The 72,089-nt window shown below is 45.2% G+C and overlaps 1 protein-coding gene across 3 annotated transcripts; it reads left to right on the forward strand.

The window, feature by feature from the left end:
• The first annotated feature begins 3,977 nt into the window (after positions 1-3,977).
• Positions 3,978-57,446, forward strand: LOC137418188 (uncharacterized). 3 transcript variants are annotated; one of them, XM_078770652.1, is made up of 4 exons: positions 3,978-4,097; positions 41,044-41,476; positions 53,185-55,707; positions 57,191-57,446. In XM_078770652.1, exons 2-3 carry the CDS (start codon positions 41,056-41,058, stop codon positions 55,110-55,112), a joined length of 2,349 nt encoding a protein of 782 aa, XP_078626778.1. In that variant the 5' UTR covers positions 3,978-4,097; positions 41,044-41,055; the 3' UTR covers positions 55,113-55,707; positions 57,191-57,446. The 3 variants fall into 3 exon arrangements, with proteins under 3 accessions (XP_078626778.1, XP_078626779.1, XP_078626780.1); XM_078770653.1 differs by having other exon boundaries at positions 3,984-4,097; positions 53,185-55,690; XM_078770654.1 differs by lacking the exons at positions 3,978-4,097; positions 57,191-57,446 and having other exon boundaries at positions 41,376-41,476; positions 51,267-55,735.
• The last annotated feature ends 14,643 nt before the right edge of the window (positions 57,447-72,089 follow it).

Consider the following 72,089-nt stretch of genomic DNA (forward strand, 5'->3'; position numbering starts at 1 on the left):
TTACTGGCAAGTCATCAGATCCAGAAATGGTGTAAAAACCACCGTTTAGAGGCCATTTTTCCCCGCAAAGCGGGGGTTGGCCTTTTCGGGGACCGTGGTAGTTGTTGTTTTTTTGTCCCCTTTTTGAAGCAATGTTTTACGGCCGGATGCCCTTCCTGACGCCAACCCTTTTTGCCGCCTTCAACGACAAACAGGGAATTACCAGTGAACTGGTACTCAATTAGCCGACCTCGGAAGGATGACAGGCTGAGTCAACCCCCCTGGCATTAATTCGGCGATCGACCGAGATTCGAACCCAGGATCCTAAGCCGGCACCCTAGCCGCTAGCCCAACACCAGAAATGGTGTCATGAACACAATTTATTTACGCACAAGCACAAAAGCAAGACGGGCCGATTTCCGATTCCGACGGGCCGACGGGCGAGACGGGCCGATTTCCGATTCCGACGGGCCGATTTGGAGCAAGAAAAAGAACGAGACGGGAGAAAAAGGAGAGAAACGAGACGGGGAAAGCCGATTGGAGAGGCGAGTGAGGCGCGATTGGAGAGGAGTGTGAGGCGCGATTGGAGAGGAGTGTGAGGCACGATTGGAGAGGAGTGTGAGGCGTGATTGGAGAGGAGTGTGAGGCACGATTGGAGAGGAGTGATTGGAGGGGAGTGTGAGGCACGATTGGAGAGGAGTGTGAGGCACGATTGGAGAGGAGTGTGAGGCGCGATTGGAGAGGAGTGTGAGGCGCGATTGGAGAGGAGTGTGAGGCGCGATTGGAGAGGCGTGTGAAGGATTGCAGAGGAGAGGAGTGTGAGGGATTGGAGAGGTGAGGGATTGGAAAGGAGAGGGATGTGAGGGTTTGGAGAGGAGAGGAGTGCTAGGTGGAGAGAGGAGAGTGTCAGGTGGAGACAGGAGAGTGTCAGGTGGAGACAGGAGAGTGTCAGGTGGAGAGGAGTGAGGGGTCACATATTATGTGAAATAACTAAATTCACACCATTTCTGGATCTGATGACTTGCCAGTAACCATTTTGTAAAAATGAATGTGCAGCATATAACTCAATATGTCGAAATGTCACACACATCCATGCCCGTGGGATTCCCACGGGTGACCCCGCTAGTTTCTTATATTATATCACCTTTATCTATCAATATTGTTGAAATGAAGATCAAATAGCTGTATGTTGAAATATGTTGAAAAAGTCAAAACTTTACATGGGGGTTACTTACTTTTTCACGTGACTGTAGATATTGTTTGGCAAATCCACACTATATTATAATACACAATCACAAAACACCCCTCATTAGTAAATGGACCAACCCGTGATCGTGGCGGAACGTTGCGGTTTTAAAACTCAAAACATCTGTCCCAATGTGACACAAAACTACTGCAGCGATGCTGAAAAGGGAAACACAACTCAGCATTCGGGAGAGAGCATACCTGCTCCAGGTGAACACTGTATGTTTTGTTAGGTCGGACACTGTAAGGTCGAATCTCGATTCGACTTGAACCAATATCTAATCGCTTGTTCTTGTCGCTTAGCAACTCATAGTTTTGTCATAATTCGTCCACAACTTTTTGAGATATCGTGCTATAATATATCATTTTTGGCCCGATCTATCATTGGTGAAGAATCGTTTACAAAATTATGAAATTCTCCGACCCGGATTCGGATTCGGACCTTCACCAAAATCGAATATTTTCGTCCTTGTCACACACCCAACCTCTGCACCAAATTTCTTCCGAATCTATCAACAATTTTGTGAGATATTCTGTTCACAAACAAACAGACAAACAGAGGTGAAAACAAAACCTCCTTGATGATCCACCTTCATTGTGGAGGTAACAAAAGGTGAAAAGGGTTGAACATCACCCGAAATTAACTTTGTTCATTACACAAGCGGAAGAATCACAAAAGGGTCGTCAGTCTGTCCAGCTTGTGTGTTCAGTTACCAAGCAGCTTGCTATCGCTTGCCAAGCCAGTCGTTCCTTACCAACGGCTTTGTTGAAGTGCTTGCTTTTGTGCTTAAGCCACTTGGCGAGCACTCTACAATAAACTTTTTGTTCTTCCACGAGCCTCGTCTTTGTATCCAAAAACAAATAAATAAACAAGAAAGACGTCGTACAGAGCACAGTACTTGATATCATCCACCCCCAAGTCCCCCAAAAAGTTTCCATTGAGACATCAAATTGACCTTTTCATTGAGATTAAAGTTGACAATCTTAATCATCGCTCATTGATTTTCAGATGAAAATTTTATGATTTTAAAAGTTTGACTTTTAACCTTTTGACCTTAAATAGTTTGTCTCCCAAATCAGTGAGGGACTTTGCAATTGCTCTTTAATGTTCAGGTTAATCGGATGAAAATTGCTATTTTTTTAGACAAATTAATGATTTTAGAAGTTTGACCTACAGTTGACATTTGACCTTTTAACCTGAAAAAATAGTTCATTCCCCAATTCGGTGATTCAACATGCAAATGCTGTTCAACGTTAATGGCAATCGGATGAAAATTGACTATTTTAGAAAGTTGACCTCAAGATGACCTTTGACCTAAAAAAAATCAATAGGCTTCTCAGTTGTGACTACCTCTACAACTTGGTAAACTTTTCTGACGATCAGGGTAGAATTGTAACTTGTGGGCAATTGACATAAAAACAGACAAATAAGAAACCTGTCGTGCACAGAACGATACTTGCGAAATCCCTAAAATAGGTTGTTATCCTTTTGCTGATGTTGACCTTTAGCCGATGTTGACGTCAAAAATAATAGGTGGCTGAATTAATTGTCCTGATATGCAAATCCTCTTTAAATTTCAAGTGAATCGGATGAAAATTGAGGATTTTTATAAATCTGCCAAAATTGTTGACCTTTGGCCTATCCTGACGTTTTGACCTCAAAATCAATAGGTTTGTTTTTCCTGATGGCCAACTCTACGATTTGGTGAGGTTTCGTAAAGATCGGTGGTTTGTGCCCAGGGTTTGTGCCCAGGACCCCAAAAAATGTTAATCCACCTCTGCCTGACTGACTGAGTCACTCACATATACACTCACTCACTCACTGTGAATCACGCACTCACTCACTGACTAAGTGACACACTCACACACAACGACTCATACTCATTGACTGACTTAATCACATACTCTCTGACTGTCTGACTTACACCCACTTACTCACTCACATACATACTCATTGGCTCACACTGACTCAGTCAACTCAATGACTGACTCACACAATGCACTCACTGTCTGCCTCACTGACTCGCTCACTCACTGACTCACACTCACTCACTGACTGACTCCCTCAATGATGGACTGACTCACTCAAACCCACTCACTGACTGACTGACTCCCTCAATGTCTGAATGACTCACTCTGACTGTCTCACTTACACCCACTCACTCACTGACTCACTCAATTCACACTGACTGACTCACTCACACCCACACTCACTCACTCACTTACTTACCTTCACTCACTTACCTACGGATGGACACTGCTTGATCGATATGTTTACCGGACTAAGGTCCAGGTGAGCTAAAAAGGAGCTTGTTACCTGGTAAACGGTAAGTAAGACAAGTTTTAGGAATCCTTTTTGACATAACACGAATGTTAGTTAGTACACGTGATCATGGTGGGGAGTGACATTTATTTTATATCAATAAATTATAAAAAACGGGGAATATCAATTAATTATTTTAATTATAAAAGGGGGAAATACCAATTAATTATCTCATCATTTCTGCGTCAAATTGAGTGTGACGTCACATAATGTTGGATATTATTTTACATTGATCATTTCACAGGGAATCACTAGATTATTGGAGTCGATGAAACTTGTGTTATAATGCAAATGTACAATGTATTATACAAATGTACAATGGAAGTATACACGTCACGGACGTTGTTACGGATGTTAACTTGTTACATTACACATACACCGCCAAGTGGGTAAATATGGCATGCATGGTAATACGGTGGGTTGTACTTCCGGCGTCACTTCCGGGCTGGACGTGGGACATGACTTGCATGAACTGACATCGGCTCCGGCCTCCGTGTCCTTTTCCACAAGCGGCTGAAACAGTGATCGGTTCGGATCTTCTGAGGAAAAGGTTTGTTCGGAGTTTCTCATTTTATTATTAATACTGAGAAAGATATTCTGTAAAGTGATAATTTGAAGTGATTCTTTATAATAGTAATAGAGAGATCGGGCGACCATGATGATTTTACATAGCACGATATGACGAAGAGATGTGGATGGATTATGGCGAAGCTTTGGGGATGAGATGGGGAGGTGAGAAGAAGAAAAAGAAGCTGATTCGATTTAGGTTCAGGTCCGAATCCAGATCCGGTCCATCAGTGGATACAAAACGTTTCCTGTTTATCCTGGTGGAGGTTTGTGCGATACCGAGTGACGTTCTACTTCGTTACTTGTGAAACTAATCCTGGAGTTGGCTTCATGTTTAATGTGGCTGCTTTAGTTCAAGATTTTAGGGTCACGCCGTTAAAATAACACCAAGTGGGTTGACTCAGCGCGTCGTCCTTTTGAAGTCGGCAAAATGAGTACCGGCATCCCGGAAACAGGGGGCACTGCATCAGCGGCGCGCGAAACTGGAAGTGGTTTCTTTTTTTGAGGGGAATAGGTCTTAGGACTTGGTGACATAAATCATCAATTTTCAACATAGTATGGCAGATAGGTGCAGGAATTGTACCTTTGATGATACAAGCATGGCATTTGGCAAACAGTCAGAGTATATCCTAAGAAAGATATTTGGCGATAGGGCCATCGCAGATTTGTCCTTTTTTGAAAAATGGCCGCCATTGTTGTCACAGGACAAATCTGCGATGGCCCTAGAGTCAAATATCTTCCTCAGGGCATACTCCAACTGTGTGCCAACTCGCGTGCTTGTATCATCAGTCACAATTCTCCCAAATATTTCACCTATCTGCCATACTAACAGATTCACTTGATGTATGTATATATATGTATGTATGTGTCTATATATATATATATATATATATATATATATATATATATATATATATATATATATATATATATATATACATACATACATACATATAATGGTATCTGTAATCTGGTTCTCCAACCTAATGAGCGGACAACATGACGTCATCGCCATGCACGTCCGCCTTGCCTGCAAAGTTCCAGAGGAACCATCTATGTGCATCTATGTGCAAGGCGGACGTGCATGGCGATGACGTCATGTTGTCCGCTCATTAGGTTGGAGAACCAGATTACAGATACCATTATTATTAACTCCCAACCGCAACCAGGTCGACTTCATATGATGAGTGGATACCAGAGATAACGTCACCGCGTGGCAGGCGGTGCGTATCGCTCCCAGCAAGGTGCAGCAGCAGCTGTATGGGACACCTTGCTGGCGGTTCTCCACTGATGATATGAAGGTCGCATAGTGACTGATATATATATTGTTACAGATCGCGGTTTAGATGTTATGATGACCGAGCGGTGGTGTATTTAACCGCGACCTAACAGGATCCCTGACTCACCCGATTCACCCAGGACTTTGGCCGGATCGCACCGCAGCTGCTCAATGAGGGGAAAAGACGGAAACGACGAATGCAAAGAGGAAAAGGAATAAAACGAATAGACAGACAGAAGAGTAATTGAATTTATTATTTACACAAGCAAAAAGGAGCAATCAAGTTTTATTTACAACACAAGACGCAGGTGACACAGTGCAAATTTTAGCTTACCTACAGACTTAATTAAATACCCAGGGACAGAACAAACAAAACAAACTCATGTATACAAGAAGGGTGGAAAGGCAGGAGGTGGATGGCTGGAGGGAGAGGAAAGGTCCAAGGGGGTCCTGCAGCTCAACCGGCGCGTTTAGCAGCCGCCGTTCCTTTACGGTCCTGCTCCAAACCGCCGTTCAGGCCCCCTTTGGCTGTTGGGTGTTCTTGCTGCGGCGGCCTCCGCTGCGTTCCCAGGACTTGTCTGACTCGTTGGTCCACACCCTCAACTCTTTCTTGGTCCCTCACTCTTTACCACCGACTCCTCACCGCAATCAACGCAACCACTTGACCCCCACCTCTACTGACTGACTATTCACCACTCTCCACTTGACGACCGACTCTCAACCAACTCAGACCAACTCACAACTCACTTCCGTTCGCGCCTTTTATAGCGCCTCCAACAATTCAGCCGCCGGCGTTTTGGACACGCCCATCGGGGTGCTCACCTCGGCCCTGGTTGGTCGCGCGACCCTCGGGCTCCGCCCTCGATGACGACGGGTGGGTTCGCCCCTCCTCCCCTCTATGACGAGGTGGAGACTCGCCTTTCTTCCCCGACTCGAGCCTCGTGGTCAATGGTGGTTATTGGAGGGGAGGTGATTGGGAATCGAGGGCTCAGCAATGACGAGGGGGGATGTAATATGGGCAATCGAGGCTCGGCAATGACGAGAGGGGATGTAAAGGAAATGGGGATTTTTGGGGATGGGAATGAAAGGGGATCTATTCTCTTTCACTGGTGCAATGGAGTACTTCAATTAATGGGAGACACAGCCTTACTCTAAAACACAGAATAAGAGATAACTATCAAGAGGGGTATTCTATTACTTGGCTGACGTGTATGCTTGTGGACTAATTATGGGATGCCCTTTCACCTTTACACAGCTCCGGAGGTAGGGGGGCGCAGAATAAACAATAATCATCACCAATTTACCACAATACAACACAATCCAAAAAATACAGTCCTCATCTCCGCAACAATATATATATATATTGTCGCGATCCCGGCTGTGAAATGGTTCCCAGCACGGAATACGGACGTTAATGTCCGGGCTTCAAGTAGTCCACGGAGTGGACAGAGAGAACTCAATAAACACAATTGTGTTTTAATCGGCCTTCTAGGGGTAAGGCACGATGCTTTATTGGCTCGATCACAAAAACCATAAATGGTAACAGAATGGAATAAACTGCACAAAGCCTGCAGGAACTGTCGGCAACAGACGCTCCAAACAGGAAGCAGGTAAGATCACTCGCGGCTCCAATCGACGATCTCCGGGACTCGGAGGGTAACAGGATGGAATTCACCGCACAAGGCCGGCAGGAACGGTCGGCCAGCAGCTCCAACACGAAGCAGGCAATCACTCGCGGTTCCAATCTACGAGATCCGGGAATCACTCGTTCTCTTCCGGAGTTACTCGCTCGTAAAATACCGAACTGTAATCGACCAGCCCAACTCGGCTGTCGTGAGGATTCAAGGAAAGCCCTTTTGAGATTTCCCACTCGGAGCCTTCGAGCCGCGTCCGTTGCATAAGATGGCGACCGCGCTCTCTGACCCTCCACCAATCGCGTGAGGCTCAAAGGAGGTCACGTCACGCGGTGGGCGGGGCACCAAATCTGGGTGAGAACAGGTGGTTTCACCGGTGGTTTCTCACAGTCCTCCTCCCCTAAGTAAAAACCCCGTCGAATAGACGGCGTTTTTAAAACCAGTATTTGTAGTAGGTGCAAATCACATGGCAAGATGATGGCGGTAATCGCTAACAGGCAATTAACGCAATTAACAATTATTAACACTTATTAACAACAATAACGCAACAATACAACGCAACGCAATAGCGCAACAATAACGCAATTATTAACGCACAGGCAATTAACAGGCATTAACAGGTTAACAATGAACCAGTTTGGTTTTTTTTTTTTTTTCACACACAAATTTTAACACCATACACCACATTAATATCTACCCTACAAGAGTTACACTTCACACAAAGCACAATAGAGAGGCAAGGGGGCCAAACTCAAGTTGGGGGAAGCGTTGACAGGAAGGAAACGGGCCGAGACCTAGAGCGGCGGGTACTCCTCCGGTGTCGAGAACAACAGTCATATGCGTAATGACCCCTTTCACCGCACTGGTAACATCGATCGTTCGGGTCGAAAGGCCTGCGGACCAAAGGGCGTCTGAAACGAGGCCGCCGCGACATGCCATTCGACATCTCGACGCACACACGCGATCCGCAAATTAACCTTCCATCAAGGGCTCTGACCGAATCTTCAGCATCTCGTGGCTCTTCAAACTCAACAACTGCAAATCCAGGTGGGTTTCGAGCAACCCATACGTTGCGGAGTGGTCCGTAATGTTCGAAGACCCTCCCTAGCTCGGCTTTCGCTGCTCCATTGCCCAGGTTTCCCACATATACCTTAGCATTAGCGTTCCTGCTGAATCGCGACATGGCGGGAGCGGTCCCTGAGGAGCACGGCACCTGAGGGTGGCTTGACGAGCGGCCACCTTCTGGGCTAGGGGACCCATCAGCCGTACATCGTGAGTCCAGATCTTGATACGCGCTTCTTCAACCGTAGTCAAGCCTGATGTTGTAGGCCTGGTTGGAATATCATGTATTTGCAAGTCTGGTACACTCTGAACGACATATGCTGTGCTTGCTACCGCAGTTGAGCTTATCGGCTCAGTACTTCGAGGGGCGGGACGTAGAGATGAAGAGTTCTCGCCGCAATAATCGTGAGCAACTGCTCCCTGCAGTCCTGAGTCCACGCCACCCACAACGGTGGGCGACTTCTTCGCTCCTGCCCCACTCCCCGAAGCTTTACTGGCCAGACGAGCAGAACGTCGGGTAGCTACGCAACGTCCGGTTTTCGTTCTACTCTTCTTGCCCCTCACTGTCTCAATGGAGTCATCCCTCCTGTTAAGTCGGAGGGAGATCAGTGGAGCTCATCCGCCGGGCCCTCGCACACGACGGTGGCATCGGTGACCGAGGTCACTGCCACCGAGGCTAATTCCATTCATCCACTGTACCAGGATTATTCAGGGACAGCCTTAGTGGGTGGCCCTGATTCGATGCTGAAGTTTGAGGCCCAATACCTTCGGGATACTGGGGCGACACGGTGTGTTCTCCGGGCGGGGGTAGTTCCGGCCTCTCAGATGCGTTATACCGGCGAGTATACCCTCCTTCGGGGCATTGACCGGGTTCTTGGCCGGTATCCCCTTGCCCTCCTCGAGGTCCGGAGTGACATTTTTAAGGGTCCAGTGACCTGTGTGGTGGTACCCTACTACCCGATACCCGGGGTCTCCTTGCTGATTGGCAATGATGCCATGGCCAGGGAGGAGTCATTGACTCTGACCTGTGGGGGGGTCACGAGATCCCAGAGTAAACAAGCAGAGAGAGAGCGTGAGAGAGAGAGAGAGCGTGCTGCGGCAGCAGAGAGAGAGCATGCGGCAGCAGAGAGAGAGCGTGAGAGAGAGAGAGAGCGTGCGGCAGCAGCAGAGGCAGAGCGTGCTGCGGCAGCAGCAGAGCGTGCTGCGGCAGCAGAGAGAGAGCATGCGGCAGCAGAGAGAGAGAGCGTGAGAGAGAGAGAGAGCGTGCGGCAGCAGCAGAGGCAGCAGCAGAAGCTGAACACGTCAGAGAGCATGAGTTGCGAATGTTGACTGAACGACCGCGGGCAGAGGGGTCTGCTGCAAGAATCCCGGACGAGCCCCCATTTGTCGCGATCCCGGCTGTGAAATGGTTCCCAGCACGGAATACGGACGTTAATGTCCGGGCTTCAAGTAGTCCACGGAGTGGACAGAGAGAACTCAATAAACACAATTGTGTTTTAATCGGCCTTCTAGGGGTAAGGCACGATGCTTTATTGGCTCGATCACAAAAACCATAAATGGTAACAGAATGGAATAAACTGCACAAAGCCTGCAGGAACTGTCGGCAACAGACGCTCCAAACAGGAAGCAGGTAAGATCACTCGCGGCTCCAATCGACGATCTCCAGGACTCGGAGGGTAACAGGATGGAATTCACCGCACAAGGCCGGCAGGAACGGTCGGCCAGCAGCTCCAACACGAAGCAGGCAATCACTCGCGGTTCCAATCTACGAGATCCGGGAATCACTCGTTCTCTTCCGGAGTTACTCGCTCGTAAAATACCGAACTGTAATCGACCAGCCCAACTCGGCTGTCGTGAGGATTCAAGGAAATGCCCTTTTGAGATTTCCCACTCGGAGCCTTCGAGCCGCGTCCGTTGCATAAGATGGCGACCGCGCTCTCTGATCCTCCACCAATCGCGTGAGGCTCAAAGGAGGTCACGTCACGCGGTGGGCGGGGCACCAAATCTGGGTGAGAACAGGTGGTTTCACCGGTGGTTTCTCACAATATATATATACTAGCGGGGTCACCCGTGGGAATCCCACGGGCATGGATATGTGTGACATTTCGACATATTGAGTTATATGCTGCACATTCATTTTTACAAAATGGTTACTGGCAAGTCATCAGATCCAGAAATGGTGTGAATTTAGTTATTTCACATAATATGTGACCCCTCACTCCTCTCCACCTGACACTCTCCTGTCTCCACCTGACACTCTCCTGTCTCCAGCTGACACTCTCCTCTCTCCACCTAGCACTCCTCTCCTCTCCAAACCCTCACATCCCTCTCCTTTCCAATCCCTCACCTCTCCAATCCCTCACACTCCTCTCCTCTGCAATCCTTCACACGCCTCTCCAATCGCGCCTCACACTCCTCTCCAATCGCGCCTCACACTCCTCTCCAATCGCGCCTCACACTCCTCTCCAATCGTGCCTCACACTCCTCTCCAATCGTGCCTCACACTCCCCTCCAATCACTCCTCTCCAATCGTGCCTCACACTCCTCTCCAATCACGCCTCACACTCCTCTCCAATCGTGCCTCACACTCCTCTCCAATCGCGCCTCACACTCCTCTCCAATCGCGCCTCACTCGCCTCTCCAATCGGCTTTCCCCGTCTCGTTTCTCTCCTTTTTCTCCCGTCTCGTTCTTTTTCTTGCTCCAAATCGGCCCGTCGGAATCGGAAATCGGCCCGTCTCGCCCGTCGGCCCGTCGGAATCGGAAATCGGCCCGTCTTGCTTTTGTGCTTGTGCGTAAATAAATTGTGTTCATGACACCATTTCTGGTGTTGGGCTAGCGGCTAGGGTGCCGGCTTAGGATCCTGGGTTCGAATCTCGGTCGATCGCCGAATTAATGCCAGGGGGGTTGACTCAGCCTGTCATCCTTCCGAGGTCGGCTAATTGAGTACCAGTTCACTGGTAATTCCCTGTTTGTCGTTGAAGGCGGCAAAAAGGGTTGGCGTCAGGAAGGGCATCCGGCCGTAAAACATTGCTTCAAAAAGGGGACAAAAAAACAACAACTACCACGGTCCCCGAAAAGGCCAACCCCCGCTTTGCGGGGAAAAATGGCCTCTAAACGGTGGTTTTTACACCATTTCTGGATCTGATGACTTGCCAGTAACCATTTTGTAAAAATGAATGTGCAGCATCTAACTCAATATGTCGAAATGTCACACACATCCATGCCCGTGGGATTCCCACGGGTGACCCCGCAAGTTTGCATTGACGTTCGTCGATGGACTCGTTCGCCCGTCTCATTCGTTTTCTTGCTGCATCCTGTTCAAGTCTGCGTTCTTCATCGATCGTCTCATTCATTTTGGAAATAGAAGTTTCCACGCAGCGCATGAATTGTCACGATCCTCAAGAGGAATTTGTCTCGTAATCATCAAATGATAAATGGCAAGTAAATTATATTGTGGAAAATTAAAGATTTCAAATAAACCTATTTAAAGTGTATTCGCACATAACTAATTTTAAAAAACGAAGAAATATCTCTCGGTAATTTCCTGAAACATATTTTACTTCCGGCTAATAATGTTGAATTAAATAAAAACGAAGAAATATATGTCGGCATCATTGTTGACGTTTTTGTGACGACTGTCATCAAACGAAAAAGTAATATATCTTAACGGAAAAGCAAAAGCGAATTTTTAATATATATCGACACGTTGCCGTCGGTGTCATGTTGGGCGGTGTATGATACACCATGACGCGATTTTTAAAAATATATCTCTGCATTTTCCCGCGTGTGTGGAATGTTCTCAATTATTGCTGACACCGAGTCCAAAACCATCGATAAAAATGAAATCATATGGTGAGTTAGATTGGAGATAAAGGCGTGAGAGAGACTCAATGGCCTTGAAGTTGAAGTTACAGGCGTTTGAGAATTCATTTCGTTCTATAAACGGCAACTTTCATTGGATTTCCTTCCCGTTTTTTTTCAACCGAGTCGAAAACTATGTTAGCGACTGTGAAAAATGAAATGATATATCGAATTTTTAATATGTATCGACACGTTGCCGTCGGTGTCATGTTAGGCGGTGTATGATACACCATGACGCGATTTAAAAAAATATATCTGCATTTTCCCGCGTGTGTGGAATGTTCTCAATTATTGCTGACACCGACTCTAAAACCATCGATAAAAATGAAATCATATGGTGAGTTAGATTGGAGATAAAGGCGTGAGAGAGACTCAATGGCCTTGAAGTTACAGGCATTTGAGAATTCATTTCGTTCTATAAACGGCAACTTTCATCGGATTTTCTTCTCGTTTTTTTTCAACCGAGTCTAAAACTATGTTAGCGACTGTGAAAAATGAAATGATATATCGAATTTAAAATAGATATCGACACATTGCCGTCGGTGTCATGTTGGGCGGTGTATGATACACCATGACGCGATTTTAAAAAATATATCTCTGCATTTTCCCGCGTGTGTGGAATGTTTGTGGAAAATTAAAGATTTCAAATAAACCTATTTAAAGTGTATGCGCACATAACTAATAAAAAAAACGAAGAAATATCTCTCGGTAATTTCCTGAAACATATTTTGCTTCCGGCTAATATGTTGAATGAAATAAAAACGAAGAAATATATGTCGGCATCATTGTTGACGTTTTTGTGACGACTATCATCAAACGAAATAGTAATATATCATAACGGAAAAGCAAAAGCGAATTTTTAATATATATCGACACATTGCCGGCGGTGTCATGTTGGGCGGTGTATGATACACCATGACGCGATTTTAAAAAATATATCTCTGCATTTTCCCGCGTGTGTGGATTGTTCTCAATTATTGCTGACACCGAGTCTAAAAGTAAAACCATCGATAAAAATGAAATCATATGGTGAGTTAGATTGGAGATAAAGGCGTGAGAGAGACTCAATGGCCTTGAAGTTACAGGCCTTTGAGAATTCATTTCGTTCTATAAACGGCAACTTTCATCGGATTTTCTTCCCGTTTTTTTTCAACCGAGTCTAAAACTATGTTAGCGACTGTGAAAAATGAAATGATTTATCGAATTTGATTTGAAATAAAACTGGGGGAGAGCAAGACACCACGGGCCTACAAAACAGGACTCAAAGCTATGCGAGTTAATAAAATGGTGGATATTTGTTTATAGCCACTCCCAGAATGGGTGGAGCTATGGGTGGAGCTACTCTGCAAACCGAGTAAGCCACACCCCGGACAGACACCCAACAGATAGACAGACAGACAGACAGAATCATCTACGGCTATTATAATATAGATATATATATATATATTTATTTATTTATTTATTTATATATATTTATATATATTTATTTATATTTTCTTGGGGAAAATGGCAGTGGCATAGAAAATGCCCTTTTATATGGTATGTGCCATGTGTGGCAAACTATAGAAAAGGCCCCTTTTAGTTAGGTCCAAAACTTCAATTCCGTGACCATTTTCTGGCTAGTAAGGTTTGATGATTGATTTGACTTCTATTGAAATTTTATAACAAAAATAGCCTCTATGTCCCTCCCAAAAATTCCGGCATTTTTCGCCAGAGGCCCGAATCCAAGATGACCGCTGGCACTATCTTGAAAAATTAAGTTTTGAACCAGAACACCTAGAATCACGTACAAAGACACTTTTTTGGGTAATTTGACCACGAGGATTCCGAATCTGACATTAGTTTGACGTTATGACATTATTTTGACCCAGAAATCCAAGATGGCCACCATCCAGTAGAGCGAAAATGCAACTTTTGTACTTAAACATGTTAAAGAAACTACCTCCATAAGGATATCTTGCAGTAAAGTAATTGATGATTGCATGACAAGTAAACTCATTACACTTCAAAATAAGCTATTTTTAATAGCTGTGACTTGAACAGTTTTCAAATGAAGTAATTAATCAATATGACCTTTAATTATATGATTAGTCCGAATCAGAGCATTCTGCTTCACTAGAATCTGAATCATCATATTCCGATGAATCTCCCCGCCTTTGTACATCATCATCTCGCTCCTCATTCCCCTCCTGGCTCTCATCTTCCTCACTCTCTTCAGCTGGCCCTGGTGCAGGTAGATGTGTCGGGAGAGCAGGTTGCGTGTGGCGGACAGGGCGACAGCAACCACCCACCAGCTCCCAGCCATGTCCGAGTGGCGAGGGGTGGTGTTTCTTGGAGGGATGACGCACAAGATATGCCAAGTAGTTTGCTCGGAGGCAGTGTTGGCGTAGGCTGTCTGCATCTGGAGGGAGACGGATAAATGATTTGTTTTTCAGTGTCTTCCACTTTGCTGCACGGGCCTCAGCCATGGTGCTACTCTTTTTGTCGCCATAGATGACATGTCGTGTGAACTGGAAGAGCTCCTCTAGCACCTCCTCCTCAAGGTCAAGGCTATCTCCACACAGCAAGAGCTGCCGTCGAGCCACAGGGCTCTTTGCCACCCGGTCATACACCAACCTCTTACCCTTGCCATAGAAGCCTGAGTTGGCATCACAGCCTGTCATACAGTGCAGCTGCACAATACAGTCTGCCATCTCGTCATTAACCAGGCCATGACATAAGATAGTCTCCTTCTTCCTCTTGATACAGAGCTTTCTGGGCAGCTGCTGCGAGATGACTGCTGCCGCGACATAGGCATCGGTATCAGCGGTATCAATGACAACAGGGCCACTGTAGCCTGATTCACGCAGAACTGCATAAGCAGAAAAGAGGACAGTATCAGCCTCAGACTGGTCAAAGCTGTAGTTCTCCATTGGTTGCTGGGTTGACAAATTGGTGCAGTGGGAGCCAACAGAGTAGACAATCTCTGCATCAACACTCTCTGCAAGGTCTGTCAGGTAGGTGCATATCAGCTTTTGCATCCGCCCCTTGTTGCTGACGCTACATAGAAGTGTTTTGAATGCTTGGGCAGAAGGGAAGGGGTCATTCAATTTCATGTAGGTGTTGGGTATATGTGCCTTACCCTGTACGCGCAGGTCTCGCTCGTCATCTTTAGTAGAGTATGGTGTGTCATATGGGTCATTCACACAGAAGATACGTTCAGCATCACCATGGCGGGCAAGGATGATGGAAGACACCTTGTGGACATAGTCTGACCACTTGTATGGGGTGCCATGTTGTGTCTGCCGAGCCTCTGCTGATGGAGTTGCCATCCTCCAAATCATGCCCATGTCGATGAGAGCGGTGTAGGGTTCCTGTAGATCTGCAGATTGCAGAGAGAGTTTCTGGATGAGCTTACTCTTCTGTGTCTTCCTGTATGTTCCATTGGAGTTGAATAAAGCCAGACACTCCTCAACAACACGATGTTCCAGCAACTCAGTGAGGTCCACAAGATGACTGACCTCAACCAGGTTGATCACTGCCTTGAGAGCATTCTGCTCCATTTCAGCAGCTCTCGTTTTGAGTCTGGCATGGTCCAGAGGTCACGTAGGAGAAGCACGTTCGGGTAGCTGATCCCCATGCCCAGCTTGTAGTAAGAGTCAATAAGCTCCTTGCTGCGAGTCATCCCATGAAGGGTGACAGTGGCATTGATGGCGGTAGTGGTGGGTCGCTTTGTAATGTACTGCGTGATGAGAGAGGTGAGAGAGAGTGTGCAGGGAGACAGATCTACCTCCTTCTTCCCCTGCAAAGCAGATAGCAGCTGCACCATGAGAGGCGAGAGCTCTTCCTCCTCTTCTAGCTCCTCGACTCTTGGCGGCCATGGGATGGGTTTGATTGACTTGACATCATCCTTGAGCCGCTTAGCCACATTGTGCACCAGTTGTTCACTGCTAACACCGATGGCGGAGAGTGCTGCTTCAACATATGAACCACCCCCAGACGTGTCATAGACTAGGTCGCTCTGGTTTCTCTGAGGGCGGGAGTGGAAGCCGATCTTGCCCTCAAACTCCCGGGTCAGGATATCTTTGATAAAGGATGACTTGATGCTGGATGTTGAGAAGCCATACCGAGATATGATAGAGCTGTAGTCTTTGAGGAGGCTCTGTAGTGACCTTAGCTCACGTTCCTCAAAGATAACTGTTCTGATGTGGTCAAACAAGATAGTCTGAGCCTCACGGAGATTGACATTGTGCATGCATGGGAGTTTGTCATCTTCACTCATTTTCTGGTAACTACGCACATATTTCAACCAGCATTTGTTGTGATATCTGATCTCAATCGCATATGGGTCATCAGCTGCAAAATCGATCACACCGTTGATTCTGTCTTGCATGCTCTGATCTTCGAGGGCCACCGTGTGACTCTTGAATGTTGCCCATGCATTATCATACGAAATCAGGGACAGCTTTGATTCTGGGTGCTTTGCCGACTCCGGTTTACAGCACCAGACACATTTTGTTTTTTCATGTATCAGCCCTTCTACACTTGATCGCAGCCGCTTGGCAGGTGGAGAAGCAGCCGGGGGGAAAGCCTCAGACATGGACGAAGACTGAGATTGGCATTCCTTGACTTCTCGTTTTTTCTGTCTTGTCTTGGCCTGCTCCAGTTTATTAGCATTCCATAAGGTCAGCCTACATGATTTATGGACACATTGTCTGCTGGGACCATTATCCCAATTGACTGTTGCATAAACGTCTCCGAACTTGTCAAGACCGCTCCATAACAGGGCTTTTTTCTTGAGATTTTCCCAACTCAACAGAGGTAACGACATCAGTGGCTTCATTGCAAAGCCCGCCACACTGGAGGACACACGGAACGGTGGACATTCTCTTGACAGCTATCTTCTGAATACTGCGCTTCTCAGTGCCGTCTCATTCGCTCGTATACTCCCTGGAAAGACAGAAATAAGTATATGACATTACACACACAGACAAATAAAAAACAAGAAAATAGCAATTCACTAATCAGGACCTCAATTCCGTGGCCAGTATAGATTTAGCCAAAATAATGTGTTAATTCATGATCATATGTTCTCCCATTTAAAAGTTGCTTTTTCGCTCTACTGGATGGTGGCCATCTTGGATTTATGGGTCAAAATAATGTCATAACGTCAAACTAATGTCAGATTCGGAATCCTCATGGTCAAATTACCCAAAAAAGTGTCTTTGTACGTGATTCTAGGTGTTCTGGTTCAAAACTTAATTTATCAAGATAGTGCCGGCGGTCATCTTGGATTCGGGCCTCTGGCGAAAAATGCCGGGATTTTTGGGAGGGATATAGAGGCTATTTTTGTTATAAAATGTCAATAGAAGTCAAATCAATCGTCAAACCTTACTAGCCAGAAAATGGTCACGGAATTGAAGTTTTGGACCTAACTATTTATATGGTACTAGTGTGACTCGGCGCGCACCGCACGCCTCACCACATGTTGTTTCAGAGGGATAGGCATCTTTGACCATTTTGGTGTCTTTTGGGTCTTCATGGTGTTTTGGTTCTTCAGAGTCTTTTGGTTCCTCTGGGCCTTTAAGGGTATTTTGGGGCTTTGGGGGTGTCTTGGGTCTTCGGAGTCTTTTGGGTCTTCGGAGTCTTTTGGGTCTTCGGTGTCGTCAGGGGCTTTTGGGTCTTGAGTCTTTTGTTTCCTCTGGGCCTTTAAGAGTATTTGGGGTATTTTGGTTCTTCGGGGTATTTAAGGGTATTTTGGTTTGAAAGGGTCTTGAAGAGTCTTTGGGGTCTTCAAGAGTTTTTTGGGTCTTCAGGGTTTTTTGTCTTCAGGGTGTTTTGGGTCTTCAGTGCCTTCAGGGGATTTTGGGGCTTTTGATTCATCTAGGTATTTTGGGTCTTCAGGGTCATTGTAGTCTTCAGGGTGTTTTGAGTCTTCAGGGTGTTTTGAGTCTTCAGGGTGTTTTGGGTCTTCGTAGTGTTTTGGGTCTTCGTGGAGTTTTAGTTCTTCATGGTGTTTTGGGTCTTCATGGTGTTTTGGTTCTTCGTGGTGTTTTGGGTCTTCGGGGAGTTTTGGGTCTTTGGGATGTTTTGGGTCTTCAGGATGTTTTGAGTCTTCGGGGTGTTTTGGGTCTACGGGGTCTCAGCAGTCAAAACGTAATTGATAGGGTTAATTAAGAGGGTGTTAATTTTATTTGAAGAAGAAGAAGAATACATTTGCGTTGCATATAAACAAACATCCAGAATGACATTACTCCATAACCATATACGTTTGCTCTATTATAATGAACTAGGGCATGCCCGTACGTGGGTGCCCGTTCCTTGGCAAAAAAAAAAAAAAACGCTACCCGTACGCTCTACCCCGCCCGTACGCCCGTACGCCCGTAAACAAAAAAAACAACGCTCTTCGCTTCCGCCCTTCGCTCTGACTGAATTGGGAGAAATAATGCGCATAAGAAATCGGGAAATTATTATTTTCTCCGGAAGAAATCGAATTACGAACCGTAATGGCGCACGCGCTTGGCTCGGCTCGCTCTCACATCGGCCACGCCTACGCAACAACGTGTTCTGTGATTGGCTGCCGGAAGTGCAGTCTTCACTGTCCGGAAGGTCGCAAATCGCAGTTACGATGAATCGCAAATTAGTTTTAATTAGTTTTAAAACATAGTTTAATGCCAACATAGTTTGCCAACGTGAAATAAATGAATACGCTCTCAAATGTGCCGTCCGAGGCAGAGTCTGTTCGCCACGTTCGGCACACGTGATAGCTCGCTGCTCTCTGATTGGTTGAATCGTTTTTTGGACATAGCTCGGTAACTACTTGTCCGATTAATATGAAACCTTGAAAAGGCACATCCTCGGGTCCCCAGCAATATACCTGGCAAGTTTCAAGTATATCGGACCCGTGGTTGTCGAGAAACAGCGGTCACAGACATACAGACATACAGACATACAAACATACAAACATACAAACATACACACAGAGATTACTGGAATTATAGATAGATATATGATATTGTTGCGGATTCAGGTCGGCGCTCCCCTTATGAAGGGGGGGTTAATCCCCTTGTCTTTTAAGCTGGCCGTCCCCCAATCCTGGAAGCTATGACGTCACATCCGGTCGGAATCAGCTCGGGTCATTGGTCAATGAAGTCCCAAATACCTACGTACTAACCCGACCGTAAAGCGAGGAGACAACACCCACCCGAGCCGCAGCATTAATGGATACGCCGAGCGAAGTGAGCCGTGACTCAAGCCATTAACAAAGACTAACCCGATCCTGAGCGGTTCCGAAATCATGCCACAGGTACTCAAGTGGTAAAAGACACAAACGATCGAATAAGAGGAAACCTAGAAAATAAGAAGAACAAAGAGTGGGTTTATTAATTATATACAAGAACACAAAAGAAGAACGAAAGGAATATACAAGAGCAAAAGGACACAGGGCAAGCTTAACAATACAGTCTTATTTACAACCCCGGACAAACAGACAGACACTCACACAGGAAGGTAGCGGTAGGGGAGGAAGGTCCAAGCAGATGGTTCCAGGCGTTGAGGTCTGGCTGCATGTGTCGACTCGTACCGTGGCGAAAACCCGGGCAGGCAGCTAGCGTGTATCGTTGGCGTGTGCCCGGACCTTACATATGGCGGGGGTGAAGTCCTTCGCAAGTCCGTATGCGCAGTTCCTATGAATTCATATTCCCCATCCAACTTCTATCCAACTTCTATCTACCCATCCCAACTCTCTCTTCCTCATATGTGGTGATTTCAACTGTCACCATGCCAGTTGGCTGGGGGTGGGTACCTCTCTCACCAGCCATGGCTCTTCAGCAAAGGACTTCTGTGACTCACTGGGACTGACACAATCTGTCAATTTCCCAACCCGGATCTCAGTCAATGGAGAATCTTCTCTTCTGGACTTGGTTATGACTAACTTCCCTGAAAATGTCTGCTGCTCTTCTTCTGCTCCAATCGGCTCTTCTGATCATGTGCTTGTTAAAGTGGACATCTCTCTGACCATTTTCAGAGAGCCTCGTCAGCGTCGACGAGTCTGGCATTTCACTCAGGCCAACTGGCACGGTCTTCAAGCAGCCATCAATCATCTGGACTGGTCTCCCATCTCTCCTGCCTCTGACATCAACTCATCCTGGGATTTCTTCCAAAGTAAATTGCTCTCTCTCATGCACAGATTTATCCCTTCTCGTCTTCAGTTGTCATACCCTTCCTCCTGTCCATGGTACACGGAATCTTGTGGTGAGGCTATTGCCCAGAAACAACTTGCTTTCGTCTCCTGGAAATCAAATCCAACGGAAGGAAAATCTCATTTCCTTTCACAAAGCCCGAAAAAGTGTGTGTCCACCCTCAGGAGAGCCAGGAAACAATATCCCTCCGTCCTTAGGACCGAACTCTCTTATCTGTCTCCCTCTTCCAAATCCTGGTGGCGTCTGGTCAAATCTGTTTCTGGTGTTTGTTCCCCCTCCATCCCCTCCCTCACCTCAAATGGCCACACGGCTGACTCCGCATGTGAAAAAGCTGAATGCCTCAACTCTGTGTTTGACTCTAAATCTTGTGTCCCAAACCCATCCCTCTCTGTACCCACCATACCCAGTCATACCCAGCTGCTCCTGGACTCTGTGTCCTTTCCTCCTGACAAGGTGGAAAAGTTTCTGTCAACCCTCGACTCTGATTCTGCAACTGGACCTGACGGCATCAGCCCACGGGTCCTAAAATCATGTTCTTCCGCTCTTTCACTCCCTCTCTCTGTTCTCTTCACCCTCTCTTTTGCTCAAGGTCATCTTGCATCTGCTTGGAAATCTGCCAACATCACCGCTTTGCACAAAAAAGGTGCAAAAACAGATCCCAGCAACTACAGACCAATCAGCCTTCTCCCAATTATCAGCAAAGTCATGGAATCCATCATTGCTTCAGATATGAAATCTTTCCTCTTCTCCAATGGCTTGATCTCTGATCATCAATTTGGTTTCAGACCTGGACACTCCACTCTGGACATGCTGCTTCTGATTTCTCAACAATGGATGGAGGTCCTCAACGCCAAACAGGAAATTAGAGCAGTCTCCCTTGACATATCACGTGCCTTCGATACGGTCTGGCACCCCGCTCTGCTCACCAAACTCTACTCTTTTGGTATCCATGGAAATCTCCACGCATGGCTGGCGGACTGCCTCTCTCGTCGTAGTCAACGTGTGGCCCTGAATGGGTTTCTCTCATCTCCTCTTCCTGTTCAGGCTGGAGTTCCCCAAGGCAGTGTTTTGGGCCCTGTGCTTTTTCTGGTCCTCATCAATGATCTCTCTGACTCTCTCGAAAATCCTCTCTATCTCTTTGCTGACGACTCTACTCTCTGTCGCTCCATTCTTCATCCCTCAGATCGGCAGTCTGCAGCCTCCTCACTCTCTGCAGACCTTGACAAAATCACAGACTGGGCAAACAAGTGGAACATGTCTTTCAATCCTGACAAATCTCACACTCTTACGATGTCTCTCCGAAAAGACCGACTGGACAACCCTCCCATCCACTTTCTGAATAATCCTCTCCAAGAAGTTCTGTCACTCAAGCTTTTGGGTCTCACTATCTGCCATGATCTTTCCTGGAAAAACCACATTTCAAATCTGGTCTCCAAAGCCAGTCGCCGACTGGGCATCCTCCGTCGTGCGAAGTCCTTCCTTGGCACACCTGAGCTCCTCACCACATACAAGGCTTTCATCCGCAGCTCAATGGAATACTGCTCTCCCCCCTCTGGGCTGGTGCTCCTGCCTCACACCTACCTCGCCTTCATGCTGTTGAAACCAAAGCATTCCGAATCATTGGAATCTCCCGCGATGAAGCTAACTCCAAGGGCCTCTCACTCACTCATCGCAGGCAGGTTGGTGGTCTTTCCGTCTTCTACTGACTCCTCTCTGGCCTTGCCCCCCCAGCTCTCTCTGGGCTCTGTCCCGCAAATATTCCTACAGGTCGCACAAGATCTGCCTGCAACCCTCTTTTGGTTAAACTGCCAAAATCAAGACCCTCTGCTCACCTTCACTCCTTCATTCCTCTTTTCTCCCACCTCTAGAACAAACTCCCTCACTCTCTTCAATCCCACTCCACCCTCCAAGTCTTTAAAACAGCTGTTCACCACCATCTCTTATCTTACCCCATCCAAAACCTTGATCTTTTCTACCCCCGCTAATTTCACCCCAATTCCACTTTTTGAAATACCAACTTCTGTCCTGGAAGTCCTTGGTGTCCTTGTGCTTTATACTTCTCCCTCCCCACCCCCTCTTCCCATGCCTCCTCCCCCAGGGCCCTCTGCCTTCCACACATCTCCCTGCTCTCGGATGTTGTGTTTGTGTGCTTCCCCTTTTCTCCCCATCTTGTCTTCCGCTCCCTCTTTTTGTGTATTTTGTTTGTCTGGTCGATTTGTTTGTGAAGTAAATGTTAGCTCTTTCACGAGCCTTGATTCAGTATCCAAAAAAAACAAAAAACATTAGGAATTCCCCAGCGCAGCTCGTTCCAACGCAGCTCTCTCCCAATGCAGCTGTCAGTGCCCTCTGTTAGCGCAGCTCTCCCACCCACTCTGCTTGTGAACTTACTCGGCTTCTCTCCCCCTCTCTTCTCTTCTCTGTGAAAAGGCACTGCGGTTGCGCTTATATAACGCGCTTGGAAAATCCATGCGTGCTTCATCGAGCCACGCCTATCATTGAGCTTACCTCAGCTGTGATTGGTCATCGATGGCTCACCGGCTCCACGCTCGATGGCTCGTGGACGAGGCCACACCTCTTCTTGTGGCTCCGCCCCTTCTTTCCTTGAGCCGACCGCGTGTTCAATGGCGTTTGAATGCAGCGAAAGCTGCTAATAAAACCACGTGAGAGCATTGAGAGGGACAAGCCCTGTCTGTCGGTGGGCATGATGGAGTAGCTTGGAGAGAGAGAGGTTCGAATGTGATGAATGGGGCCTACCTTATTTGATTAATGCAATGCAGATTCAACTATTGGGAACACAGCCTTAACTAAACACAGACTAAAGAAATAACTGAAAGTTCCTATGGTGTCCTACGTGTTGCATGTGGACTAACTATGGGTGCGACCTTATTAATTGCTGGGATATTTACAAGAGTTATTATTTACAAGTGAGGGGTTCTCAAAACCGCAACACTGCACCCTCCTTTCCTCCAGGCCCGTCCCGGGCTGAAACAACTTTAATTTAATGTGACACTTAGGTGTGGTAACCCTCTACTTTTAACCTCACCCTGAGTGCAACAGTTTTAACACGTACTATGTCCCGCCTGCTGCATTGGATTCTACCTAACAGACATGCCCACAGACAAACTGAATTACGGAATTATTCTCAAAACTACACATTTAGCCGGTGGGGAGCATTATTTACAAGACTACTATTAATTTGAGTATTTACAACTCAAACCCAGGACCTGTCTTTTTGCGGGAAACAAAAGCAGAAACTTTTGAAAAGAGGAAGATCATTGCCATGCACTGCACTGATAAACCATACCATATGCACCAATAAAATAAAATGCATGAAAAGCACCACAAAGCACCAGAGCACCAAAACGCACCATAACAAAATAAAATGCACCAAACACGTTTCAAAACAATAACAATGGCGTCTTCTGATGTCTTCTCTGCTGGGCCGCTGGTTCTGGTTGCCTCCTTACTTGCCGCCTATTTAATATTAAAAAAGGGCACGCACCGCATCCGCTTTTTATTTAAGGCCAGCAGGGCCAACTGAGGTGGTCCACCTGCTGGGCATAGTTGCCACCTTAACCGTGGTCCACAAGCAAGAGGCTGCTGGCAGCAATGGTCGGTCCCAGCAGAGATGCCAGGCCACAGTACGTGTGGTCCAAAGTGGTGCCAGGCCACGGTACGTGTGGTCCAAAGTGGTGCCAGGCCACAGAACGTGTGGTCCATACAGTCACGTGAAAAAGTAAGTACACCCCATGTAAAGTTTTGACTTTTTCAACATATTTCAACATACAGCTATTTGATCTTCATTTTAACAATATTGACAGATAAAGGTGATATAATATAACAAATACCATGAAACATTTACATTTTGTAGTCCATTGTATAATTTAAATAAACATAAATGCAAATTTCGCATGTGGAAAAAGTAAGTACACCCTTGGCTCGAAGAGTTGGTATTGCCCCCTTTGGCAGAAACAACCTCAAGTAGGCGTTTCTTATAACTGTCTACCAGTCTCTGACATCGACTGGGTTAAATTTTTGCCCACTCCTCCATGCAGAATTATTTCAGCTGTGCGATGTTTGAGGGGTTTCTTGCATGCACAGCTCGTTTCAAATCCCCCCACAACATCTCGATGGGATTTAGATCCGGGCTTTGACTTGGCCATTCCAGAACCCTCCATGTCTTTCTTTTCAGCCATTGCTTGGTGGATTTACTGGTATGTTTAGGGTCATTGTCGTGTTGCAAGGTCCACCTTCGGTTGAGCTTCAACTCTCCGACAGATGGCCTGACATTATCCTCAAGCACCCTCTGGTACAATGAATAATTCATAGTGGACTAGCAGATGTACCCGGCATTGCCGGGCGGGGGAGGGGACGGAAACGGGGGGAGGGCGAAGGGGAGTGTAGGGGAACTGAGGGGAGGGGAGGAGAGGGGATGGGGGGAGGGGGTAGCGGAGGGGGAGGAGGTAGGGGGAAGGAGGAGGGGGAGGGGAGAGGAGGGGGAGGGGGAGCAGGGAGGGAGGGGGGAGGAGGGGGAGGGGAGAGGAGGGGGAGAGGGAGGGGGAGGGGAGAGGAGGGGGAGGGGAGGGAGGTTGGGAGGGGGAGGAGGGAGGGGGAGCTGGGGGAAGTGGGCGGGTAAGGGGGGGAAGGGGAGGGGGAAAGGGTAGGGTGTAGGGGGAAGGGGGGGAGGGGGAAGGGGGGGAGGACAGAGGGGAGGGGGAGGGAGAGGGGGGAGGGGGAGAGGGAGGGGAGGGGAGAAAGGGGAGGGCCAGTCAACAATGACGTTGCATTTCTCATGGTAGGAGAGCAGCACAACAATCGCGACATCGTCCAGCATCTTCGCGACAACAGCACAAAGCAGATTTTGGAGACTCACCGATCCTGTGATGCCCTCCAGTACCGGCGTTGCCGGGCGGGGGAATGGAGACCCGTACATTCTCAACCCGTACATTCGCCCTCTCGACTCAAGCTCACTCGGACAAAAGCCTCGCACAAATTACACCGTGAAGGCCCAATGGCCATGTCTTTGCCACAAATCAAGTACATGAGCGAGTCTGGTGCACTGAATTGAAAATATATAGAACGCTCATACTCCGTGAAAAGTGTAGCCGCCGTGTCGCCATCTTGATTAGCATGACTCAACCAACTGGCTTCGCGGATCTCGTTTGTTTTGAACGTGTCCCAGATTTTAAAAGTCAGACAACTGTTAAAATGCCATTTTGAGCGGCAATAAACTGCTCCAATCGGTTACGGAAGGGTTGTGGAAAGACGTTTCACAGCTGTTTCAAAGACGTTTAATTCATATCGCACAAAATCGACACAAAACACGATCACACAAAAGGTGAAAAAACGCAATCGCTTTTCGCTCTGAATTATGTGCAAACGTGTGACGGAAATCACCATCGCCCAGCATCGAGTGCCAACCAAGATGGCGCCCGGTAGCTGCATCTCCACCTATGTGGTGTGAATGGCAATGGTCATTGATTCGATATATTTTCCGTTCAATGGTCTGGCGGCAGGGATGAAACATCACATGATCGCTCTGAGCGAATCAGCGAGCTGCTCTGGCACATGCTGAGATTCCGTGTATAATGTTCCTCGCTGAAATGCGCTGAGGTAAATATGAATAAAAAATGTGCATCTCGTCAAATATTTTGAGGTAGGCCTTGTTCTTCCCAGGCTCAATGGCCATGTCTATGCCAAATATCAAGCACGTGAGCCTCTCTCCATTTAGGAGTCTATCGGTAACATTACACACACACACACACACACACAAACTGTTTTATATATATACATTATATGATGGTGAGCTGCCCAGGCCCTGATGCAGCAAAGCTTCCCCAAACCATAATATTTCCACCACCATGCTTTACAGTTGGTATCAGGTTCTTGTGGTCAAATGTTGTCTTTGGTTTTCACCAAACATGTCTTCTGGTACTGTGGCCAAATAGCTCTACCTTTGACTCATCTGTCCAGAGCACATTGTTCCAGAAGTGCTGGTCTTTGCCTTGGTGTTCATTGGCAAACTTTTGTCTTGCCCTGATGTTCTTTCTGGACAGCAAAGGTTTCCTCCTGGCACACCTCCCATGTCGATCAAATTTGTGCAGCCTCTTTCTAATGGTAGACTCGTGCACTTTGACATCAACAGTGGCAAGAGCTACCTGTAGGTCCCGTGATGACATTCTGGGGTTCTTAGAGACTTCTTTCAGCATCTTGCGGTCTGCTCTCGGGCTGAACTTGCTGGGGCGGCCTGGCCTGAACAAGTTGGCAGTTGTTTGGAATCTTCTCCACTTGTAAATGATCTTCCGGACAGTCGAATGATTGATTTCAAATTGTTGGGAGATCTTTTTAAATCCCTTCCCAGACTCGAAGGCATCTGTAACCTTCTTTCTGAAGGCCTCAGAGAGCTCTTTGATCTAGGCATGGTGACGCCGCACACTTCAACAACAAAGAGCAAACCAAACTAAATGTCTGAAGTTTAAATAAGACAGGTTTTTTTTTTTTTTTTTTTTTTTTTTTTTTTTGTATACAAGATCGAGGCTCGTGAAAGAGCGAACATTAATCACACAGAAAGACAAACCGACACATAAAACATATAACATAGGGAGCGGTAGACAAGATGGGGAGAGAGGGGGAAGGACACAAACACAACATTTGAGAGCAGGGACCGAGAGACATGGAGACATCGAGAGATCTGAGAGAGGGCGAGGGCTTTGGGGGGGGGGGCGTGGGAAGGGGGCAGTGGGAGAGGTATAAAACATATGGACACTGCCAGGACTTCCAGGAAAGAAGTTGGAATTTCAAACAAGGTGGATCTGGGGTGAATTAGCGGGGGTAGAAAAGATCAAGGTTTTGGATGGGGGAAGATAAGAGATGGTGGTGAACAGCTGTTTTAAAGACCTGGAGGGAGGAGTGGGATTGAAGGGAGTGAGGGAGTTTGTTCCAGAGGCGGGAGAAAAGAGGAATGAAAGAGTGAAGGTGAACGGAGAGCCGAGATTTCGGCAGTTTAACCATCAGAGGGTTGCTGGCAGATCTTGTGCGACCTGTAGGAATATTTGGGGGACAGAGCACAGAGAGAGCTGGGGGTGCAAGGCCGGAGAGGAGTCGGTAGAAGACAGAAAGACCACCTACCTGCCTGCGGTGAGTGAGTGAAAGGCCCTCAGAGATAGCTTCATCGCGGGAGATTCCAATAATTCTGAAAGCTTTGGTTTCAACAGCGTGAAGCCGAGCTAGGTGTGAGGCAGGAGCACCGGCCCATAGGGGAGAACAGTATTCCATTGAGCTGCGGATGAAAGCCTTGTATGTGGTGAGGAGCTCAGGTGTGCCGAGGAAGGACTTCGCACGACGGAGGATGCCCAGTCGGCGACTGGCTTTGGAGGCCAGCTTGGAAATGTGGTTTTCCCAAGAAAGATCATGGCAGATAGTGAGACCCAAAATCTTGAGCGACAGAACTTCTTGGAGAGGATTGTTGAGAAAGTAGATGGGAGGGTTGTCCAGTCGATCTTTTCGGAGAGACATAGTAAGAGTGTGAGATTTGTCAGGATTGAAAGACATGTTCCACTTGTTTGACCAGTCTGTGATTTTGTCCAGGTCTTCAGAGAGTGAGGAGGCAGCAGACTGCCGATCTGAGGGAAGAGGAATGGAGCGGCAGAGAGTGGAGTCATCAGCAAAGAGATAGAGAGGATTTTCGAGAGAGTCAGAGAGATCATTGATGAAGACCAGAAAAAGCACGGGGCCCAGAACACTGCCTTGGGGAACTCCAGCCTGAACAGGAAGAGGAGATGAGAGAAACCCATTCAGGGCCACACGTTGACGACGACTAGAGAGGAAGTCCGCCAGCCATGCGTGGAGATTTCCATGGATACCAAAGGAGGAGAGTTTGGTGAGCAGAGCGGGGTGCCAGACCGTGTCGAAGGCACGTGATATGTCGAGGGAGACAGCTCTAATTTCCTGTTTGGCATTTAGGACCTCCATCCATTGTTGAGACAGCAGAAGCAGCATGTCCAGAGTAGAGTGACCTGGTCTGAAACCAAATTGATGATCAGAGATCAAGCCATTGGAGAAGAGGAAAGATTTCATATCAGAAGCAATGATGGATTCCATGACTTTGCTGATAATTGGGAGAAGGCTGATTGGTCTGTAGTTGCTAGGATCTGTTTTTGCACCTTTTTTGTGCAAAGCGGTGATGTTGGCTGATTTCCAAGCAGATGGCAGTTGACCTTGAGCAAAAGAGAGGGTGAAGAGAACAGAGAGAGGGTGAGATAGAGCAGCAGAGCAGGATTTTAGGACCCGTGGGCTGATGCCATCGGGTCCAGTTGCAGAATCAGAGTCGAGGGTTGACAGAAACTTTTCCACCTTGTCAGGAGGAAAGGACACGGAGTCCAGGAGCAGCAGGGTACGACTGGGTATGGTGGGTTTGGGACACAAGATTTAGAGGCAAACACAGAGTTGAGGCATTCAGCTTTTTCACGTGCGGAGTCAGCTGTGTAGCCGTTTGAGGTAAGGGAGGGGATGGAGGGGGAACAAACACCAGAAACGGATTTGACCAGATGCCACCAGCATTTGGAAGAGGGAGACAGATAAGAGAGTTCGGTCTTGAGAACGGAGAGATATTGTTTCCTGGCTCTCCTGAGGGTGGACACACACTTGTTTCGGGCTTTGTGAAAGGAAATGAGATTTCCTTCCGTTGGATTTGCTTTCCAGGAGACGAAGGCAAGTTGTTTCTGGGCAACAGCCTCACCACAAGATTCCGTGTACCATGGACGGGAGGAAGGGTATGACAACTGAAGACGAGATGGGATGAATCTGTGCATGAGAGAGAGCAATTTACTTTGGAAGAATTCCCAGGATGAGTTGATGTCAGAGGTGGTAGAGATGGGAGACCAGTCCAGATGATTGATGGCTGCTTGAAGACCGTGCCAGTTGGCCTGAGTGAAATGCCAGACTCGTCGACGCTGAGCAGGCTCCCTGAGGATGGTCAGAGAGATGTCCGCTTTAACAAGGACATGATCAGATGATCCGATCGGAGCAGAAGAAGAGCAGCAGACATTTTCAGGGAAGTTAGTCATAACCAAGTCCAGAAGAGAAGATGTTCCGTTGACTGAGATCCGGGTCGGGAAATTGACAGATTGTGTCAGTCCCAGTGAGTCGCAGAAGTCCTTTGCTGAGGAGCCATGGCTGGTGAGAGAGGTACCCACACCCAGCCAACTGGCATGATGACAGTTGAAATCACCACATATGAGGAAGAGAGAGTTGGGATGAGTAGATAGAAGTTGGTCCATATCATCAGACAGCGAGATGTAGATGGAGTCATCACTGTTTGGTGGACGGTACAACACACATATGAACAAGAGGTGGGAGCGAAGTGGAAGCCGTAGCCAGAGGTATTCCTGGGGGTGAGGTGGAGAGAGTGCAGTGCAGGGCGAGTGAGGAAGAGAGTTTTTGATAAAGATAGCAACCCCGCCTCCAGGACGAGGCTCAGGTCTATCATACCGGAGGAGGGAGTAGCCCGGGAGAGATACTATGGAATCAGAGACATCATAAAGGAGGAAAGTTTCTGTTAAGCAGATCACGTCTGGTTTGACAGAAGCAACCTGTATGGAGAGATCAGTTAAGTTTGAACGAAGGCCCCGGATGTTTGAGGTCCATACCGTTAATGAAGAGGAAGGGGGAGCATCAGATACAGAACAGGGGGGAGGAGGGGTAGGGTAAGATGTGGAAGAGGTGGAAGAGGTAGGGAGAGCTGTTGAAGGTGTGTCAGAGATTTCAGAATAGCTCGGAGAAAGGGAAGGATGGGGTGGACAAAAGGTTTGATGGTGATTGGGTGAGCCACAATGAGGTGTTATTTGAGGAGGGGGAAGAGCGAGGCAGAAGGTTGGGGGAGATGGAGGTGAGAGTTTGAAGGGGGAAGAAGCGGGGAGGACGCTTTGAGGAGGGGGAGTGAGAGGGGGGAAATTGAGAAGCAATGAGGGTGGGGAGATTTGAAGGGGAGGGGTGAGGGGGGAGTTTGGGAGGGAAGGGACAAGGGGAGGGATTTGAAAGGGATGGGATATGGGGGAGATTTGGAGGGGAGGGGTGAGGCAGGAGTCTAGGAGGGGAGGGGCGAGGGGGCGTCTTGGCGGGGAGGGGTGAGGGGGTAGTTTAGGAGGGAGGGGGCAAGGGGGGAGATTTGAAAGGGATGGGTGATGGGGAAGATTTGGAGGGGAGGGGTGATGGGGAAGATTTGGAGGGGAGGGGTTATGGGGAAGATTTGGAGGGGAGGGGTGAGATTGGATTTTTGAAAGTGTACGATTTATGGGAAACGAACATTTATTGCAAAATGAGTTTCTTGTGACCTTCGAGTTAAAAATACGTTTAAGGACGCTGGATGGAGGATGGAGTGCAGGAGAGTTTAGGGAATGTAGAAAAAAGGCACTATAGGAGATGGATATTTTTTTTGGGATGAATTGATTTGGTGAGCAAGTCGAAAGCAGCCTTTTAAAGAAGAAGAAGAAAAAGGTGTTATAAAATATGACGGAATACATAACTTGAGGGGAAAGTGTAAACATTGAAGGTTAATGAGTGAAAACTATCTGGGGAAATGGGGGAGAAACACGTGGTCGAAGAACGAACGAACGAATAAGAATGAATAAACGAATGAGAACAGAGAAGGAAATGTTTTTTTTTTTTTTTTTTTTTTTTTTTTTTTTTTTGAGTTGAGATTTACACAAGGAAGTAGGCGATGGGTGAAAAGTCTGGGAATACAGAGAACGAAAGTTATTGGATCACAAACGATGGACCACTGAGAGAAAAACAAAGCCTCAAGGTTGTACAGTGCACACTGTACAAGGCCTTGCTCGCGACACGGCAAACAGACGATCAATTTATGAAAGATAAACACCGAGAAACAACCAAAGTTGCACACAATAACTTCACACACCGAAAGATAAATACAGTTTCGACAAAATACAATTGTGAACAGACTTAACTTCGAAAAACGTGGAGACCGTGTGGAGCTTCGAAAATCCCTGCCGCCGTCTCCAAGATCTCGCGAGATCTCGCATTTCTTGGAGGTTCCTCCAAGATCCTCTCTAACGATGTTCTAATCATTTGCACCTGAACTGGTGCACCTGATTCTAATTTTAGGTATTTGAAGTAGTGATAAATGTCGGGGTGTACTTACTTTTTCCACATGCGAAATTTGCATTTATGTTTATTTAAATTATACAATGGACTACAAAATGTAAATGTTTCATGATATTTGTTATATTATATCACCTTTATCTATCAATATTGTTGAAATGAAGATCAAATAGCTGTATGTTGATATATGTTGAAAAAGTCAAAACTTTACATGGGGTGTACTTACTTTTTCACGTGACTGTATGTGATGCCAGTGTGGTCCATATGGTGCATCCGTGCAGGCCGGAGGCAACGAAGGTGCGGGCACACAACTGCGGCCACCTGTGCACTCCCCCCGGGCCCAAAAAAACAAATCCATGAGTGGGGGAAGGAGGACAATCAAAGCAGAGGGCAAGGGTATACATTAATACAAGGCAATGCAAGGTGAGGGGCACAGGAGAGCATGCCGAGAAAGCTCGTCCCTAGCGTACATCACCCCCCATTTCACATACCCTACCCTTGCCCCTCCCCGTATTTACACTTTTTACAAATTTGTCACTATGTCTCGTCCCCCATATCTCCCCTAATGCCAAATTCGTTCCCAATCCCTCCCAAGAAGGAAGGGATGGAATTTCAAACACCATGTCTCACTCACGTCGAGATGCGTCTTTCATTCCAAATATCTGCCAAAATATGGTGTGGAGTTTATCACCTTGGTGAGTGGAATGCGGATGGTGCGAAGGGATTTTCTCCTATCTACCTTCTAAATGACATTAACACTTTACCGCTACCCGGGGTCTTACCCTGCCAATCCATTGGCCACTTTACACTATGTGGTTCTAAAAACCAATTCCCATTGAACATACTGTGGCGCTCTCCCAATTTGGGGTCTCACTCCCCCATTTCTACTCCCTGTGCCCTCGCACAATTTTGGGGCTGGGTCGTGTGGCTCCCCAGCAGGTCCGCTCACCTGCACACCTCCGCCATTGTACGTCGCCACCCAAGCTTACCTGCTCCTCACCCTAACCTGGGGAAGGCCCTCTGGGTCTCTCACCCCACTACCGCCCTCCCTGGTGTCGGGCTACCCGGGTCCTCCTCCGGATCCTCGGGCCCCATTGAACTCTAACTCTGAACTGGCTCCCAGAGCCTACCTACGGCCTCACCTGGCCGACAGACTAACAGTGGCGGAGTGCCCATTCAACCATTCTTACTAACAGGCCACGCGCCCAGCCATTTCACTCACACTAATGCACCCATCCAAGCAGTACTCTGCTACTCTCGCACCACAGATGTCAATATCCAACCACAATTTACCTACTCCCTCTACCCACTTTTAAATTACCCTCCCCGGGTACTCGTGAAAGGGTCCATCCTTTCTCCATCCACTCCTTCGCACCATACACTCCACTCCACATATTCCACACTACTCACTCCACACCATTCATTCCATACTCCATTTATTCCATCCAACCAGTCTCACTTGCCACCATGCAAGTCAATCACTCAATGCACAATCACACCTTTCACAATACTCTGCTCAATACACTTTCTACACACACACACAGCATTCACGAGCAATGCCTCATTTCAACAAGCTCACCACAAAGAACGTCCATACGCAATTCCTCATTTCATCATTCTCACTACAGACACACTGCATCATTTAATCTACCTGGTTTTCCCTCTAACTTAGTGCTTCCCTGTCACCCCTTATACTATTGCACATCCCTCATCGTTATCATCCAACTACACTATTCTACGTCCCCACTACAGGTACAATGTCACTACTTAATTCTTGGTCACCTAAAGTCATTTCTAGGTCCTAACATTATCCAAGCCCTCCCTGGCTAGGTTTTCACCGCCATACCCCATAAAACTAAAGCTCATGTGCCCCAAAAAAGAAAGGGATGGTAGATTTACCATCCCTCTACCTTACTATTCCTACTTGTCCACGATGCTCGAGCCTCGTTGCGCCATAATACATTTCCACCGCTCGGTTTTGAAAAACCGAGCAATGCATACTGGTGGTCTGTCTACCGTAGGTTGGGTCCGTCCGGCATCGATTCTGGGGAGGAGGTTTTGTCGGGCCAAGGCTCCAGGCACCATCTCGGCGCAAGGCCTTTCGCTCCCATGCGTGGTGGCCCAGCCTTGCCCTGCCAGAGCGCCGCCACCGCAAGGGGGCGCCGCTCCAAACCCTCCTCCCTCCCCTCGAACCGGGCCGGTCGCCTTTCCTGGCAAAGCGCGGAATCGACCGTACAGGGTGGAGCCGGTGCGGATCGCGCACGGCGGTTCTTGAGAAACCGCCGTGGCTACGACCTCCGCCGGTCCCCGCAGCACACAAAGCGCACCATGCCCCGAGAGCTCGCATCGGCTAAACGTCGGCCTAAACGCTAACCCAGTTATCGTCGATGCCCGACTCGCATGCTCACATACACACACGACTCTTCCCATACTCACACATCCAGGTGTCTCCATGGAGTCCATGCATTCCGTCATTGCACTTGCTCGTGCATTCCCTTTCGCTCCACACTCAGGTGTACACCACTCGCTGCTCGCACACTCCATAACACACCTTCCTCGTGCTCCGTCTTGCGCACACTCTCCCGGTACGTACTCCGTACCACTCACGGGTGTGCACTCTATTGCACACACATTCAGTGCACATCTACCCATGGGTGTGCAATCACTTGTCGCACACCCAATCACACGCTCCACAATGAACTCAGGTGTGCATCTTCGCACACTTGCCTCAACCAACTCACCCTCTGGATCACTCTCACCCTCACACATACACTCCCTTGTGCATTCTCCCTCGGTCTCGGTTTCACTCCCATACTCTGTCGTGCACTCTTCCTCGCACTCAGTAACACACTTGCGCTCTGGCGCCATTCGCACACGTGCGCCATTTCCACTCACACAGCGCACCACGGACCTCCCACAAATGCCCGGGTTACGTTGTAATCCCAAGCACGCGAAAATTATTTGGCGCTAAACACTTTCCCGCAAAATCCTTTCGCGCCATATACAGCCCAGCTCACCTTTGGGATCCTCCTCTCCACCCGCACCTGCGAATCTTTATAAGGATTAGCAAGCACGGCATCACGATGTAACCACAGACTTTGCATGCATTCCATTTCTTCCTCCCGCGAGTGCTTTTCTATGCCTGCCGTCTCTCCAATTTCCACTATTTGTTCGATTATTCCTTTTTCTTTAATTTCAATGTCTTTTCCTTTGACGACCGCTGGCGCTAAGAAAATCAAATTCTCTACTTCGGCGGTCGCCGGCTTCTCTATACCCCGGGTTGCGATTTCTATATCCGTCCACGTGACTTCGCTTTGCTCACCTTCGCTCAACCAGCGCTCCTCTAGCCGCGTTACCTCGTTGCGTACCCATGTGCTCTTCCTGCCCAACTTGCAGTCTCTCTCCCTCTCCAATTCCTTTGTCTCATACCCGGCTTTGTCCCTCGCCAACCCATCATTAATTTTTTTGGCTTGGCCATTTATGTCCTCCAATTTGCCCCCTAATCTGCTTCTGAATCCCTCCAATTTGCTTCCTAACCCCCCAAATTTGGCTTCCAACCCCCCAATTTGACTTCCCAATTGCTCCCTCATTTTTTTATGTCCCAGGTGAATTTGCCCATTTCCTCTTTCAGCATCGCGGTGAATTGCGTCATGAATAACTGCATTTCTTCAGCACTCATTTGCACAACAGGGTTGGCCCCCGCCGCCACGTGCGGGGCGCCGCCATTTTGTGTGCCCGCCACCCCCACTACTACACCCTCTTCAACCTCCTCTTCCCTCTCTCCCACCTCTTCCCTGGGGTCCTGGGTTGACTCGAACCCTTCTTTTATCTCCCCCACCAGCATCCGACCGCATTAACTATCCATGGCACGATTTTAATTTGGTTCTTAATAAAAATTTTGGCCGCTCGTAATTTTGACCAAATTTTTCAGATATATTAAAATTTGGTTTGGGCTTCAAATCCCACTCCCAGACACCAATTGTTGCAGATTCGGGTCGGCGCTCCCCTTATCAAGGGGGGGTTAATCCCTTTGTCTTTGAAGCTGGCCGTCCCCCAATCCTGGAAGCTATGACCTCACTTCCGGTCAGAATCAGCTCGGGTCATTGGTCAATGAAGTCCCAAATACCTACATACTAACCCGACCGTAAAGCGAGGAGATAACTCCCACCCGAGCCGCAGCGTTAATGGATACACCGAGTGAAGCGAGCCGTGACTCAGGCCATTAACAAAGACTAACCCGATCCTGAGTGGTTCCGAAATCGTGCCACAGGTACTCAACTGGGAAAAGACGCAAACGATCGAATAAGAGGAAACCCAGAAAATAAGAAGAACAAAGAGTGGGTTTATTAATTATATACAAGAACCCAAAAGAAGAACGAAAGGAATATACAAGAGCAAAAGGACACAGGGCAAGCAGGACAATCTTTTCCAAGGAGACGTTTTGGAGATATAGAGGTGCAAAGGTTTTCGGTTTTTCCAAGATGCCACCCATACCACATGACCTATGACATCATAATTATCATTAAATTTATACAGGAGGACTCGCTCCGATGGGACATGGGATGGACTGCATCTATTTCTAAACAGAACCTTGCCAATAGACCATGGCATGGGACCATGGCTTAAGGAATTGACTGAATTTTCCAACAGTCAACACAGCAATGCAATATCCTTATGAAAACTTATCTAATTACCCTCGCCAGAGGAGAGGGTATTGCATTTGAGTCCGTTTGTTACTTGCCGAAAAGATTCCTGCATCTGGAAAAGATGCCGGAAAAGAATCCGGCAAGAATGTTGATTGGTTGGTTTGTCTCTAACTATACAGTCTTACTTACAACCCCAGACAAACGGACAGACACTCACACGGGAAGGTAGCGGTAGGGGAGGAAGGTCCAAGCAGATGGTTCCAGGCATTGAGGTCCGGGTCCAGGTGTTGACTGATACCATGGCGAAAACCCGGGCAGGCAGCTAACTCATATCGTTGGCGCATGCTCGGACCTTACATATGGCGGGGGGAAGTCCTTCGCAAGTCCGTATGCGCAGTTCCTATGAATTCATATGAATTAGGAATTCCCCAGCGCAACTCGTTCCAACGCAGCTCTCTCCCAACGCAGCTGTCCGTGCCCTCTCTGTTAGCGCGGCTCTCCCACTCGCTCTGCTCGTGAACTTCTTACTCAGCTTCTCTCCCTCCTCTCTTCTCTTTTCTCTCTGTCCGCTCTTCTCTTCTCTGTGAAAAGGCACTGCGCTTGCTCTTATATAACGCGCTTGGAAAATCCATGCGCGCTTCATCGAGCCACGCCTATCAGTGAGCTTACCTCAGCTGCGATTGGTCAGCGAGGGCTCACCGGCTCCACCCTCGACGGCTCGTGGACGAGGCCACACCTCTTCTCGTGGCTCCGCCCCTTCTTTCCTTGAGCCGACCGCGTGTTCAATGGCGTTTGAATGCAGCGAACGCTGCTAATAAAACCACGTGAGAGCATTGAGAGGGACAAGCCCTGTCTGTAGGTGGGCATGATGGAGTAGCTTGGAGAGAGAGAGGTTCGAATGTGATGAATGGGGCCTACCTTATTTGATTAATGCAATGCAGATTCAACTATTGGAAACACAGCCTTAACTAAACACAGACTAAAGAAATAACTGAAAGTTCCTATGGTGTCCTACATGTTGCATATGGACTAACTATGGGTGCGACCTTATTAAATGCTGGGATATTTACAAGAGTTATTATTTACAAGTATTTACAAGTGAGGGGTTCTCAAAGCTGCAACAATATGATATGAATAAGGCTTACGATACAGAATCATCCCTTGAACACGATCAATGGATTCCCCTATATTCGCTGTGGTCATGGTTTGAATTACGCTGAGGTAATGTGGAGGCATTTTGTGGGTATGAATAAGGCTTACGAAAATGTCAGTGGACCCAGAGGTAAAATGTCAAGTGTACCCCAAAGTGATGTGAACGGAGTCGGCAAGCACGATATGTTCCTAGGTGTCATGAGTTATCCACCGATTTGCGTTTCACGTCAACCATTAAGGTCAAAAGAAAATGAAGCATATCCAGAGGCGTGGGAAAATAACGTTAGGCAGGAGACCAAACCTGAAAATGCTGAAGACCAAAGCTGAAATTGGAAAAACAATATAGCCTATTGTCGCGCAACTCCGGTTAACACCAGAGTCATGGATGGCCTAAACGGTTTATTCGGAGGCAACAACCAAACACGGATTTCACTATCAAATGCGGGAGGAAGAAGGAAAATGGAGGCTGCGGCAAAAGCTTACCTTCAGCGCACCGACGTATCTCCGGTCCTGCAAGGGGATTAACTCAAGCGGGCACAGGTTTAATGGGGAATAGAAAATAACACAAGGGTTTATTACAAATAAAAGCAAGGACAGGAAAATACGCGCTGATAATAAAATAAGGTGACTAAATTGGGATCCTACACACAGACTTCAGAAACAAGAACAAAGGAATGGATTAACAAAAGAAACACGTTCGTTATGTGCATCTGTGGTGTGTGAGCTTATCTGTCTCTTGTCGTCTTGGCTTTGGCTGCCGTCCAACACGGCTCTGTTCGGCCCCGATGCACCCACAAGGCCTCGCTCCAAAATCCACAAGTGCTGATCACACACCACGAGGTCCCTCGCTCCAAACTCCAAAGCACCGAGCACCGCTCCAAGCACCAGCACCACTCCCAGCACCACGAGGTCCCATGCAGGCCTGCGAGCTCCACACAAGGTCGACCCTCAACTCGTGCATGAACACAGAACGACGAAGAACGGCAAAGGGGGGACTAGAGCGCAAGTCCACTGCCAGAAGCAACTGCTCTGAACCAACTGCTGCGAAACTGCTCTGAACCAACTCAGACTCGCTTCGAAGCTCGCTGATCTCTTTTTCCCAACTCGACCAACTGCTGCGCAACTCACTCACTCCACTGCGTCTCAAGACTCACTCAGCGCAAGACCCACTCACTCACCCTTGAAAGTCCTGCCGCCCCTCGTATCACTCCGCGGCGGTGACGTCAGCCTTGGCGCCACCCTATCAGTGGCCTCCACCGAATCACAGGCCTGTGGTGTCATCATAGCACGTGGCACTCGAGGTGGATAGGCCTGTCGGAGGTGTTAATGGCGGCGGCCATGCGGCGGTGTCCTGGCCTGGTTTCCTTTTGCCGGTTCTCTTTCGCAGTCATGTCAGGGAAGGGCGTTACTTAGTGTTGCAATAAGGACCTGTCGGAATGTCTATGTGGTTGCAGTGCCAAAAGGGACAAAGGTTTGGCTAACCAGATGAGGACACACAGGGGCGCTACTCTTTAATCCCTAACTCTACTTAACACACGAACCTCCTGGTAGGTTCACAAGTATACTCATTACCCGACAACACGCCTACACATGAACTTATTACAGGTAGTTTTCCTTTCTGCGACAGACAAAGCACGTTACCTATTCAGATCTATCTGCTCTACATATCACTACCCCGCCAGACATAACACTATTTTACTCCAGGGGTCCCAGGATTACCCACCCAAAATATCGTTGGATCGTTTCAGCGGTTTTTGCAGTACCTGTGAATGGACAGACAGAGACAGACAGACTGACAAACGGACATTTGGTGAACTTTAGTAAGATGTGCCATGTGGCAAACTATAGAAAAGGCCCCTTTATATTGTATGTGCCATGTGGCAAACTATTGATAAGGCCCCTTTATATGGTATGTGCCATGTGGCAAACAATTGAAAAGGCCCCTTTACATGGCATTTGGCAAACTATTGAAAAGGCCCCTTTATATGGTATGTGCCATGTGACAAACTACAGAAAAGGCCCCTTTATATAGTATGTGGCAAACTACAGAAAAGGCTTCTCCACATGGTAGGTGTGATGTCGCAAACTAGAGAAAAGGCCCCTTTATATGGTATGTACTACGTAGCAAACTGTAGAAAAGAAGGGACATTTTTGGGAAAAATGCCAATTTAATTCACACACCTGCATGAAGAAGTAAATGTGTTTTATTTGCCAGATGTAGGGCGCCCCTTCATATGAACATTCCTGGAATGTTACTTGGTTCCTCCTGAGAACACAAGGGTAGTCCAGCATGCACACAAGATTTTTTGAATGTCCCTTATTTTCTATTGTTTTGCATTTTCTACAAATTATGGAATGTCCCTTCTTTCTATACTTTGCCACATGCCACATACCATATAATGGGGCCTTTTATATAGCCCTGGCGTTTTTCTGAATAATTCCCCTTCTCGTAACATGTTAGAATGTTAAGGTGATGCAATACAATAGCAACTGGATAAAATGGTGGTAAAACCTGGAACTTTTTTTACTTTACACCTTTAAACCAATTTAAACCTTCATTTAAATTGAATTATATACTTGAATATTGTATATCACAAATCGCCTTCATAATACTTTCAAGAACCATGAAATATATCGATATTTAGCATGAGAGGGCCTGGCATATAAGAGCAACAGGATTCGAGTGAAGAAGACTCTGATAATAATTATGGCAATATATAGAACGAGGTAGATTGACACTATGTTCTATGTTGATCAATAAAACGTCCATCTTCTAAACTGCGACGCAACTTCGGCTTGTTAGTGTCCAAAGCCTACTGGTGATGGATGAGACTGCTTCAGTAGCACTAAACTTCTGGATTTTTTTCACGATCTTTTATATCATTATTTTATGAAAATTTAATTATGTACTTGAACACTTAGTGAAGCCTCGTCTAGAATATTGTTTGCCGTTTTGGTCACCACAAGTCTTGCACGACATAGCTGCGATAGAGAGGGTTCAGCTCAGGCCTACTGGATTGTTTCCGGGCTTAGCTAGACTCAACTACGAGGAGCGCTTGAAGGAGACGGATTTATACATGAGAAAGGAGGTGGTTTTGATGGGATGACAGATGTTTGAGATAATGAAGGGTATACACAAAATAAGTGCAGAATAATTCTTCAGCAGAGACATTGACAGGGCCAGGGGCTGGAGCCTCAAAAGAAAAGAAGAGTTAATATGGTAGTATGGTAAGGAACTTTCATTCAGAGATTCGTTGATGCATGAGATTGTCTCTGAGAAAGGCAGTGCAACAGAACTAATAGATAAGTTTACATTAGAATTATATAGATACCTGGAAGCTTTGGAGATTGAAGAGTATTGGGATATTGGCAAGAAGTTTGTGACTTCATTATGGATTGGGAGATTGTGTGCATCGAAGTGAAGTGAAGTGAAGTGTCGTGTGTATGTGGGGAGTCTCGTCAAGGGGTGGTGTGTGGTTGATGTTGTGTATTTGTCATTCAAGAACCGCCTTCACCCAAACCTCCAACACTTGAAAATAAAAAACACAAAAATTTGCTTTTTTCTCGAAAAAATAATTAAAATAAATGTATTTCTCCATTTTTATTTGACGCGCTTGTGTATCCATGGTTGTGCCACATCATCTCATCCATCCACATTCCACCCTCATTCCCCAAATGAAATTGCATCGTTTTGGCAGATATACTTTGTCTGGTGTTGATGTGGCGCAGCATAATGGGCCGAATGGTCTCCTCTAGTTTACTCAGGGTTTATTTTTGTCTCTGTGTATAAAAACTCACATTCATTAGATCATGATTGACAAGAAAACTTACAAAATGGGACACAGCGGTGAACAAACTGGATGCAAAAGCCCGCATTTATTGGATAATAATTGATTGGATTGTCAATGGAAATAACTCACAAAAATTCCAAACAGAGTAAGGAAAATAACATGTATAACCTTTCATTTGTTAACACAGTCATTGTATCCTTGGCAGGTCATCGGTGAAATGGAGAGCTTCTTGGAATGGCTCAAGTCCCGAGGCCTGAGAGCAGAAACAGCCCAAGCAGTGATGGCTAAGCTTGGAATTGAGAATCAGAAGGTTATTCGAGCTTGCACTGAGTCGGATCCATTGCGGACCGAGCTCCTCGCTCTCGCCAAAGAGAAATTACAATTTGCAATGTATGCTGACTTCTGTAAATTTATGAATTCTTTTTCGAAGCCGCAAGATGTCCAGATTGCAGGTTCTTCTCTGTTGGGAAGTATTTTCATCAACTTGGAGAATGTTATTCGGGAACTTTCCAGTTTCTGTGAAAAGATTTTCAGATCCCAAAATTTGCACCGGGGCAACATTCCTGGTTTCTCTGGAATCGGGTTCAGTGATGTCAGCAGCCTCCGCTCTCAGCATGAAGCATCAAGACTCACGTCTGGTATGTGACTTTTTAATACAACATCATGTTAACTAATATCTTGATCTTCTCCCATTGTTTTTTTTTGTATACTTTTAACTTGTGTAATCTCTTTTGGTGCAGTTTCATATTGTCTCATATTAATGAATTTTTTGATGTAGGGTACAAGGTAAATTTTAGCTCACCTGGAACATATTTCTGGGGAGCTTATGGGATGGGTCGTCGTTAGTTTGTCCATAAACACTTGCAGCTTCTTCTCCGAAACTGCTGATGGGATTGTGACCAAACTTGGCTAAAATTATATTTTATGTGTTTGAACTCAAGTTTGTACATGGCATTAAAAAGTAGGAGTTTAAGTGGGAGGGAGAGGGGGACAGGGCTGGAGAGTAGGCATGATATCCTAAAATGGTTATTTGCTCTCTTGTCTGAAACTGCACTGATGATTTTGATGAAACTTGACCACAACCTGTATCTGATGCTCCCCCTTCCTCTTCATTAACGGTATGGACCTCAAACATCCGGGGCCTTCGTTCAAACTTAACTGATCTCTCCATACAGGTTGCTTCTGTCAAACCAGACGTGATCTGCTTAACAGAAACTTTCCTCCTTTATGATGTCTCTGATTCCATAGTATCTCTCCCGGGCTACTCCCTCCTCCGGTATGATAGACCTGAGCCTCGTCCTGGAGGCGGGGTTGCTATCTTTATCAAAAACTCTCTTCCTCACTCGCCCTGCACTGCACTCTCTCCACCTCACCCCCAGGAATACCTCTGGCTACGGCTTCCCCTTCGCTCCCACCTCTTGTTCATATGTGTGTTGTACCGTCCACCAAACAGTGATGACTCCATCTACATCTCGCTGTCTGATGATATGGACCAACTTCTATCTACTCATCCCAACTCTCTCTTCCTCATATGTGGTGATTTCAACTGTCATCATGCCAGTTGGCTGGGTGTGGGTACCTCTCTCACCAGCCATGGCTCCTCAGCAAAGGACTTCTGCGACTCACTGGGACTGACACAATCTGTCAATTTCCCGACCCGGATCTCAGTCAACGGAACATCTTCTCTTCTGGACTTGGTTATGACTAACTTCCCTGAAAATGTCTGCTGCTCTTCTTCTGCTCCGGTCGGATCATCTGATCATGTCCTTGTTAAAGTGGACATCTCTCTGACCATCCTCAGGGAGCCTGCTCAGCGTCGACGAGTCTGGCATTTCACTCAGGCCAACTGGCACGGTCTTCAAGCAGCCATCAATCATCTGGACTGGTCTCCCATCTCTACCACCTCTGACATCAACTCATCCTGGGAATTCTTCCAAAGTAAATTGCTCTCTCCCATGCACAGATTTATCCCATCTCGTCTTCAGTTGTCATACCCTTCCTCCCATCCATGGTACACGGAATCTTGTGGTGAGGCTGTTGCCCAGAAACAACTTGCCTTCGTCTCCTGGAAAGCAAATCCAACGGAAGGAAATCTCATTTCCTTTCACAAAGCCCGAAACAAGTGTGTGTCCACCCTCAGGATAGCCAGGAAACAATATCTCTCCGTTCTCAAGACCGAACTCTCTTATCTGTCTCCCTCTTCCAAATCCTGGTGGCGTCTGGTCAAATCCGTTTCTGGTGTTTGTTCCCCCTCCATCCCCTCCCTTACCTCAAACGGCTACACAGCTGACTCCGCACGTGAAAAAGCTGAATGCCTCAACTCTGTGTTTGCCTCTAAATCTTGTGTCCCAAACCCATCCCTCTCTGTACCCACCATACCCAGTCGTACCCTGCTGCTCCTGGACTCCGTGTCCTTTCCTCCTGACAAGGTGGAAAAGTTTCTGTCAACCCTCGACTCTGATTCTGCAACTGGACCCGACGGCATCAGCCCACGGGTCCTAAAATCCTGCTCTGCTGCTCTATCTCACCCTCTCTCTGTTCTCTTCACCCTCTCTTTTGCTCAAGGTCAACTGCCATCTGCTTGGAAATCAGCCAACATCACCGCTTTGCACAAAAAAGGTGCAAAAACAGATCCTAGCAACTACAGACCAATCAGCCTTCTCCCAATTATCAGCAAAGTCATGGAATCCATCATTGCTTCGGATATGAAATCTTTCCTCTTCTCCAATGGCTTGATCTCTGATCATCAATTTGGTTTCAGACCAGGTCACTCTACTCTGGACATGCTGCTTCTGCTGTCTCAACAATGGATGGAGGTCCTCAATGCCAAACAGGAAATTAGAGCTGTCTCCCTCGACATATCACGTGCCTTCGACACGGTCTGGCACCCCGCCCTGCTCACCAAACTCTCCTCCTTTGGTATCCATGGAAATCTCCACGCATGGCTGGCGGACGTCCTCTCTAGTCGTCGTCAACGTGTGGCCCTGAATGGGTTTCTCTCATCTCCTCTTCCTGTTCAGGCTGGAGTTCCCCAAGGCAGTGTTCTGGGCCCCGTGCTTTTTCTGGTCTTCATCAATGATCTCTCTGACTCTCTCGAAAATCCTCTCTATCTCTTTGCTGATGACTCCACTCTCTGCCGCTCCATTCCTCTTCCCTCAGATCGGCAGTGTGCTGCCTCCTCACTCTCTGAAGACCTGGACAAAATCACAGACTGGTCAAACAAGTGGAACATGTCTTTCAATCCTGACAAATCTCACACTCTTACTATGTCACTCCGAAAAGATCGACTGGACAACCCTCCCATCTACTTTCTCAACAATCCTCTCCAAGAAGTTCTGTCGCTCAAGATTTTGGGTCTCACTATCTGCCATGATCTTTCTTGGGAAAACCACATTTCCAAGCTGGCCTCCAAAGCCAGTCGCCGACTGGGCATCCTCCGTCATGCGAAGTCCTTCCTCGGCACACCTGAGCTCCTCACCACATACAAGGCTTTCATCCGCAGCTCAATGGAATACTGTTCTCCCCTATGGGCCGGTGCTCCTGCCTCACACCTAGCTCGGCTTCACGCTGTTGAAACCAAAGCTTTCAGAATTATTGGAATCTCCCGCGATGAAGCTATCTCTGAGGGCCTTTCACTCACTCACCGCAGGCAGGTAGGTGGTCTTTCTGTCCTCTACCGACTCCTCTCCGGCCTTGCACCCCCAGCTCTCTCTGTGCTCTGTCCCCCAAATATTCCTACAGGTCGCACAAGATCTGCCAGCAACCCTCTGATGGTTAAACTGCCGAAATCTCGGCTCTCTGCTCACCTTCACTCTTTCATTCCTCTTTTCTCCCGCCTCTGGAACAAACTCCCTCACTCCCTTCAATCCCACTCCTCCCTCCAGGTCTTTAAAACAGCTGTTCACCACCATCTCTTATCTTCCCCCATCCAAAACCTTGATCTTTTCTACCCCCGCTAATTCACCCCAGATCCACCTTGTTTGAAATTCCAACTTCTTTCCTGGAAGTCCTGGCAGTGTCCATATGTTTTATACCTCTCCCACCGCCCCCTTCCCATGCCCCCCCCCCCCAAAGCCCTCGCCCTCTCTCAGATCTCTCGATGTCTCCATGTCTCTTGGTCCCTGCTCTCAAATGTTGTGTTTGTGTCCTTCCCCCTCTCTCCCCATCTTGTCTACCGCTCCCGATGTTATATGTTTTATGTGTCGATTTGTCTTTCTGTGTGATTAATGTTCGCTCTTTCACGAGCCTCGATCTTGTATACAAAAAAAAAAAAAAAAAAAAAAAAAAAAAAAAAAACCTTCATCACCTGTGATGTACCAAATTTCTTCACAGCATTTTAAAAATCGGGGTATTTTTCCCCTATTTTTTTTGTGGGGGGTGGGGGGGGGGAATTGTATTAATTACCTCTGTGTTCCATGTTTAACGGTGCATTCAAGTTATCTGCATGCAGGAAATAGTATACCTCTTCAGCCATGGAAGGCTTATCCTTGTTATCCCACGTTTTTTGAAAAAGTATGAAGACGCTTCATCGTAGTCATATTACAATCGGCTCTGTCCATCCGTCTGTCTGTCCATCATGCTGTCCTGAACGGTTGTGTAAAAATTCACATACTTGGTTGTTATGATCCCCACATGGCAATAAGGTGCAAGAGCAGTATCCTTTTGACCTCACCCCCCTGGGTACATTACCAAAAATGGAATAGCAAAATGTAGAATAGCAAAAAATGTAATTAGAGGTACATTAAAAATAATAATTCATCTAACCTTGAAAATGCAATCATCATTGGGGAACGCCTTGATCTTTTCTACTCCTGTTCATTCACCCCAAATCCACCTTTTCCAAATTCTGACTTCTTTCATGAAAGTCCAAGTCGTGTCCATTTGTTTTATACCTTCTGCAAATCCGCCCCCCCCCCCCCCACTCGCCTCCCCATGCCCTCTCTCTTCCACAGATCTCCCGATGTCTCTGCTCTGCTGTTGCTTGTGTGCTTCCATCTCTCTCCCCCTCTTGTCTCCTGCTCCCTTTATTATATGTTTTATGTGTCTCTGTTTGTGTTTTTGTGTCTTGTGTGTTAGCTCTTACACGGGCATCGCCTTTGCATACAAAAAATAAAATAAATATTCTCCATCCTCTTGGAAATTCTGATCATGTCGCCATCGAAGTTCAGGTTTCTTTTTCTTCACCATCAACTGTTGTTCATCGTATCCATTGGACTGTCTTTCAATATAGCAAGGCTGACTGGGTTGCCTTGTGTTCTTTTCTTGCCGATATTCACTGGAACTCAATCCTTTGTCACAACCCATATGAAGCTGCCAAGGAAGTTACTGAGTGGATCCGTGTTGGTATGGACCGTTTTATCCCTTATCGGACCTACCAAGTGAAACAACACTCTCAGCTGTGGTTCACTCCAGCTTGTTCTGCTGCTCTCATCCATCACAATCACTTTTTCAAACAGCATCACTGTGCTGGCTTGAGTGAGGCACATCGTTTGTATCATGTTGTGAGCAACCACTGCAGACGAGTAATGGAGAATGCTAAGCGCCAGTATACAGAATCTGTTTGTAATTCAATCTCAAATAAACAGCTCGGTTCTCGAGATTTTAAGGGAATTGCTAATCGCATTCTCAACCGTAATCGACCATCGATTCCTGTCCTCTTCAATTGCCCTGAAGTACTTACTTCTCTGAATGATAAAGTCAACCTCTTTGCTGAGAATGTTGCTGCAAACTCCACACTTGAAGACCACGGACAAACATTGACTGTTTGTCCTTCCTGTCTTGACACCAGACTTTCCACTATTATCAGCACACCCATGAAAGTTGCTAAGATTATTCAAAGGCCTGACATTTGAAAATCTACTGCACCAGATAGAATCCCTATAATTGCTTTGAAGATGTGTTCACTTGAACTATTTTCTGTTCTCGTAAAACTGTACTGCTTGTGCATGTCATAGTCTGTGTTTCCACTTAGCTGGAAGCAGGCTTCTGCAGTCCCTGTCTTTAAAGTATCTGGTGAGTAATCAGATTCTTCTAACTATTGGCCTTTTGGACTTCTACCCATTATCAGCAAAGTCTTTGAATCCTTGATGGAACAACTCCTGACTCATCTGGAAACCCACAACCTCCAAACTGATGTTCACTATGGCTTTAGACGGTCAAGGTCCACTGGTGATGTTCTATCCCTAATCACTCAACATGTGAATGGGGCTGTAGATCATCGTGGAGAAGCCAGAGTTGTTGCTCTCGATATCTCAAAGGCTAAAATCACATGGCATTTCTGGAAAATTGCTTGATACAATCTCTGACTTCCTTGCAAATCATCAAATACCTGTGGTACATGGTACATGAGGGTCAGTAATCAGCTTTCCATAATACTAATGTGAGTCCTCAGGGGTCTGTCTGTGTTGGGTCCAACATTGTTAATGTTATACACTCACGTGAAAAAGTAAGGACACCCCATGTAAAGTTTTGACTTTCAACATATTTCAACACAGCTATTTGATCTTCATTTCAACAATATTGATAGATAAAGGTGATATAATATAACAAATATCATGAAACATTTACATTTTGTCGTCCATTGTATAATTTAAATAAACATTAATGCAAATTTCGCATGTGGAAAAAGTAAGTACACCCCTACATTTATCACTACTTCAAACACCTAAAATTAGAATCAGGTGCACCAGCTCAGGTGTAAATGATTAGAACATCGTTAGAAAGGATCTTGGAGGAACCTGTCTTATTTAAACCTCAGACATTTAGTTTGGTTTGCTCTTTGTTGTTGAAGTGTGCGGCGTCACCATGCCTAGATCAAAAGAGCTCTCTGAGGCCTTCAGAAAGAAGGTTAGAGATGCCTACGAGTCTGGGAAGGGATTTAAAAAGATCTCCAAACAATTTGAAATCAATCATTCGACTGTCCGGAAGATCATCTGCAATTGGAAAAGATTCCAAACAACTGCCAACTTGTTCAGGCCAGGCCGCCCAGCAAGTTCAGCCCGAGAGCAGACCGCAAGATGCTGAAAGAAGTCTCTAAGAACCCCGGAATGTCATCACGGGACCTACAGGTAGCTCTTGCCACTGTTGATGTCAAAGTGCATGAGTCTACCATTCGAAAGAGGCTTCACAAATTTGATCTACATGGGAGGTGTGCCAGGAGGAAACCTTTGCTGTCCAGAAAGAACACCAGGGCAAGAATAAATTTTGCCAATGAACACCGAGGCAAAGACCAGCACTTCTCGAACAATATGCTCTGGATAGATGAGTCAAAGGTAGAGCTATTTGGCCACAGTACCAGAAGACATGTTTGGTGAAAACCAAAGACAGCATTTGACCACAAGAACCTGATACCAACTGTAAAGTATGGTGGTGGAAATATTATGGTTTGGGGCAGCTTTGCTGCATCAGGGCCTGGGCAGCTCACCACCATAGAATCCACAATGAATTCTTCATTGTACCAGAGGGGGCTTGAGGAGAATGTGAGGCCATTGTTGGAAAGTTGAAGCTCAACCGAAGGTGGACCTTGCAACATGACAATGACCCTAAACATACCAGTAAATCCACCAAGGAATGGCTGAAAAGAAAGATATGGAGGGTTCTGGAATGGCCAAGTCAAAGTCTGGATCTAAATCCCATCAAGATTTTGTGGGGGGGATTTGAAACGAGCGGTGCATGCAAGAAACCCCTCAAACATCGCACAGCTGAAATAATTCTGCATGGAGGAGTGGGCAAAAATTTGTCCCAGTCGATGTCAGAGACTGGCAGACAGTTATAAGAAACGCCTACTTGAGGTTGTTTCTGCCAAAGGGGGAAATACCACCTATTAGAGCCAAGGGTGTACTTACTTTTTCCACAGGCAAAATTTGCATTTATGTTTATTTAAATTATACAATGGACTACAAAATGTAAATGTTTCATGATATTTGTTATATTCTATCACCTTTATCTATCAATATTGTTGAAATGAAGATCAAATAGCTGGATGTTGAAATATGTTGAAAAAGTCAAAACTTTACATGCGGTGTACTTACTTTTTCACGTGACTGTATATCAATGTTCTGCCTGATTGTATTCTTTCTCAATTAACCATTTAGGGCTTTAGGCAGATGACTCAACACTGCATACTACCTACTCAGGAATCCATCATTGCTTTAGATATCAAATCCTTCCTCTTCCCCAATGGCTTGATCTCCGATCATCAATTTGGATTCAGACCAGGTTATTCTACCCTGGACATGTTGCTTCTGCATTCTCAACAATGGATGAAGGTCCTCAATGCCAAACAGGAAATTAGAGCTGTCTCCCTTGACATAACACGTGCCTTCGATACGGTCTGGCACCCAGCTCTGCTCACCAAACTCGCCTCCGATGGTATCCATGGAAATCTCCACGCATGGCTTGCGGATTTCCTCTCTGGTCATAGTCAACTTGTGGCCCTGAATGGGTTTCTCTCATATCCCCTTCCTTTTCAGGCTGGAGTTCCCCAAAGCAGTGTTTTGGGCCGTGTGCTTTTTCTTGTCTTCATCAATGATCTCTCTGACTCTCTTGAAAATCCTCTCTACCTCTTTGCTGATGACTTCACTGTCTGCCGCTCCATTCCTCATCCCTCGGATCGGCAATCTGCAGCCTCCTCACTCTCTGCAGACCTGGACAAAATCACAGACTGGTCAAACAGGTGGAACATGTCTTTCAATCCTGACAAATCTCACACTCTTACTATGTCTCTCCAAAAAGACCGAATGGACAACCCTCCCATCTACTTTCTGAACAATCCTCTCCAAGAAGTTCTGTCACTCAAGCTTTTGTGTCTCACTATCTGCCATGATCTTTCCTGGGAAAACCAGATTTCAAATCTGGCCTCCAAAGCCAGTCGGCGACTAGGCATCCTCCGTCGTGCAAATTCCTTCCTTGGCACACCTGAGCTCCTCACCACATACAAGGCTTTCATCTGCCGCTCAATGGAATACTGTCCTCCCCTCTCAGCCACTGCTCCTGCCTCACACCTAGATCAGCTTCACACTGTTGAAACCAAAGCTTTCAGAATCATTGGAATGTCCCACAATGAATCTAACTCCGAGGGCCTTTCACTTACTCATCGCAGGCAGGTTGGTCGTCTTTCTGTCTTCTACCGACTCCTCTCCAGCTTTGCTCCCCCAGCTCTTTCTGGGCTCTGTCCCCCAAATATTCCTACAGGTCGCACAAAATCTGCCTGCAACCCTCTTATGGTTAAACTGCCAAAATCAAGACTCTCTGCTCACCGTCACTCCTTCATTCCTTTTTTCTCCTGCCTCTGGAACAAACTCCCTCACTCTCTTCAATCCCACTCCTCCCTCCAGGTCTTTAAAACATCTGTTCACCACCACGTCTTATCTTCCCCCATCCAAAACCTTGATCTTTTCTACCCCCACTAATTCACCCCAGATCCAATTTTTTTAAATACCAACTTCTTTCCTGGAAGTCCTTGCATTGTCTTTGTGTTTTATACTTCTCCCACCCCCCCCCCCCACCTTCCCACGCCGCCTCCCCCCAAGCCCTCTCCCTCCCACACATTCCCGATGTCCCTCACAAATGTTGTGTTTATGTGCTTCCCCTTCTCTCCCCATCTTGTATACCGCTTCCCTTTTTATATACTTTGTTTGTTTGTCTGATTTGTTTGTGTGATAAATGATAGCTCTTTCACGAGCCTCAATTATGTATGCAAAAACAAACAAAAAAAAAAAACATGGCTCCTCTTTGACCCCATTAAACCCCCTTAAACACAATCTATTAATTTTTTAAAATATTTTTTCATTTTTTTGTGCCATGTACAAACTTTAATCACAACATAACAAATATAATTTGTGCCAAGTTTGGTCACAATCCCTTCAGCAGTTTCGGAGAAGTTGCAAGTGTTTACGGACGGACTGACAACGCGCCATCGCATAAGCTCCCCTGAACTTCATTCCAGGTGAGTTAAAAATGAAAATAAATAGACAAAGGCAAAGAAGAATGATTAGAGACAAGCGAGAGGGCAAAGAATGTTAAGGATGAGATCAGAGAAAGTATCGAAACAACGTGTAAAGATTGGGATAACACATGGCAGATGCAGATGGAGGGGATATGAACGATCAAAACGGACCACGATCAGGTGAGGCTGTGTGAGCTGGAGTGAATTAATGGTGTGAAAGGGTGTGTGCTGAACTTTGGTGGAGTAAAAAACCCGGGGTTCATTGGAGTGCCGAGCATCAGTGTAATGGAGTGTGTGCCGTGAGCGTGCAGAGTGGAGTACATGAGCAAGCGACAGTAGAGGTCATGCACCGACTCAGACCGGGGTAACCGTTATCTTGTCTTAGGGGAGGGGTGAGGTTACTGAGCGGGAAATATTTTAAATGTTGGATTTCTGGTCCTGTGCGAGGGAGATTAAGAAGAACAGGTGTGTAATCCGTACAGGTCCAAGGGAGGTCACATTTCAAGGCACTGCTGTCACTGTGTGTTTACGGTCCATTCCGGCAAAACGGCCATATGTGTATGATTGAAAAGAAATTCCCAAGCAATGGTGTGCAGTTGAGTGTGCGTGGCACAAATGGCAAATTCAGCTGTGGGGCCTCTGCGGGAAGCTCACATGTAAAGTAGTGTGTACACTGTCATAGAGTGAGATTGACTGTGGAGTGGATTGTGTGAGTAAATGGTGTGCGAGAGATCGTGAGATGGCTGATGTGTGTAAGTTGTGTGCGCTGGTCCGCAAGGTGATGTGGGGATGTAGCAGATGTACCAGGTTGTGTGAGTGGATGGTTTTGGGGCGGCGCGTTTGTGTTAGACGTCTGTGGGGGTTCTGCAGCATGAGGAGTTGACGTGCAGAACACGTCTGGGTTCCCTGTAAGAAATCCGCCGAATGTCAGTGCGAACATTTAAATTAAATGGCAGGTTACGGATGTGCCCTTGATCTTTCACACAGAGGAGGAATTACATAGGATAGAATATTTAGTGCGGAAGCGGCTTAAAATCTAGAACGCCATAGCAATCGCTGCTGTTTGAATGTGTTGGTCACTTGAGGAGAAGCTGCCTACCTGTTCATGCCATGCAAGGATCACCTGCCGAGATAAATTGTGTTGGCAGGTTTGATGTTCTCAGTCGGTGTCAGTAGTTGCTTAACATCTCGTCGGGCTGCGAAACTATCCACGGCATGGCGGCCTCCAGGTCCAGAGGTCGGGGAGAGTCCGAGAAGTTCCACTCGTGAAGCACCCCAAACCCCAAACCCAAACTCAAACTCCGAGTCTGCAACAATATTTTCACTCTGTCTGCTGCTTGGGAGTTAAACAAAACTGAAAATCATTCCAAACAGGAAAAATACTGTTTGTAATGACATCATAAAGGACACAAACAACAGGCACAAATACCGAATGTAACGTGTTGGATAAAGTGATGTAATCGACAGTGTCAAATGCCAGTAAATTCCAGAATTTTTATAAAATTAATTTAACAATCTTTATTTTATGTAAATTGATTTAAATACTTGAACACTGTTGAACACAAATTGCCTTCTTGTTACTTCCAATAACCTATAGTTTAGCAGGACTTGGACATGTTAAATAGGGTGGTGTATAAGGGTGATGTAGAAGACTGCTTCAATAGCGCTTAACATCTGGAAGTTTTCTTTTAAACAATATTTATCTTCATTATGAGCTCACCTGAAACGAAGTTCCGGGGGGCTTAAGTGGTGGCGCGTCGTCAATCCGTCCGTCACTCCATAAACACTTGCAACTTCTTCTCCGAAACCGCAGATGGGATTGTGACCAAACTTGGCACCAATGATATTTGTTATATTGTGACTAAAGTTTGTTAACGGCATTGAAAAAAAAAAGTCTGTGTCGAAGGGTCTACCAGGGATCAAAGTGGGTCCAGGTTTGACCCCCCAAAATAGATATATGCTTTCTTAACTGAAACTACACACACAATTTCAATGAAAATTACCACAACCTTTACCACCCGTGCTGTAACAAAGTTTGTTCACGGCATTGAAAATTTTTTGGAATCTATGGTAGTTTATGGGGTGGGGGAAGTTGCCCCCTAAAATATTTTTTGTTTGTTTGTTTGTTTAAAGTCTTCAGATTACGTGAGTATGATTGTACATGCTGCCCTGTCTTCAAGTATCCATTGAAATTGGTTAAAAATGCCATGATACGGTTTAAAATACCTTTAGTCAGTGTAGTGTACTGCTTTATTCTACCAGATGATTGTCCAGGGGTATTGCCCCGATGTTTATATTTTTACTGAAGTGTACATTCCATGACGTAACATGTTCTATGAACTCTTAAGATGGTTCTCAAATCCATTTCCCTGCAAACGACTGATGCTGATTTGTACACAGGTGATGTCCATGCTGAACATGTGAAAGGCAGACAACACAACAACGATTCATCTGTCACAGAAAATTCAAAATGTCAAATGTCATCACAACATCGAGACTCACCTCCTATAAAATACAAGTGCATGTCTGGGCCTCACAACACCAAGATTAAAATGAAATTAAACAAACACAAAAAGGTTTTAGAAAGACGAATACGTTATCAGTGTAATGTGTGCAGAATGGATTTTGCTTCAACGAGTAACATCAAAATACACATGAGAATCCACACTGGAAATGGCCCCCACAAGTGCTCTGTCTGTGATAAAGGTTTCTTGACAAAAGGAAGTTTGAAATCGCATATGAGGATCCATACAAGAGAGCGACCTTACAAATGCTCAATATGTGATCAAGGTTTCTCTCATAGCAACAGCTTGAAAAGGCATATGATGATCCATACAGAACAGAGACCTCACAAATGCTCGACATGTGACAAAGATTTCTCTCAAAAAGGCCATTTGAAAAGACATATGAAGATCCATACAGGAGAACGACCTTACAAATGCTCGATATGTGATAAAGGTTTCTCTCGACACACCAGTTTGAAATTACATATGAGAATCCATACAGGAGAGCAACCTCACAAATGCTTGATATGTGATAAAGGTTTCTCTCATAGCAACAGTTTGAAATTGCATATGAGAATCCATACAGGAGAGCAACCTTACAAATGCTCGATATGTGAAAAAGGTTTCTCTCGACACACCAGTTTGAAATTACATATGAGGATCCATACAGGAGAGCAACCTCACACATGTTCGATATGTGATAAAGGTTTCTCTCATAGCGGCAATTTGAAATCGCATATGAGGATCCATACAGGAGAGCGACCTTACAAATGCTCGATATGTGATGAAAGTTTCCCTCATAACATCACTTTGAAATCACATATGATGATCCATACAGGAGAGCGACCTTACAAATGCTCGATATGTGATAAACGTTTCTCTCAAAAAGGCGATTTGAAATCACATATTATGATGATCCATACAGGAGAGCAACTTTACAAATGCTCGATATGTGATAAAGGTTTCTTTGAAAAAGGCAGTTTGAAATTACATATGATGAAGCATACAGGAGAGCGACCTCACAAATGCTCGATATGTGACAAAGGTTTCTCTCAAAAAAGCGATTTGAAAAAACATATGAGGGTCCATACAGGAGAGCGACCTTACAGTTGCTTGATATGTGATGAAAGTTTCTCCCATAACATCAGTTTGAAATCACATATGAGGATCCATACAGGAGAGCGACCTTACAAGTGCTCGATATGTGATAAAGGTTTCTCTCAAAACAGCACATTGAAATCACATATGAGGATCCATACAGGAGAGCGACCCCACAAATGCTCGATATGTGAAAAAGGTTTCTCTCGAAAAGCCCATTTTAAAATACATACGAGGACCCATACAGGAGAGCAACCTCACACATGTTCGATATGTGATAAAGGTTTCTCTCATAGTGGCAATTTGAAATCACATATGAAGATCCATACAGGAGAGCAACCTTACAAATGCTTTATATGTGATGAAAGCTTCTCTCATAACATCAGTTTGAAATCACATATGAGGATCCATACAGGAGAGCGACCTTACAAGTGCTCGATATGTGATAAAGGTTTCTCTCAAAACAGCCATTTGAAATCGCATATGATGAAGCATACAGGAGAGCGACCACACAAATGCTCGATATGTGACAAAGGTTTCTCTCAAAAAAGCGATTTGAAAAAACATATGAGGATCCATACAGGAGAGCAACCTCACACATGTTCGATATGTGATAAATGTTTCTCTCAGAGTGGCAATTTGAAATCACATATGAAGATCCATACAGGAGACGACCTTACAAATGCTCGATATGTGATAAAGGTTTCTCTCAAAACAGCAATTTGAAATCACATATGACGATCCATGCAGGAGAGCGACCTTACAAATGCTCGTTATGTGATAAAGGTTTCTCTCATAGCGGCAATTTGTAATCCCATGTGAGGTTCCATACAGGAGTGACCTCACAGATGCTCAATATGTGATGAAGGTTTCGATCATTGTGGCCATTTCAAATCACGTATGAATATCCATACAGGAGAGCTGAAATCTGAAATACCAGGATATGAAAAATGAAGTGAAGAGAATTTCGAAATTGAAGAAACCTGAAATTATATCGATGAAAGTCGGAGCAACAGGAAATCCGGATGATCAAGAAAACCCTAACAGAACTTAAATAGCATTCCGGGGAATATCACGACAAACAAACGACAGGTGGAGGCTGTCAGAGATTTAGTGAGGATTCTAAAACGAGCCCTTGGAACAAAGTTATGAGAATGAATTTTCATGAAATGCTTCATGAATAATGAATGATCCTTTACTGAAAAAGGAGGTGGAAATTTTGAGTTCTGGGAGAACTTCCTCTTTTTTTTTGATTATTGCTTTTTTGTTCTCTTTTTTTATTGTGACTAGTATTTAGGAATTTTGTTTTCCATCTAGTCTAGTAGGAAGACTAGGTCCCCCTGCACCCCCCGGAGATATACTTCTAATCAGTGTTTCTAGATTGGACAAAATGTGTAGAAAATGACTAGCTATGGCCCCAAGCTGAAAAAATGTCCCACATACCATTTTTATGCAAATTACTGCTGCAAATTTTATGCAAAATTATGCAAATTTTATGCAAATTTTTGATGAGGAGTAGAGTTGAGGGGTCTTTGAGGGCTTCATCGAGGTGCTCTCGGTTGCAAGACTGGGTCATTCTGAGAAGCACAGCAGGGTCAGAGATCATGATGTTCTCCTCCTCAGTGAATCTCTCCATCAACAGCCTCTCCATTGCCTCACACACTGTTTTGAGGCAAAAGAGGGACTTTGCGTAGGCCTTTCCACTGAGAACACCTTTGAGAGATCCACTTGTTACTAGTTGTGCCTCAAAGAGAATCTCTGCATATCCAGAACCACGCATCTTGTGTCCAGTGAGCATCCCGATGTAGTTCATGGATGTGTGGAAGGGTCCAATCGTTACTACATGACTAGCAAATTCATTTGGCCAGCGCCAGATGATGGGAAGGGCTTTCATGCAGACACCCAGATCAAATGTATTCAGGACCCATCTCTGACCCACCTCAGCAGTTGCTGCCTCGGAACGCTTCAGTAGCTCACGAACAACTGCGTTGTCTGTGATCGGTCTGTGCCTGGTGCCTGCATGGCATGGCAATGGCCTGCAGCCTGTGCCTGGGCTAGGGGGTTTCACCTCTGCAACTGGTTCTCCCCCACCCAGCAAATCAACAGTCGACTACTGCACGCCTATCCACCAACCGATCACAGACAACGCAGTTGTTCGTGAGCTACTGAAGCGTTCCGAGGCAGCAACTGCTGAGGTGGGTCAGAGATGGGTCCTGAATACATTTGATCTGGGTGTCTGCATGAAAGCCCTTCCCATCATCTGGCGCTGGCCAAATGAATTTGCTAGTCATGTAGTAACGATTGGACCCTTCCACACATCCATGAACTACATCGGGATGCTCACTGGACACAAGATGCGTGGTTCTGGATATGCAGAGATTCTCTTTGAGGCACAACTAGTAACAAGTGGATCTCTCAAAGGTGTTCTCAGTGGAAAGGCCTACGCAAAGTCCCTCTTTTGCCTCAAAACAGTGTGTGAGGCAATGGAGAGGCTGTTGATGGAGAGATTCACTGAGGAGGAGAACATCATGATCTCTGACCCTGCTGTGCTTCTCAGAATGACCCAGTCTTGCAACCGAGAGCACCTCGATGAAGCCCTCAAAGACCCCTCAACTCTACTCCTCATCAAAAATTTGCATAAAATTTGCATAATTTTGCATAAAATTTGCAGCAGTAATTTGCATAAAAATGGTATGTGGGACATTTTTTCAGCTTGGGGCCATAGCTAGTCATTTTCTACACATTTTTTCCAATCTAGAAACACTGATTAGAAGTATATCTCCGGGTGGTGCAGGGGGACCTAGTCTTCCTACTAGACTAATCTGATTTCGTTGTTTTTCTAGTCCCTTTTTGGTTATGCTCAGATGGCATCTTTCCATGGCAGGTTGAACATAAATTTTTCCTCAATCTTTTCTGTAGTCCATGTTTCATTGCCATATGTGATATGGGGAGAACACCCTTGATGTAAAATTGTTTGTCAATAGAAGACTCCTGCCTATGTTTTTCATTGAACTTGAATTTGTGAAGGGTTTCTCAATAAAGAGATCCTAAAAGCACAAATGCACTGTCTGTGTTATTGTGAATACTAGCATGTCTGTGCCAAATTTTGTGCTTTCCTGAAAAAATGAACGATACGCCATATTTTTCGGTCTTAACTGCTTAAGTATTAGACCATTAAACAGCCTCCAACTTGGTGTATCCTGCTGCAAAATGGATCCACACCTACTTTGCATTTCTCAAATCTGCTTCTCACCTGAAATATGTTTCTCTCTCTCTCTTCCAGAGTAATTAATTTTCCTTTGTTTGGAAACTTTGTTTTTTCCCAAATGTTGCTGGCGAATTCTCACCTTTGTGTAATTCCCTGCTATCTGATCAGGACTCGAACAGAACTTCACACCTGTTACACATCAATGTTCCAAACCTTCTTCAAAATGAGAATATCCAGCAAGAGCTTCGGGGGTCGAGCACAAGGTGATTCAGGGGCTGAGGGGGTTCTGTGTGCAAAAAAGGGACCCTGGATTACCCACCTAATTGGGTGAGAGGACCATGTGGTACTTCATATTAGCGATGGCAGACTGTCTGAAACACGGCAATAAGTGAGAAATTTATGGTTTTGTGTAAAATCCGAAAAGTCAAAAAGGCCCTGAAAATTAGGTGTAGGGCAATTTAATTATGATCTGGAGCCATATATAATTAATCAGCATAGCATAGCAAGTTGTACCTCAAACTGAAGCTTGTAATGTCAGCTACAAGATGCAATATTAATGAAATCTGATTGGTCGATTATTGAGGTCAACAGAGGTCAAAATATGACGTCAGGAGGGGGGGGGGGTGGTGCCCAAAATTCACGACCTTGAGAACTAATGACCCGGTTTGGAAAAGTTATAATTCAGATAAAAACGTTGTATTAATCATTTTGAGAAGGGAACATATAAGCAAGGTTTTTAAATAAAAAATAATTTCAGTAAAATCTTACAAATTGACCCTTTGGTGGCTGTTTGAAATTTGGACAAAAATCTCAAATATGCAAAAATGACGACACTTACACATAAAGACTTAAACATCTTAAAACATGTAAAGCGGGGTTACAGATATGGCCTAAACCAAACCAATACACTATGTAAGGCATATTAAAACATCAACATGTGAAGAGGTTTGCAGATTTGCTGTGATATGTGACTTTGCAGTCACTTGTAGCGCTCAGTTATCGGTCAGCTGAATGTAATCATGTTTTTTTGGCATTTCAAAACTGTTGAAGACCCCGAGACTGGGTAGTTGGTAAAAATATCGTTTTCACCTTATCAGTTCAGTTTTTAATTAGAATTTGTGTGATAAACTACTGACGAGGTCTTCCAATTCCATTCTCAGTCCAGACATAGAAGCATTATGTGTGGTACGTCTTACAATTATTAGTCCATCTCATACAAAAGGATTTTTGCACTTTTGATAAATCTGGCAACTGCAGTATGAACAACATGGGTCACCGCTTTGTCGGCAAGGACAGCGCTTTTTTGCACAGGACGCACATTTGCAGGTAGTGGGGAAATCGTCAGGAAGGATCTTTTGATTCTTGCATGGTTTCATAAGAACGTCTTCATAATATAAACCAAAGTTCCTTGCATCAAGTTGACGACCATTCAGACAATGAAGTTGAAGGAAGGTTCCATAGAAAGCCCTGAGAATGTGTCCCCTTGTTGCTCGGCTTGTTGGAGGTAAATTGATGATGGTCTCTTTGCTGTGGTGGTCAAGATTATATCGTAGATCGTCCATGGTTTTGAATGATGCTCCTGGGTTGTAGACCTGAACCACATACTCTTCCACCATGCCAAAGTCAAAAAAAAAAAAAAAATCAATGTTGTCTCGGTCATTCCCAAAATCCTTCAGGTATTTTGCTGGATTTACTTTCAGGCCAGCTGGTTTGGTTCCGAACTTGCTCGTGCTATCACAACCAGTCAGTTGATGAACTGCTGGGAAAATTTTACAAAGATTTGCTCCTAGTCTGTTGCCAAGTGTGTGGACTGGGATGTACCGAGTAGTGTCACCTACTCCAGCTCTCATCCAAATTTCCTGTAATCCATGTGATTTTAGAATTCTCCAAAAGTGTAATACAAGCACAAGAATGTCAGTGTCATTGGAAAGGACAACCAGTCTGGTTGCTCCAGAACCTACAGCATGCATAGCATGTGGAAGAAGTCTAACATCAGCCTCCTCTATGTCAATGTCCAAATAAGGCAATGGAACTGGAGCATTGCTGTTGAAACTACCCATGCAGGGCTCAATAACTGTCTCGCCTTCAATACCTGTTCCACTGAGTATAATATCTCTACCAGTGTCGATGTTCTTCAGGATAAATTGTTTTAGAAGCTTCTGTACCTCTACTTTATTATCCGATGACGCCCAGAAAGCATCCATACAAACAGGTAACTTTGTCTCTTCCCTCAGACGACTTATATCAATCAATTGGAGCACAACAGCATCTCCTGACTCTTTCATTGTCTTTAACATATCCTTGCACGTAAGTATCAAATATGTAGTCGATCCGCTCTGCATTTGGACACATACGTTGTACCATCTCAACAAATTTGCTGCACAGGTCAGCAAATGTTCCTGCAGAAGGTAGCTTCATCCGTCGCAAACACGCCATTGCATCAACCAAAGAGGCTGTCTTGCCTCCCTACCTCCCACTAATTGAGGCAAATGACTCGTTTTCCCCATCATTCAAGCTTTTCTCAAGTTCATGGCAGAGGTCACTCTTGGTGGGCTTTTTCATCAGATCAGCGTCATTAAACAGGTAAGAATAATCTACCAGTTTTAGCCGTTCAGAAACATCATCCTTTCTTATAGTGGCTGCTTCGACAACTCTTTTCCTCCCATTTTCAGTGCTGGAGGGGTTCTGTTCAGTGGTTGACTGACATATAATGCATAACGTAGGAACAACTTTTGCAGTATCATATGAAACTGAGGTTCTCATACGATTTGAAGGGACGGCATCCATAGCCCTGCAATAAAAACAATAGGATGAATGGCCTTAAGTTGGTTACAACTTTCATCCATGTACATAATACCGGTATGTGAATCTTGTCAAAGCGTTATCTTTATTTAGATTAAAGTAGTAGCATTGTGTACAATTCTGAAAAGCCGTTCCTCACGCCCCGCCCTTCAGTTTATGACTGAGTAGCTAGAGAGGTCCCTACAAGTATGTAACGGTTGGTAGTAACTGTAGGAAAACATTGTGCTATACTCATGTGTACATGATCTTTCCATGTATTATTGCGAAACCACCACGCTCCTAATAACTTTGCCAATGCAATGGATTTATACTACTTCATTTTGTGTAGCCCATTATAGGTACCATTTCAACAATTAGCGTACAATATCCTCACCTGAAGCTGATATATTCTTTCTCTGATACAGGAAATGTGAGAAAATGTAGGATGATCGATCAATATACAGGGCTCATTCCATTTTGTTCATGTAACTTCTGTTGGGTGGATTCCCAAATCAGTAAACCCAATGGGGACTACCCAATGGGGTTTTACCGGTGCCTGATACATTTCAATTCCAATAAAAAATAAATCCTGTTGTTGTACTAAAAAAACTTGGTTTGCCTGAAAATAAGTTTAGGAAATTTGCTATTTTTGACTCAAAACTTTATATTTCAACAAGAACGAGACTTCAATTTCTAGTTGCACCAAGTAACATAATTGACCTTATCATCCGTCAGCCAGGTCTAATAAACGGCTTAAACCCTTCAAAATTCAATTTTTCTCTCGTCTAAAACATTACATATTATTTTAAACCACTTTTTAAAAACTGGATATGTACTTCTGTTTTCCATGTCATGGATGCCATTTTTTGCATATTTGAGATTTTTGTCCAAATTTCAAACAGCCACCAAAGGGTCAATTTGTAAGATTTTACTGAAATTCTTTTTTTTTTTTACTTTGCTGATAAAAACCCTTCTCAAAATGATTAATAATACGTTTTTATCTGAATTATAACTTTTCCAAACTGGGTCATTAGTTCTCAAGTTCGTGAATTTTGGGCACCCCCGTCCTGACGTCATAATTTGACCTCTGGTGACCTCAAAAATCGACCAATCAGATGCATTCATATTGCATCTTGCAGCTGACATTACAGGCTTCATTTTGAGGTACAACGTGCTATGTTATGCTGATTATCTGTGGCTACAGGTCATAATTAATTTGCACTACCCCTAATTTTCAGGGCCTTTTGACTTTTTGGATTTTACACAAAACCATGATTTTCTCTTTATTGCCGTGTTTCAGACAGTCTACCCTCGCTAATATGATGTACCACAAGGTCCTCTCACCAAATTAGGTGGGTAACCTTGAGGCCCTTTTTTGCACCCAGAACCCCCTCAGCCACAGGTCTAAGGGTCTTCATGTAACTTATCGTGTTGAACTTCTCTGTGCAGGTAAAAAAAATCTCTTTGATGTTTCTCTGCAGTGAATCGATGCGAATCAAATCAAAGTGAATCAATGCGTGCGAGTGCGGCGAGCCTGAGCAGACTGCCGAACACATAATTGCCACCTGCCCCCTATACAGACCACCTTCAGAAGCCGGCCTCTTCGACGTAGGACCAGAGACGAGGGCATGGCTGCACGACACTGAGCTGGCCATCTGATGATACACGAAAGAAGAAGAAGTGAATCGATCTCTGCAGTGAATCAATTTTACTCTGAACCTGATTGTATGTTTTTCCACAACAGGTTGGGTGACTCATCAATGTGTGTACCGTCCCTCGGATGGACGTTAAACGGGAATACCGTCTGCAGACAAGAGTTGGTGGACGTTAAAGATCCCACGGTTTCCTTCGGGAAGATAAGGCGAACTATCGCCGGCACCTGAACAAATTACAAATTCCTGACCGATCATGATTGTTAACAAGTGGATTGAATGCTCTATCACGTCTACCAGCACGTCTGCTGCTACCGTTGAGAATTTACGTGTCATGTTCGCTTCTCACGGTCCACCAGATGTGTTGGTAAGCGATAATGGTTCGTGTTTCACATGTCAGGAATTTCAGGAATTCATGAGGTTGAATGGCATCAGACATGTCCGTTTTGCTCCGTTCAAACCCGCTTCTAATGGCCAGGCAGAGCTTGCTGTACAGATCATCAAGCGAGTATTAAGGCATGTTACTCATTGTTCGCTTCAAACGTGTTTGCCACGCATGTTGCGAGGGTATAGATCATGACCACATACCGTAACTGGAGTGCCTCCAGCAGAATTTCTTATGAAGCGAGACCTCAAAACTGCACTCTCTCTTGTTCATCCTGACGTCGGTGGAATTGTTGCTAGAAGCGTCAGAATCAGAATTTCTATCATGATCGCACGGCTGTGTTGCGAAACTTTTCTGTAAACGATCCAGTTGATGTGCTAAACAATGGCCTTGGAGCGAAATGGCTGCCAGGTGTAGATCTTAACAGGGAAGGCACCGGTGTTTTTTGTGTTGAGCTGAAGAATGGGCCGATGGTTAGCAACATATGGACCAAATCAAGCGGCGTTATATTGAGTTGGAGGAAAATGCAAATCCTGCGGTTCATCCAGTTATTGTTCCGTTGTTCGAAAGAGCAACGGTTGTTTCCGAGCCTGCATCTAATGCCGACAGTCATGCGTCTCCGCCCGAGGTTCCTGTACCTGTGCCTGCCGATAGTCCGGTACATTTGTCCATTTCACCTGTGCCTGTAACAACTCCTCTGCGTAGGTCCTCCCACACATCTACACATCCAGACCGGTTGGATTTGTAATTAAGGGGGGAAGATATTGTGATGTATGTGAGTCTTGTGTGCGCATGCGCGACACCGGGGACCAGGAACGTGGAGCTGAGTGCAATGCTGATAAAGCGGATATAAAGTTGAGTGCCTTCATTGGTCTGATTGTTCGTGCTTCCAGACATCACAAGGTTGCAAGTCATTTGTATATTCGAACATGAATTTATACAATGTTTGTTTTTTTGCCGACATACTTGTGATTGTTTCGTCTGTTAATACTGTCGTGCTGGGCCGATTAGAAAATATGATTGCAACTGATTACCGTCCAAAATAATTGGCCAATGATGATTATGAAGTGGTAAATAATGACTTAATTGTACACGTCTGGATATGAAGTGGATGCACAAATCTAAATACAACTGGATCATTGGTTTGCTGAAAACGCTGAAGTCATCCGCTGCCATGTTGGTATTCACGACAACATGAAAAGCCTGATTTAAAAAAATGAAAACTCACACTTTATTTAAAAACATACTCTTGGTAGTCTCCACACCATAAAAAGCCCTAAAAAAAAATTAAAAAATCACTTTATTTAAAAACATTCTCTTGGTAGTCACCACAACATGAAAAGCCCTATAAAAATTCAAACTCACACTTTATTTAAAAACATGTTCTTAGTAGTTACCACAACATGAAAAGCCCTATAAAAATTCAAACTCGCACTTTATTTAAAAACATGCACTTGGTGGTAAACACAACATGAAAAGCCCTATGAAAATTAAAACACACACTTTATTTAAAAACATACTCTTGGTAGTCACCACAACATGAAAAGCCCTATAAAAATTAAACTCGCACTTTATTTAAAAACATACTCTTGGTGCTAAACACAACATGAAAAGCCCTATAAAAATTAAAACACACTTTATTTAAAGCATGCTCTTGGTAATCACCACATCATAAAAAGCCCTTTAAAAATTAAAACTCACTTTATTTTAAAACATACTCTTGGTAGTCACCACATCATAAAAAGCCATATAAAAATTAAAACTCACACTTTATTTAAAAATATACTCTTGGTGGTAAACACAACATGAAAAGCCCTATGAAAATTAAAACACACTTTATTTAAAGCATGCTCTTGGTAATCACCACATCATAAAAAGCCCTTTAAAAATTAAAACTCACTTTATTTTAAAACATGCTCTTGGTAATCACTACACCATGAAAAGCCCTATAAAAAAAAAAACTCACACTTTATTTAAAAATATACTCTTGGTAGTCACCACAACATGAAAAGCCCTAAAAAAAAAAAATCGCTTTCTTTAAAAACATACTCTTGGTAATCACCACAACATGAAAAGAACCTATAAAAAATAGAACACACTTTATTTAAAAATATGCTCTTGGTCGTCACCACACCCTCTTCTTGGGGCCCTATAAAAATTAAAACTCACACTTTATTTAAAAACATGCTCTTGGTGGTAACCACAACATGAAAAGCCCTATAAAAATTAAAACTCACTTTATTTTAAAACCTGCTGTTCTGTGATTTTTTTCCCACGTTGCTGATTTATGCAACTTTCGGTCGGTTGGGAGTCCCAAAATGGCGGCGGTGTGGCGTCATCAGCAAACACACTCTCATCGGCTAGCTCCTCCATATCACAGATAACAGTTCCTCCACATAACAGTTCCTTCCTCCACATAACAGTTCCTCCATATCATAGAGCTGTGAGTGGATAACATGTCGGATCTGTCATCTGTGCTCTGCCCGAGATTGACGTTATTGAGTGTCAGAGATTCAATACATTTTAAATCTCTTCCCTAATCGATTGGTGTATCAAATCAAGCAGCACAGCAACCTGTCATTTTTAAAAGAATGATGAGCTACCGTATGCTTGTGTGATAAGCAATTGATGGATATTAAATGAAGCGTTTCATATTATAGTGGTGCATCTGGTTATTGAACATTTTTAGAGCAAATATATTTCCCCTCAATCTCGGGGCCCTGGGCACGTGCCAAGTGTGCTCATTGGTCAATCCGTCACTGGGGATGAGGTTAATATTAGTCGAAAAAGCAGGTTTAGTAAAATAATAACTACCTTTAATGTATACAAATGCAACCATAACTACAATAAAAAATTGTATAATTCCTCATGTTAACACATATCGATATTGTTTATCAAATCCACACTATAATATATTGCACGATCAAAAAACACCCTTCATTAGTAAATGGACCAACCCGTGATCATGGCGGAACGTTGCGGGTTTTAAAATCAGAATACCTGTGCCAAGGTGAAACAAAACTACTCCAGCGATGTTTAAAAGCGAAACACAGCTGGACTAGAGCGGTGTTCGGTAGAGAGCATACCTTTTTTTTTTTTTTTTTTTTTTTTTTTGTATACAAGATCGAGGCTCGTGAAAGAGCGAACATTAATCACACAGAAAGACAAACCGACACATAAAACATATAACATCGGGAGCGGTAGACAAGATGGGGAGAGAGGGGGAAGGACACAAACACAACATTTGAGAGCAGGGACCGAGAGACATGGAGACATCGAGAGATCTGAGAGAGGGCGAGGGCTTTGGCGGGGGGGGGGCATGGGAAGGGGGCGGTGGGAGAGGTATAAAACATATGGACACTGCCAGGACTTCCAGGAAAGAAGTTGGAATTTCAAACAAGGTGGATCTGGGGTGAATTAGCGGGGGTAGAAAAGATCAAGGTTTTTGATGGGGGAAGATACGAGATGGTGGTGAACAGCTGTTTTAAAGACCTGGAGGGAGGAGTGGGATTGAAGGGAGTGAGGGAGTTTGTTCCAGATGCGGGAGAAAAGAGGATTGAAAGAGTGAAGGTGAGCAGAGAGCCGAGATTTCGGCAGTTTAACCATCAGAGGGTTGCTGGCAGATCTTGTGCGACCTGTAGGAATATTTGGGGGACAGAGCACAGAGAGAGCTGGGGGTGTAAGGCCGGAGAGGAGTCGTTCGAAGACAGAAAGACCACCTACCTGCCTGCGGTGAGTGAGTGAAAGGCCCTCAGAGATAGCTTCATCGCGGGAGATTCCAACAATTCTGAAAGCTTTGGTTTCAACAGCGTGAAGCCGAGCTAGGTGTGAGGCAGGAGCACTGGCCCATAGGGGAGAACAGTATTCCATTGAGCTGCGGATGAAAGCCTTGTATGTGGTGAGGAGCTCAGGTGTGCCAAGGAAGGACTTCGCACGACGGAGGATGCCCAGTCGGCGACTGGCTTTGGAGACCAGATTTGAAATGTGGTTTTTCCAGGAAAGATCATGGCAGATAGTGAGACCCAAAAGCTTGAGCGACAGAACTTCTTGGAGAGGATTGTTCAGAAAGTAGATGGGAGGGTTGTCCAGTCGATCTTTTCGGAGAGACATAGTAAGAGTGTGAGATTTGTCAGGATTGAAAGACATGTTCCACTTGTTTGACCAGTCTGTGATTTTGTCCAGGTCTTCAGAGAGTGAGGTTACCTGAACCTGAATCAGTTACCTGAATGAGGTTACCTGAATCAGTTACCTGAACGAGGTAAACAGTTTGTGGTTTGTTCGGTCGGACACTGAAAGGTCGAATTAAAATTCGACTTGAACCAAAATCCAATCGCTTGTTCTTGTCGCTTCGCAACTCATAATTTTGTCGTCCACAACTTTTTGAGATATCTTGCTTTAATATATCGTTTTGGCCATATCATATCATTGGTGAAGAATCACTTAAAAAATCAAGAAATTCTCTGACTCGGATTCGTATTCAAATCTTCACCAAATTTGAATCGTTCTTCCTTGTCACACACACAACTTGTCCACTAAATTTCATCCGAATCTGTCCACGATTTTGTGAGATATTCTGTTCACAAACAAACAGACAAACATGGGTGAAAACATAACCTCCATCTACCTTTGGTTGCGGAGGTAACAAAAGGTGAAAAAGGTTGAACATCACCCGAAATTAACTTTGTTCATTACACAAGCGGCAGAATCTAAAAGGGTCTTTGGTCTGTCTAGTTTGTGTGTTCAGTTGCCAATCAGCTTGTTATCGCTTGCCAAGCCAGCCGTTCCTTACCAACGGTTTTGTTGCAGTGCTTGCTTGTGTGCCTCAGCGACTTGGTGAGCACTTGACAATATACTTTTTGTTCTTCCACGAGCCTCATCTTTGTATCCAAAAACAAATAAATAAACAAGAAAGGCGTCGTGCAGAGCACGATACTTGCAAAATCCTCCCTCCCTCCCCAAGAAATTTTTTTTCATTGATGCAGCACATTTTTCAAAATTGTCCAATCTTGATCAAAGCTCGGGTCAATAGGAAGAAAAGTGACGATTGTTCAGATGAAAAATGATGCTTTTGGAAGGTTGACCTGGAGTTGGCCTTTGCCCTTTTGACCTCAAAAATAATTAGTTTCCCTATTTATTGACTCGATGTGCAAATGATGTTCAATTTTAAAGTCAATCGGATGAAAATTGAGGATTTTTGAAACTTGGCCTATGTTGACCTGTTGGCCTATGTTGACCTCAAAAATACTTGGTGGTTGAATTTAGTGACCAGATATGCAAGTCCTCTTCAAATTTCAAGTCAATCAGATGAAAATTTAGGATTTTAGAAATCTGGCAAAGTTGGTGACCTTTGGCCTATGTTGACCTTTTAACTTTTTGACCCCCAAAACAATAGGCTTCTTGCTTATGACCAACTCTTCAACATGGTGAAGTTTTGTGACGATCGGTTTATAATTGTGACCTGTAGGCCGGTGACAAACAGACAAACAGACAAACAGACAAACGCAACTGACCAATATACTTGAAAAATCTTCGATTTTGCAAGTAACAAGAAGGCGTCATGTGGAGCACGATACTTGCAAAATCCTCCCCCCCCCCCCCCAAAGTTTTCCATTGGTACAGCAAATTGTCCATTTCATGAAGATTAAAATTTACGATATTGATCAAAGCTCGGGTCAACAGGATGAAAGGTGACAATTTTTCAGATGAAAAATGATTTTAGAAGTTTCACCTTAAGTTGACCTTTGACCTTTTGCACTCAAAAATAGTTGGTTTACCAATTCAGTGAGGCAACACACAAATGCTGTTCTATTTTCAAGTCAATCGGATAAAAATTGATGGGTTTTTTAGATGTAAATTCATGATTTAGGAAGTTTGACCTTGAGTTGACCATTGACCTTTTGACCTCAATATAGTATGTTTCCCAATTTAGTGACTTGATATACAAATGCTATTCAATTTCCAAGTCAATCGGATTTAAAATGGCGATTTTATAAATTTGACCTCCAGGTGACCTTTGAACTTTGACCTCAAAATCAATAGGCTTCTCAATTGGGAAGACCTATACAACTTGGTGAAGTCTCGTGACGATCAGTTTAGAATTGTGACCTGTATGCCGGTGACAAACAGACAAACAGATGAAAAATCGGTCAGAAACCAAGGACTTGCCGGATTGTACTTTTTTATCGGCCATTTTGGACAAATATGGCGGCCGAACCACGTGACCGATGACGTCATCATTTGTTTTCTAAACTAATTTATTCTGAGATTATGCTCAAGAAATTTCATCATGATCGGATGAAGTTTTGTACTTGTCGAATTATGAAGTCATAATGGAGGCACCTATAACATCATTAACATATTTTACTAGCGGGGTCACCCATGGGAATCCCACGACCATGGATGTGTGTGACATTTCGACATATTGAGTTAGATGCTGCACATTCATTTTTACAAAATGGTAACTGGCAAGTCATCAGATCCAGAAATGGTGTGATGAACACAATTTATTTATTTCACATAATATGTGACCCCTCACTCCTCTCCACCTGACACTCTCCTCTCTCCACCTAGCACTCCTCTCCTCTCCAATCCCTCACATTCCTCTCCTTTCCAATCCCTCACCTCTCCAATCCCTCACACTCCTCTCCTCTCCAATCCCTCACATGCCTCTCCAATCGTGCTTCACACTCCTCCAATCGCGCCTCACACTCCTCTCCAATCGCGCCTCACACTCCTCTCCAATGGCGCCTCACACTCCTCTCCAATCGCGCCTCACACTCCCCTCCAATCACTCCTCTCCAATCGCGCCTCACACTCCTCTCCAATCGCGCCTCACACTCCTCTCCAATCGCGCCTCACACTCCTCTCCAATCGCGCCTCACACTCCCCTCCAATCACTCCTCACTCTCCTCTGCAATCGTGCCTCACACGCCTCTCCAATCGCACCTCACACTCCTCTCCAATCGCGCCTCACACTCCCCTCCAATCACTCCTCATTCTCCTCTCCAATCGCTCCTCACTTGCCTCTCCAATCGCTCCTCACTCGCCTCTCCAATCGGCTTTCCCCGTCTCATTTCTCTCGTCTTTCTCACGTCTCGTTCTTTTCCTTGCTCCAAATCAGCCCGTCTCGCCCGTCGGCCCATCGGAATCGGAAATCGGCCCGTCTTGCTTTCGTGCTTGCGCGTAAATAAATTGTGTTCATTACACCATTTCTGTATCTGATGACTTGCCAGTAACCATTTTGTAAAAATGAATGTGCAGCATCTAACTCAATATGTCGAAATGTCACACACGTCCATGCCCGTGGGATTCCCACGGGTGACCCCGCAAGTTTGCATTGACGTTCGTCGATGGACTCGTTCGCCCATCTCATTCGTTTTCTTGCTACATCCTGTTCAAGTCTGCGTTCTTCATCGATCGTCTCATTCATTTTGGAAATAGAAGTTTCCACGCAGCGCATGAATTGTCACGATCCTCAAGAGGAATTTGTCTCGTAATCATCAAATGATAAATGGCAAGTAAATTATATTGTGGAAAATTAAAGATTTCAAATAAACCTATTTAAAGTGTATGCGCACATAACTAATTTAAAAAAACGAAGAAATATCTCTCGGTAATTTCCTGAAACATATTTTACTTCTGGCTAATAATGTTGAATGAAATAAAAACGAAGAAATATATGTCGGCATCATTGTTGACGTTTTTGTGACGACTGTCATCAAACGAAAAAGTAATATATCTTAAAGGAAAAGCAAAAGCGAATTTTTAATATATATCGACACGTTGCCGTTGGGGGCATGTTGGGCGGTGTATGATACACCATGACGCGATTTTAAAATATATATCTCTGCATTTTCCCGCGTGTGTGGAATGTTCTCAATTATTGCTGACACCGAGTCCAAAACCATCGATAAAAATGAAATTATATGGTGAGTTAGATTGGAGATAAAGGCGTGAGAGAGACTCAATGGCCTTGAAGTTACAGGCCTTTGAGAATTCATTTCGTTCTATAAAGGGCAACTTTCATCGGATTTTCTTCCCGTTTTTTTTCAACCGAGTCGAAAACTATGTTAGCGACTGTGAAAAATGAAATGATATATCGAATTTTTAATATGTATCGACACGTTGCCGTCGGTGTCATGTTGGGCGGTGTATGATACACCATGACGCGATTTTTAAAAATATATCTCTGCATTTTCCCGCGTGTGTGGAATGTTCTCAATTATTGCTGACACCGAGTCTAAAACCATCGATAAAAATGAAATCATATGGTGAGTTAGATTGGAGATAAAGGCGTGAGAGAGACTCAATGGCCTTGAAGTTACAGGCATTTGAGAATTCATTTCGTTCTATAAATGGCAACTTTCATTGGATTTTCTTCCCGTTTTTTTTCAACCGAGTCTAAAACTATGTTAGCGACTGTGAAAAATGAAATGATATATCGAATTTGATTTGAAATAAAACTGGGAGAGAGAGCAAGACACCACGGGCCTACAAAACAGGCCTCAAAGCTATGCGAGTTAATAAAATGGTGGATATTTGTTTATAATTATATGAAGCCACTCCCAGAATGGATGGAGCTATTGGTGGAGCTACTCTGAAAACCGAGTAAGCCACACCTCGGACAGACACCCAACAGACAGACAGACAGACAGACAGAATCATCTACGGCTATTATAATATAGATTCCCCATGGAGAGTTCTTTAAAATAAGCCATGTCTCAAATTTTTCTATACAGCACTTTCGGAGATGTAGAGGTGCAATGTTTTTCATTTTTCCAAGATGGCGGCCAAACCACGTGGCTGATGATGTCATCATTCTTTTTTTTTTCTCCACCAGTTTATGCCGACATGGCGCTCAAGAAATTGCATCTTGATTGGATGAAGTTTTGTACTGGTCAAATTATCGAATTATGACGTCATAATGGAGGCCTTGGGCCTAGAGAGTTAAAAATTTGGCACAGTCTATTCCAGGACAAGACAAATATGCATTTAAAGTATGGCGATGGTATGTGCAACGATGTAGACATAGTACTGTGCACAAAGAGACAGACAGACAGACAAACAGACAGACAAATCAACCAACCAACATACTTGCCGGAATCTTTTCCGGCAAGTAACAAACCAACCAACCAGCATACATGCCGGAATCTTTTCCGGCAAGTAACAAACAAACAAATGAAAAATCAGTCAGAGACTGAGGACTTGCCGGAATGTGCTTTTTTATCGGCCATTTTGGATCATTAAAAGTAAATCATGACCTCTGCCAAAGTTCAAACGACGTGGGTTTAATCTCTACATGAGAGAATTCCACTTCGCTATTTGGGCAGTGTATAAGCTAACAGATCGCTGTCTCCATCGATCTTGCCAAGGCCGTTATGCCTCTCGGCTAAAAATCCTTTTAACAGTTGATTTGGTAGTTTTTACAATGAAGGAAACACATATCGGGAATACATACGACATAGCGATTGTGAATGTGACAGCTCTGAGGTGTCTTTCGCTTCGCATCACAGTGATGGCGAGCACCAACATGGCGGCTGTAAGATTAAAATCTGGCTTCAAGCCCCCTCACCACCCAAAGCCTTCAAGCAGACATATTAACATGCTCCTCCCCCTTCATACCCGTTCTTCAAAGCAAAGCGGTAAAAATTGTTGTATCGCCATTATATATCACGAGC

Source organism: Myxine glutinosa, chromosome 1 (assembly GCF_964187855.1).
Source record: "Myxine glutinosa chromosome 1, kmMyxGlut1.1, whole genome shotgun sequence".
NCBI classification, from domain to species: domain Eukaryota; kingdom Metazoa; phylum Chordata; class Myxini; order Myxiniformes; family Myxinidae; genus Myxine; species Myxine glutinosa.

Excerpts from the sequence above, each read along its gene's own strand:
- LOC137418188 (XM_078770652.1), top strand. The coding sequence starts at position 41,056 with ATGGAGAGCTTCTTGGAATGGCTCAAGTCCCGAGGCCTGAGAGCAGAA. Across the intron at positions 41,477-53,184 it reads AGCATCAAGACTCACGTCTG|GTGATGTCCATGCTGAACAT; the intron begins GTATGTGACTTT and ends ATTTGTACACAG.